Consider the following 60,948-nt stretch of genomic DNA (forward strand, 5'->3'; position numbering starts at 1 on the left):
ATCTCTCACGATCTCCGCGATGCAACAATCCAGCCAGCACCTGCCTCCACACGAGCTGGTTCATCGCTTCATCTCTGCGGTGGTTCCGAGTTCAATGCCTTGGCTGCCACTCCATCACTACTCTCGACCATCGTCCACTTGTGGCCGGGATGCATGCGACCCACCACACCGTCTGCTCGCCCGTGGTCCTGGCGGTCTGAGTGAAGTCATTCACTGCGAGGTCTCCATCCCAGCGTTCCTCTTCTGTCTCTCGATTGACAATACCCAGTGCGCATCTCGCGATGCCCGGGGTGCGTTGAGAGATGCCTGGGGCGCATTGAGAGATGCCCGGGGCACGTTGAGAGATGCCCGGGGCGCGTTGAGAGATGCCCGGAGCGCATCTCGCGATGCCCGGGGCGTATCGAGAGATGCCCGAGGCGCATCTCGCGATGCCCGGGGCATATCGAGAGATGCCTGGGGTGCGTCGAGAGATGCCCGGGGCGCATCGAGAGATGCCTGGGGCGCGTCGAGAGATGCCCGAGGCGCATCGAGAGATGCCCGGAGCGCATCGAGAGATGCCCGGGGCTCATCGAGAGATGCCCGGGGCGCATCGAGAGATGCCCGGGGCGCATCGAGACATGCCCGGGGCGCATTGAGAGATGCCCGGGGCGCATCGAGAGATGCAACTGCGTTTCTGTCCCACGTCATAGCAGGTTCCGAGTACGTAAGCATCGACTAAAAACATTACAACTCTATTCTGTATAGACGACAGATCAATAAAACACATGACTGTATTATTTATTGTATTTTAAATCTGTGTAAATATAGTTGATTCATTCTCTCTGGTACGGGCCAAGTCAAGGCTCTGGGCCGGGGAGTCCACTCTAAAGAACAAAGCTCCCCCGTGCAGCCTCCACAGACTGCTGGGGCAAGTGTAGTCAGAAGCAGCAATGAAGGCCGGCACGGCACACCACCTCCACCACCACCTCCACCACCACCACCTCCACCACCACCACCTCCACCACCACCTCCACCACCTCCACCACCTCCACCACCACCTCCACCACCACCACCTCCACCACCACCTCCACCACCACCTCCACCACCACCACCACCTCCACCACCACCACCTCCACCACCACCTCCACCACCACCACCACCTCCACCACCACCTCCACCACCACCACCTCCACCACCTCCACCTCCACCTCCACCACCTCCACCATCACCTCCACCTCCACCACCACACCACCACCACCACCTCCTCCACCACCACCACATCCACCACCGCCACCACCACCTCCACCACCACCTCCACCACCACCACCTCCACCACCGCCACCACCACCACCGCCACCACCTCCACCGCCACCACCTCCACCACCACCTCCACCACCTCCACCATCACCACCTCCACCACCACCGCCACCACCGCCACCACCGCCACCACCGCCACCACCTCCACCACCGCCACCACCTCCACCACCACCGCCACCACCTCCACCACCTCCACCGCCACCGCCTCCACCGCCACCGCCTCCACCGCCACCGCCTCCACCACCACCACCACCTCCGCCACCACCACCACCACCTCCACCACCACCTCCACCGCCTCCACCACCACCGCCACCGCCTCCACCACCACCGCCTCCACCGCCACCACCGCCACCAACACCGCCACCACCTCCACCGCCACCACCGCCGCCACCACCACCACCACATCCACCACCGCCACCGCCGCCTCCACCTCCACCGCCACCGCCGCCACCGCCACCACCGCCACCGCCTCCACCGCCACCACCTCCACCGCCGCCACCTCCACCACCTCCACCACCAACATCTCCGCCACCACCGCCACCACCTCCTCCACCACCTCCACCACCACCACCGCCTCCACCACCACCACCACCACCATCTCCGCCACCACCGCCACCACCTCCTCCACCACCACCACCTCCACCACCTCCACCACCACCATCTCCGCCACCACCGCTACCACCTCCTCCACCACCACCACTGCCTCCACCACCACTTCCACCACCACCTCCACCACCAAGACGCCGCAGCCGTTGCTGCCCCTCCACATGTCAACTTTCAGCTTCCTCCTCTTCGCCCGCCGCTCTCCGCACCGCCCCCACCACCACCACCTCCTCCTCCTCGAGCTCAGCCCACACGAGGAAGCGGCAGTCGCGACATTTCACGAGCGAGCCTCTCACTTCGCTCGCCCGTGCCGCCCAGCTCTTGGACAACGACGACAACAACGACGGCAGCAGCAGCAGGCACGGCGAGTGAGCGCAGCCGTGCAGGCAACAGCAACAGCAGCAGCAGGTGGTGGTGGTGGAGCGAGACGCAGCGTGGGGACTGCTCGGAGGGTTGCGCGCCGCGCGTGGGGCCCGAGCTGCTGCCATGAGCCAGCAGCTGGAGCAGCTGGAGCTGGAGCGGCAGCTGGAGCTGGAGCGGGTGCTGCACGCCCTGACGTGCCGCCTGCAGCAGGTGGGGGTGAAGGACGAGAGCGGGCAGGACGGATTCACGCGCGAGTACTCGGTGAGTGCCCCCCCCCTCTCTGTGCGTGCCCCCCCCCGCTCTCTGTGCGTGCCCCCCCCGCTCTCTGTGCGTGCCCCCCTCTCTGTGCGTGCCCCCCAGCTCTCTGTGCGTGCCCCCCCGCTCTCTGTGCCCCCCCCGCTCTCTGTGCGTGCCCCCCCCCGCTCTCTGTGCGTGCCCCCCCCCCTCTCTGTGCGTGCCCCCCCCCCTCTCTGTGCCTGCCCCCCCCCCCTCTCTGTGCCTGCCGTGGACCCGCGCGCTGTCTCACCGCACCCCTCCCGTCTCGCCGCTGCTGCTGCAGAGTTTGCGGTGGTGCACCAGGGCGGTTAACATCGACTCACACAAACACACAAACACACAACACACAGACACACACAACACACACAGACACACACAACACACAGACACACACAACACACAGACACAACACACAGACACAACACACAGACTCACACAAACACAACACACAGACACACACAACACACAGACACACACAACACACAGAAACACACAACACACACAGACACACACAACACACAGACTCACACAAACACACAAACACACAACACACACAACACACAGACACACACAACACACACAAACACACAACACACAGACACACACAACACACACAGACACACACAACACACAGACACACACAACACACAGACACAACACACAGACACAACACACAGACTCACACAAACACAACACACAGACACACACAACACACAGACACACACAACACACAGAAACACACAACACACACAGACACACACAACACACAGACTCACACAAACACACAAACACACAACACACACAACACACAGACACACACAACACACACAAACACACAACACACAGACACACACAACACACACAGACACACACAACACACAGACACACACAACACACAGACACAACACACAGACACAACACACAGACTCACACAAACACAACACACAGACACACACAACACACAGACACACACAACACACAGAAACACACAACACACACAGACACACACAACACACAGACTCACACAAACACACAAACACACAACACACACAACACACAGACACACACAACACACACAAACACACAACACACAGACACACACAACACACACAGACACACACAACACACAGACACACACAACACACAGACACAACACACAGACACAACACACAGACTCACACAAACACACAACACACAGACACACACAACACACAGACACACACAACACACAGAAACACACAACACACACAGACACACACAACACACAGACTCACACAAACACACAACACACACAACACACAGACACACACAACACACAGAAACACACAACACACACAGACACACACAACACACAGACACACACAACACACAGACACAACACACAGACACAACACACACAACACACAGACTCATACAAACACACAACACACAGACACACACAACACACACAAACACACAACACACAGACTCACACAACACACACAACACACAGACACACACACAACACACACAACACACAGACACACACAACACACACCAACACACAGACTCACACAAACACACACAACGCACAGAACACACACAACACACACACAACACACACACAACACACAGACACACACAAACACACAAACTCACACAAACACACACAAACACAACACAAACTCATCACACAAACACACAAACACACACAAACTCATCACACAAACTCACTCAAACTCATCACACAAACTCACACAAACTCATCAAACAAACACACACAAACTCACACAACTCAACACGTTCCGTCAACAACACCGCGTGGCCTTAAAAGAAGAGAAAAAAAACATAGGCGACGTTTCGGGGAATGACCTTTGCTCGGAATGCCGCCCACTATATATGTATCTGTAAGTGCACACAGTGGTTATTGCCGATCGTGTTGAGGAGTGTGGGGTTCGCTGTGGTTCCGCGCTCGCTCACAGAAACACCTCTCGTGTGACGTGACGGACAAAGGGCGACTGACAAAGTTCAGTTTAACCTATGACCTCACTGACATTCGATCATGCTACCTCCACTAAAACCGCATTACTGCCGTAAATATTGGCTCGTGTCTGTAGGAGTATCGGGTTCCCCACGCACCGGCTCGCCTATGCCGTGCCGGCCTTGATAGGTGCTCGCTACCAGCGCAGGCTGGGGTCAACTCAGACCAACGTCCTCTCGGGTCTAATAAGAGCTGCTACTGCGTAGGGCTTCTCCTATTGCTGAGCGCGGCTCTCCGATGAGTCGTTGGGTCGTGTTGACGGGTCGCGTAGTCGGGTCGTGCGCTGTTCGGGATGATGTCCGACGTTTTGCGGACTGGGGCGCTTCAATATAATTCCAGAAGATGCTCCCAGCAGGTGGAGCAAGACGTCGGATATCACGACTCGAACGCGCAGCCGGAGCGCTGAAACGAGGGCCACTTCGTGAGAGGCCGCCTCGGGCTGCGGTCCGCACGCTCCGGACGTGCGATTTGCAATAATCGCACGCGGAAATGGGCATTGCTCCACGCTGCTCTGAGCCCTGCGCCACACTCTGGCCTGACACACTCTGACCTGACACACTCTGACCTGACACACTCTGACCTGACACACTCTGGCCTGACACACTCTGACCTGACACACTCTGACCTGACACACTCTGGCCTGACACACTCTGACCTGACACACTCTGACCTGACACACTCTGGCCTGACACACTCTGGCCTGACACACTCTGACCTGACACACTCTGACCTGACACACTCTGGCCTGACACACTCTGGCCTGACACACTCTGACCTGACACACTCTGGCCTGACACACTCTGACCTGACACACTCTGACCTGACACACTCTGGCCTGACACACTCTGACCTGACACACTCTGGCCTGACACACTCTGGCCTGACACACTCTGACCTGACACACTCTGGCCTGACACACTCTGACCTGACACACTCTGACCTGACACACTCTGACTTGACATATTCTGACCTGACACACTCTGACCTGACACACTCTAACCTGACACACTCTGACCTGACACACTCTGGCCTGACACACTCTGGCCTGACACACTCTGACCTGACACACTCTGGCCTGACACACTCTGGCCTGACACACTCTGGCCTGATACTCTGACCTGACACACTCTGGCCTGACACACTCTGGCCTGACACACTCTGACCTGACACACTCTGGCCTGACACACTCTGGCCTGACACACTCTGACCTGACACACTCTGGCCTGACACACTCTGACCTGACACACTCTGACCTGACACACTCTGACTTGACATATTCTGACCTGACACACTCTGACCTGACACACTCTAACCTGACACACTCTGACCTGACACACTCTGGCCTGACACACTCTGGCCTGACACACTCTGACCTGACACACTCTGGCCTGACACACTCTGGCCTGACACATTCTGGCCTGATACTCTGACCTGACACACTCTGGCCTGACACACTCTGGCCTGACACACTCTGACCTGACACACTCTGACTTGACATATTCTGACCTGACACACTCTGACCTGACACACTCTGACCTGACACACTCTGGCTTGACACACTCTGGCCTGACACACTCTGACCTGACACACTCTGGCCTGACACACTGTGGCCTGACACACTCTGGCCTGACACACTCTGGCCTGACACACTCTGGCCTGACACAATCTGACTTGACATATTTTGACTTGACACACTCAGACTTGACGGATTGGCAGAGGAACACTTTTGTAGATGAGAAACGTGATAAGAAAAGGTTTGGTTCTAAGCAATGACACTTGTAGGCTTACAAATATCTTCAGTGCCTCTGAGGTGTATGAGGTCCGTGTGCAAACAGAGAAACAGTTACCGGCTGTATCTTAGTGAGCAGCACACTGGACCTGCAAGCCAGAGGTCTCTGGTTCGGGGAGACGGAGCGACGGCATTGGCTCACATGCAGGAGCGAGATAGATTGTAGCGATCGAGGTGCCACGACAGCTGACGGCAGATTTGGGAGGACCCTCTTACAGCAGTGGATAGATCGTGGGCTGATCACGACGATGAATCGACGACCGGGGGAGGTGGCGGCGACCCGAGTTCGACTCCCAGTCACAGCCACCATTCCCTTGCCTGCCACCACCCTACCCCCAAAGTCACCCTAAAATAAAAATGTTTGTATTTTATCAGGTAAGATCCACTGAGCTTTACAGCTATTATTCAGAAGGGACCTGGCTATCACAAACAATAGCTCTCAACGAAGTGGCTTGTCGTGTGGAACGTTATAGCAGCCAAATAATCTAAACACATGTTGATTCTAAATGTGGAGGGAAATACCAGAGGACCTGCAGAAAAGTCCACATGACCACAGGGAGAGAACATGCAAACTCCAAATATACAGGCGTCAAGGTCGGGATCAGACCCACGACCTCCTGTATACCAGGTGAGGTAGTTAAAATCTCGCAACTATGGAACCCCAACCACAGAGGGTTTCTTGAAAAATGTTAATCAATAATGGCCCTTAAATAACATTAAATTCAAGCCACTGAACCACAGTGCTTCAATAAATATGATAAGACCTTATCGGGACTTGTGCCTTTAACGCATGTGACTGTAACCCACACACTGTACTGTATAAAGACAGCACTTTATGGGATTTAAAATCCACAAATCCTCTACAATCTGAAAAATGGTACGGGAAAATATCGAGTTAGAAAATGAGCGAGGCATTGGGAATGGGTAGATGGACACCGCAGTCGTTCGGAGGAGGTAGTGGAAGATTTTCCCCCCGATTTGTATCTCCAACAAAGAACATTTTCAAAAATCAGAGCGAGGATTTGAGGGATCGACGCCACGGGGATATTCGCACCGCACAGAGGAAATAACTGTGGAGACACGAGGAACCCCAGACAAGTAGCAAGGGAGCCACGGAGTGAGCCGGTGACAACCATTAACCAAGCTCTGTGGTCCTCTATATTATAGTGTTATAAGCCAATTAAAAGTGTTTACATGTGGGAAGAAACCGGAGCAGCCGGAGAAACCCATGTGTGCGAGAGGGAAACACTAGCCCATACAGGCGGAGTAGGTGGAGTCCATAGTTTTTCTGTACTGAATTCTGGCAGGTCCATATTATGACACCTCGACACCGATTGGAAGGGAGTATCAGAACATCTGTGTGTGATCTACCAACCCTCACTACCGCCACATTGCTGGGTTACAGGCCACGTGCAGTGTTAGCCACCACTGCCCGGCACAGCAGACGGACACGGGGGGAGTAGTGTGAGGGGAGAGGTCGATAAAGGATCTCGAAAAAAGTGAGGGCCATCTTTTCCATCAATGGTACTGAGCCAATGGTAAAAATTCTACATTCCTATGGCAGGTCCAGTCTCTCCTTAGTGCAAACACTGTTGTCCTTGAGTCAAGTCAAAGTTTATTTTTTTGCTCAAGCGATGATCGATCAATGGCACTCACCTTATGCGGGACACCTGGGTCGGCCGTGGAAATTCCACATTCCCACGCACGGTGGAGGTAAATGCCTCTGTGGATGGGTACGTTGTGCATTTCATTTTTTTCAAGAAGAATGTGCAAGAGTTGGTTTCATTCGCACGAATATGTGGAGAGTGACTCCGAATGACATCTTACTCCTTAAGAGACCACAAATTGCTGTGCCCCGGGGCACGATAAATAATTCCCTTGAAGGAGAACCGACAATGCTGCAGCGCCACAGCGCCTCGCGATGACACGCACGTGGTGTCTGTGACAGCGTGGCACTGTCCTGGCGACAGCGGCCGCGGTCACTGAAGTGGAAAGCCCCGTTCGTGAAATCATGAAGTGCTGTGGCGGTGCTCCGAGTTACACGTTTCTCTGTTCACCACACGAACGCCGCTCTGGTTTGACGCGGCACTGGAGGCGAGGCTGCGTGTTGCTGCCCAGATTGCGCTATCTCGTGCAGTGCCTTCGGGATATCTCCCTCTGAATCTGCCTCCGTGCAGTCGGCCCCGGTTATTATTATTATCACGTCCCAGTGTTTTTGTATCGGAGTTTTATTTCAAAATTGTGAAAGCAACTTGATAGCCGAAACTTAAGCATGTACATTATAACGTAAACTCACCTTCCCGTATGTTCTGATATTTTTACGGTTAGATATCTGTTTACAAAACAGGGTTGTTGTTGTTTTCTTTACAAAACTTCTAAAAGAGGGTTCCTGTTGATACAGTAGCATGTGAAGTGTCATGTAGGGTTCACGACCTTAACCCCGCGCTGTGGAGGCAGCGAGGGTTGATGGGTTGTTGATGACCACACAAGTGATGTGAAACTCCCTTGACGTAGGACTTGAGGAGCCACATCCTGGCTTGCCAGGAGAAGGCGGTACATAGAGAGTTCCGACTCGCAGCTTTTCCGTCATTACGGGATCGAGCGTTTCTCCCGTGCACGTCCGGGTTTTTCTCCGGGTGCTCCGTCTGATGCCGGCTCACCGCCTGCCTGCTGCGATTGCGCTCGTCTCTTGTTCCTCCCCGTGCCTCCGTGTCTCTCTCTCTCTACATGGGCGAGCAAGCATGGTGTACAAGTTGAAATAACAAAAATATCATCACTCTTTAATTGTATGGATGTTGTTGTATGTTGAACTTATTTGGCACTATATGTAGCACGGTTGACACGCTGGTCTGATCTCCAGGCTCGGCACTCTGGGGTTGTTCTTGAATCTCTCCAACGCTGTCCACTCGGCAGTCGAAATGCGCACACCGCAGTTACTGGATGAGCAGGCCACTTGCGTGGTGGGGTAAATTGTGGAGACTCCAACCTTGTTGTCCTCACGGTCTGACCTGCCCCTACTGGACATCCAGAAAAGAGCTTTAGAGCCCACTAGATTCCTCCAGTACAAATATTCAGATTCTGTCCTCTTCCAAGACGTTTGGCCAGTGTGGAAGAGTAGGCCAATATACCCTCTAGAGCTCCCTCTAGTGGAGGGCCTTCTGCCAACAGTGGTGTGAGCCAGACATTGCAGGCTGCACATGTACAGGAGACTGGACTGTACTTGTTGGGTTTGCAGGGTATATTTTGACATCGTGCTTTGAATTGTAATCATCTTCTTTTGAAAAGTTTGCGAAAACTTTCTCAGCAACAGTCTGTGAAGGGTTCCATTGTGTGTCTTAACGCAGCGCTTCTAACAGAAGGTGCAAAATCTTGATAAACCGCGGGCAGGGGATTGTATCTGAAAACAGCTCAAAGGGATATTTGCTTCCCACCAAAAGGACACGCACAGCCCGTCTTGTCAATCCGCCGCTGGATGAGGGCCTCTTCACGCTGTGCAGGCCGTAGGGGGTCATTTGACCATACTTCACCATGCCGGTCAGTGCGGGTTGGTCAAGGTGGGGGGGCGGTGCAGCACAAGGGATGTTGCTGCACTGCCCCCACCGCACCCGTCTCTCGTGCACGGCCACCCCCATCCACGCATGATCCAGGCTTAGCCTTCGAGGTCTTGCGGGGCATACTGGCTGATTTGGTAATTGGCCATAAACAAACAACGTTACCCTATTGTTTGTATTTAGACGTGAAATACTCAAAGTGTCGTTTTTCCTAAATGTTTTCAAGTGTATTTGTTGAACCAGGTGAGACCTCAAGAGACCAAGATAGGTCTCATTGCTAGCGTGACTACCAGGGGCATTCGTCTGCTAGTAGGGGGCGATGTGTAATCCCGGTTGAGTAATTTGCTGTCTCATTTTTAGATTTTTTTCTCAAAATGTGGACCGTGACGTCACGGTGCCGTGAAGCAGACAGCTCGTCGTAGTCTGTGCTACTGTAACGCGGTAGCGGTTGTGTTCATGAAGAACACCGCGTGTAATAAATAATACATAGTAAAGCACAGCCCGCGGTAACACATGAGATGCGTATGCAGGCTGAACAAAGACTTAGGGCGCGTGGGTAGTAGCATCTCGAAGCATCCAGCAGCATCCCACTGCCTTGCGTGACGCCACGCCGAGGCAGCCGTACGACCGCTTGTTCCTACTCACGTGACGTAGTTGCGTTCGCTCAATCGCGTTATTTCCAATTTGCATTCGCGTTATAAAAAGTGTTCCCAAATACGATCATCGCGTTATATCCATTTCGCGCTATGAAAACAACACGCGGCGTTATTGGTGAACAGACTGTATTATCACCGTGAATACCCCCACAGTAATAACCAGGGTGTCTGCTGAATTCCAACCGTGCACCTATGCGACAAGCGTCAATCGCGCTAACGCCGAGTCACCGTGGGACCACCTCAAAACGTGAACGTGGTGAGGCTCATCTCTGCTGGCAATCGTGAACCAGTGGCAGTAACTTCCACATTCCTATGTCAAATCCATCAGTGCGTAGCGTTCGTGGGGGAGCGTTCGGATTGAGCGTGGATGTCACAAAAAGGATGAGGGACCGCAGCGCCATTGAGAGAATGAAAAGGGGGTGCTGTGCAAGGAAGGTGGGAAAAGGGGGTATCGGGGGTTTGGATCGAAGACCCCGAGAGGTATAATTTGGGGGGATAGAGTAGGTAGATTAGGGGAGTGGAGACAAAGCGGAGGGGCTCTGGGGAAGAAGAGGTCGGTCGCCAACAACCGCGCTCGCGCCCTACCAGTGTCCGTGTCGGCGTCGCTGGAACAAGATCGTCGCCTCGCCAGCACGCTCGTAAAGCATTCGTATACTTTTGATTTCAAGCTTTCGTGACTGCAGGGATTCATAGTCTTTGTTTTTTCGGTAAAGTCATGTAGAAGGGAAACAATAAAATAATAAAAATATAAAACAATAAAATTCTCACGACGTTTCGACTGCAACACAAGCAATCATCATCAGGTGTGAAAACCACAGCAAGAAAATTTGAAAAAAGTGGCGTTTTTTTTACGTTAGCACCACGGAGAGCGATTTGACAGTTTGTTCAGATGGACGAGTCCATCTATGTTCAGAAAAGAGGAGGGGGGAGACGAAAATAATGGATGTGGTCTGAATGCCACCGTAAGCGTGAACAATCAATTAAGACCCGAAATGGTTTATCATATCCTTCCAATGATTGTTAAGCCAGAATCCATCTTCTCGGTTGAAATTGTCTCTGTGTTTGTATATGTGGATAGCCTCATGAACGAATCTCTCATGGTAGCCAGATGGCTTGCAGATAACCTCTGTCTTGGAGAAGTCAATGTCATGTGAGCCTACTGAATTATAACAGTGATCTGTCACGGCCGAGGTGTTAGTCCTACCGTGTTTTAGGTCTGCTTTGTGTTCACGGATGCGGTCCAAGACATGTCGTTTGGTTTCTCCAATGTAACTACTATCACAGAGGCAACTTAGTTTGTAGACGCCAGGGTACTGTATGTCCGGAATAATATCTTTTACAGACGGGACCAGATCACGGATTTTATGTAATGTGTTGAATCGGACCTGGATCTTGTGTTTATTCAAGATTTTGGAGATATTTTTTGTGATCCCCGCAATGTAGGGTAAAGTGATGGTTTTGAATGGCTCCTCAAGAGGGTCCTTCTTCATGGTTGGAGTGATAGCTTTGCGGATTGTGTAGTCGGAGTAACCATTAGCCTTAAGAGCTTGGTGTACGTGCTTGAGTTCCCTGGCTATGTGTTCCTGGTCGGATATGCATTGAGCTCTATGGTGCAGTCTTTAAAGGAGGTTGGTCAAACATCCCAATGTAGGACCACAGAGCTTGGGCAAATCGCCGGCAGCGACGGCTCCAGCTGCCTCCCCATTCGATGTCTGTATGGACACTGTGCAGCGCGTTGACGCCCGTGTTTTGAATAAATAATCATCATTATGGACAACTCAAAGGTCAACAAAACATGAGAGTAAGCTGTTTTGAGAAAGTTTAAGTTCAACATTGACCACGGACTTGGTCTCCAATCAGTTGACACCATAATGGCTAACGAATACCCAGCATCATTCTGCCTGGACTTTGTCCACTAGGAGCATATGCGATCGATTCACCGTGAGACTGCAAGTTTCCGTGAGGTCGCGTAAGAGAAACAAAATACAAATCGAAAAAGGAGCCAGACAATAAGATGCGAGGCCATTCGCCAAATATTTCGGAGATATTTTCTTCAACTTGGGTCGGAGAAAGAAAGACATGAACAGAGATGGGGGGGACAGGGAAGTATTTGCCATCTCCGATGACGCCACGATCACCTAACCTCCAGCGGAGATGGATGACAGGACATGGTTGAGGAACTCGACAGAGAGGATGCTACGGAGTCTGACTCAAGAGAAATACGAGCAAAACAAAAAGCGGGGCCAATCAGGTGGCCGAACAAGTGGGAACGACCGTTGGAAGGACGCACTCCACAGAACGCAGCAGACTGTTCTGTCTGGAGGGTAGGGGCATCATGTTGGCTGTAAAGAAAATCCTTTGGGCCTGGGCCGGAGCGGTCGCTGTGTGAGATGACAGCTGCCAGACGAGACCGACGATGGATGGAATGGCAGCCAGAGGAGGGAACAAGGAGATGGAACGATTAAATTGGTCCATACCCTGGAGTGATATGGATTGTGGCTTCGTGGACTAGCCATGAGGGATGGCGACGGCTTCGGAAAGGTTTCCCGCAGCACTGCAGAGGTCGTGGCTGTTGACAATGATGATTGTAGGTCGGGGTCGGGGACCGCCAGGACCTCTCTCCCTCCAGCCACTCGTAAGGCCGTCCAGCCCACCCGAGCTCTTAGCGCACAGCCACTCCTCAGCACAGTCAATTGAGATCGAGGGCCGCTACAATGATGATGATGATCGTCGTGATGGTGCTCTAAGCCATTGGTGCAAGTTCGTGCAAGTGTTTATTTGACGTTGATCGGCAACACGCCGGTGTTGTGTGGTCGCACGATGACGCGACTGCGGTGAAAGCGGAGAGCCCGTGACGGGTAGTTTACTGCGTGGGCGTCGGTGAGGCCTGGGCCCGGGGGGGAATCTTGATGGGGCAAAGTTTTTTGGGCAAAGTCTCACCTTGGTGAGTCGCAAAACAGCGACAATAGACCACCCTGAACGCTCCCGCTGAACGACGGGGAACCCATTGGAAAGGCAATGCGTGGGCAGGGTGCAGTCAAATGGAACACGTGGTCGCCACTGGGAAAGTGAGTTCTGGAAGCAATGTTAAAATATGATGAGGCCCAATGTTTAGAATGTTGTTGGGCTAAAACAACGCCGTTGCATCACACGCACGGGTTAATGTCTCACACAGTATTTTCCTGAACGCTGCTCGGGATGGCTCAAGAGTAGGGATTGAAGGGACTACCACGAGAGCACAAGGTATGCACCTAACCAGAATGTTTTTTTTTTAATGTTGTATCTCCTTTTTAAATAATCCTCAGACACAACGAGGCAGAGGAGATCGGGGTGGCTGGGGGTGGCTGGGTGCCAAAATAATTCCCGAAAAACGACGTTCCGGACTGTGCCCCCTGAAACTGAAACAATGGTTATACACGCAGTATGGTGATGTCATGTGACATGCAATGCATGATGGGAGGACTATTCATATGGTCATAAATGTGTAGAAATCACCTTGTGTGTGTTGTGGTGGTGGTGGTGGTGTTGTTGACCTTTGACACGGCCCAGCTTTAGCGTATTTGCTGCTTGTTGCAGAGGTTCGTGGTTTGAAACTGGCAGGCCACCATGGTTATTTCTGCAGGTATATTACTACACGCCATCTGCCTCATCTTGAACATTAAAGATCCCGTGACGTTATTCGCAGGAGTAGGCCACTCTGTGCTGGCGTGATGGTCCAAATTTGAAAAAGTTACACTGCAAGTTTCTCAATTGGGATTCCACACACAGCAGAAGCAGCAATCAATCCCTCCCCTACCATTTCGTGATGTCTAAGGACATTTATATCGCTGTCATTCATTCCTAAATCCTTGCACGCTCCTGCCATCTAAGTAATTATATTCGTCATCGTTTTCTAAACATTGTCAAGCACCTTGAGTGAAGGCGCTCTATACATTTTACATTAAAGTAGACGGTATCACTCCCAGCATACTCTGCTTCTAATAATTCCCTTGCCTCTTATGATGCCCTGCTTCCCCAGCTTATCTACCTCCGAGCATGACGTGTGTCTGCCCCCACCTGCGTGACCACCCAGCGTGCGTGACTACCTTCGTCGGCACGTCATCGCACTTCCCTCTGTGCAACGATTTGATCTTAGCGCGGCATAGCTGTCCACTATGTAGGCGGTGCAACTGCACCTGGGCCCACGGGCCACAGGGGCCCAGGCTACGACGAGGGAGATGGGGGGCGGTGGGCCTAGGCATAGTATTAGAACTGCATTGTAATAAAGTTCAACGCAGCACCACCGGCACTGGATCTCAGCGCAAATCAATCCCTACCACCACCCAGACATGGACGCCAATTACCGGACTGTCCCGGTCAACCCCGGCTATGGGGGCAGTGCCAGGCTTGGGCGATGTGCAATGTAAACCTGCATAGAATTAAGCAATGGGCATCGCAGGTTTTTCTCCATTTGCACAGCGTGGGTGAGCGCCAGAGCAGAATGCACGATGCCCATTCTGTTCAACGTCTAACAGCCTGTGTCATTTTATATTATTATTTCTCTTTACTTAGGAGGCCTCACTGAGTTCACGGCTCTTTCTCAGGAAGGTCCTGCCAGGTGCTGCGTTGCTCTTGAGCCGGTGGCCTGGATGAGGCCGAGCTTCTGCACACCGCTCCGTGTGTTGTTAAATCTGATTGCATCCGGCCTGCATTGGTCATTGTGATGTGATGGGTTTTTCTTATCATTTAGAAATGTGAATGACCGTTGCCTTTAGGCAGTGCCAAAAGAGTCACCGTAATGAGGATGAAACCGGTCACACAGTTGTCTTTGTTTCGCTGCTGCCAGTTGGGACGGCCACATTTTTCTCAGCCCTTCGAGTTCATGGTCTAAATCCACAAAATGGCCACACGTTCAGTTCCTTTGCGCTGATGGCCTGCTTAAGGCCGAGGACTTGTTGTTCACACGGTGTTGCACACGCCCTCCTGTGTGTTATTGAAGCTGTTTTGTTTTGTTTTCCTGCAGAAACTCAAGCGCAAGTCTGTGAAGCATCGCAATGACCGCTCCTTCCCAACGGCGGCCGGCGAACTCCCGGAGAACAGCAAGAAGAACCGATACAAGGACATCCTCCCATGTGAGTGGCGAGAACACCATGTCGCGCCACCGACTTCCACTGCCGCTGAAACCACACAGCACATTTCCTGTTTCCGTTGTAATATATTTTAATGTGTTATTATTCTTCATAGATATTTGGGTTGGGCCACTCTACGTGATCATCTGACCAAATTTGTATCGTCAAGACCCTCCACCACCCGACACGGCCAACAAGATTAAAGGGCGCTCGAAGCTTTAACGACGAGATAATTGTCATTTTTTTTTACTGGGCAAAAAAATGCGTGAACAATTCTCACAACCAAACGTAGTGCCAGTTAGACACACGACGATTCTGTTTGAGACTGCTAACTCCAAACCTCGTAGGGGTAAGTTCCAGAAATTCAGACTAAAAATCCCTTAGATTTGGCTGCTATGACAACGTGCTACACTCATTCGGCACGTTAGATCGTTAAAAATAATTAAGAGCCATAGAGCAAAGCTTCACGAGTTGTATCAACTGCATTGGCGTCTTTATAGAGTTGCCACGTGTCCAGGTTGAACCGCATACGGTCCGGGAATTGACGTCTGTGTTCGGTAGGCAGGAATTGATTTGTACCGAAGTCTGGTACCAGTAAACTGCACAGTTTCGATAATAGACTGAGTGCTGCGTGATAAGATAGATGTATTTTATTTATTTCAGCAGTAAGGGCCCGTTAAGCTGTTGGGCTCTATATTATGGGTGTTGGTACGAATGTTGACCATTATAGATCTTCGGTACAACATGGGTGCATAGGTCGCGATACAAACGGCGAGTATAAGAACGTGCTTCACAAGTTACAGGAATAGGGAACTGGTCGAAAACATAACAAAAATAGACAAAGCATGACTACTTTTTTTATGAACATAAATAAAGTGGAAAAATGAAATTCAACAAAGCAAACACAAGTCACCAGTAATTAAGTACGATCCAAACAAACTCGCACTCGCACTTCTCTTTCGATATTTATTACAGCTATAAGGAAGTTGAGTTTCTGTAGTTGAACGCCGGATTCCCATGGTCAGCAATGATTGAATTGCAAAGTCGAACGCGAGAAATGTGCCCGAGTTTGGTCGACAACAGCTCCTTTACTCTTTACGCTGGCATTGTGACAGCCAAGTCGGTTACTAGCCGTGTCCCTCACCACCGTTTCCCTCACCACCATTTCTGTCGCTGAACGTGTTGACTCGAGTTTATTTTCAGCTCTACGCGGAAGCTTCATTTGTTAAATTCAATCATCTTCTGGAGTTAATTTTCCAGTAATTTGCTATCGCATTTTCTGTAGAAATAGACTCTGTGTATTTTTCAGGTTGTAAAAGGAACTTTTTCTTCCCCTGTATTTTAAAGCAATCATTGGAGTGAGCTGCGTCGTATGCCCACGTACTGTATTTTATTTTACCATGTGAGGCCCACTTAGCTACTAAGCTCTTTTTCAGAAGCGGCTTGGCCATAAATGATCGCCCAACAAAGTGGCTTATCATGTGGAAATTTACAGCAGCCATATATTCTGAAAGCATGTTGATTCTAAATGTGGAGGGAAAAACCAGACGACCCGGAGAAAAATCCACGCGATCATGGGGGGATTGACATGCAAACTCCAATATACAGGTTTCAGAGTCGGGATCGAACCCACGTCCTCCGGCATACCAGGCGAGGTAGTAAACATCTCGCCACGGCGGCCCCTTCATGTGGGTGAGGGCTCAGGATGCAAGATTTTAACCCCGGAGTAAACAAACGACGAATGTATACGACGTGTTTGGGGTCCAGTTGTTCAGAATCGCCTTCAAGAAGACGGTGACTCTCCGTAGCGGTACCACTCTGATCTCCCGATCGTATGACGCACTTCTTACCCAGCGTCCACACTGTATATGGTGTAACTTTATATTTGACTGCCATGTTTCACGCTGTCCCACGACGTTGTATTTCCTGGATTCATATTTTCAAAATGACCCACAAAATGAGCCCCAACTCTCACGCGTTTATTCGTGACGTTGCCCGTTCGTGTTTACACTTGAATTTCTCCGATCAAATTTTGCATGAAAAAACTTTCAAGTGTTGCTGCTGCACATCGCCCCGGTGGCTCAGAGCGCCTCGCCCCCCTTCCTGCTGGCTGCCGCTCTGCTTTGTGTTCGTTACTTTGTGCAATCTCAGAGCGGCAGCTGTTCTGTCACCATAAACGGTGTTAATCATTTCTAGGTGTTGCATGCAGAACACGTGTACCGAGGGTGATTGCTTATGATGAACTGGGATTAGAATGATGAAACAGAGGGGTGAGCCAGGGCAGAGTAGAAGAGTCACTTTTGGAAAAAAAACTATTCCTTTTTAAGAAGCAACATAGCGATGTGCCTCCAAGAGAAAATTGTACGAGAGAAGCCATCTAACAAGGTATTTGGCCTACTCTTCCACACTGGCCAGACGTCTTGGAATATATTGGGAGTACCTCACACTTTCCCCCACCACACGCAACCTGCTGCCGGAACTTCGGCCCTCCTGTTCATGCTGCGCGGTGGAGATTTAAGAAATTTGCCCCACTCTCTCAACCGTCTCGCTGGAAGATCGGACTGAACCGGTGACCTCTCTGGATAGCTGGTCCATTGCACTCGTAACACCCTCTGTAATGTACAGTGTATGGGCAATGGCGTAGTAACGACATGACATTGTGTAACACATTTGTTTTTTGTTCCTGGGTAGTGTTATTTCCAAATTGCTTATGCCTCAAAAGTACAGAAAATGGCTATTATTCCCCACGAACTTTGCTTTTGTGACCAGGACAGTGATATTTTCCAGAACATTCCAGATAGATTCAGTGCTGATAAAACTTGGAGTAACTTCTATAACATTCTAGAACTTTTCAGTAATATAAATAAAGGAGTATAATTACAGGGGCCTTAAGCCCACCAGTTCAGTTTAGTTCCAGCTGCCTAAGTGGATACATATCTGCATTTTTCTGAGATGGCATCAAGAGGCTGCAAGCATCCGGCAGACGCATTTTGCTATGTCTGTGGCCAATTTATCAAGACAAGAGCGAAAAAGTACTGTGGAAGCATCTGCTAAGATGTGTGAGGCCTACAAGGCATATTTCAGCATGCCTGTGAGGGATCGAGACAAACCCTGGGCACCTCATTACACCTGCGAGCAATGCAAAACAACTCTGGAAGGTAAGATGGACAATTGTTGCTCGGAATTTAACGTTATAAAATTTGTTGAAATTTTTAAAATTGTAAAAGTTTTTAATTTTAAAATGTTTTACAATTTTCAATATTATTGAAAAAATATATCATATATAAAAAATGTTGCACATTAGTCATGGGTGAAATAAATGTATTTTTGTAGGATGGTACAGAGGGGAAAAAAGAGTCATGATGTTCACTATCCCAATAATTTGGCGGGAACCCACTGACCACTCAAGCAACTGCTACTTCTGCATGGTGGACCCTTCCAAACGTCGAACTGGCAAGAATGCACCTGCTATCACGTATCCGGATCTTCCTTTATCCATAGCCCCAGTGCCACACTGCCATGAGCTCCCTGTACCCACTTCTCCGGAGAGAGATCAACTGTCTTAAGAAGAGAGCAGCAAGTCAGAGAGTGAGGAAGACGTTGTAGATCCAGATGACAATTTCAGAGGTGGAGTTGAGGAGAGAAACCCATACTACCCCAAACAAAAATACCTCAACGACTTGATCAGAGATCTTGGTCTCACCAAGTCCAATGCCGAGCTTTTGGCATCTAGACTCAAGCAGTGGAACTTGTTGGATAAAAGTGTGCAAGTCACAGATCAAAGGAAGCATCACCAACCTTTTTGCAGCTTCTTCACCCGTCACGATGGGCTCTGCTTCTGCCACAATGTGACCAGTCTTTTTGAAGCAATCGGAATCACCTGTAACCAGAATGAGTGGCGCCTCTTCATTGACAGCTCATCCAGGGGCTTCAAAGCCGTGCTGCTCCATAATGGTAACAAGTACCCGTCTCTTCCCCTGGCTCACTTGGTGCACCTCAAAGAGGATTACAACAGCATCAAGACTTTGCTGGACGCCTTGAAGTATGATGAGTATGGCTGGAGGTCATCGGAGACTTCAAAATGGTGGCATTCCTGACGGGTCTCCAAGGCGGTTTACCAAGTTGCCCTGCTATCTTTGCCTTTGGGACAGCAGGGACACCAAGGCACACGGCCACAAGCGGGACTGGCCACAGCGAACCGAATTGTCTATGGGGAGGAACAACGTCAAGTGGGAGCCACTGGTGGACCCCCGGAAGGTGCTGATGCCACCACTGCACGTCAAATTGGGCCTTATAAAACAATTTGTCAGTGCTGTAGATAAGGAGTCGGCAGCCTTCAAGTATCTTCAAGACTTCTTCCCTAAGCTGTCTGAGGCAAAGGTCAAAGCCATTGTCTTCATCGGACCACAGATAAAGAAGATATACTGGACTTTGAACGCCGCTACCAAGGACAGTATAACGAGAACATGATGGGAGACGACATTTGGGGGCTGATTCGTGAAAGTGATTTACAGTATAAATCTCGAAAAACTACTCACTTCTAAATCTTTTGGAGTAATTTTTGTATTACTTTAGTATAATACGTGTTAATTTTGATTCATATGTTCTTTTTTTCTGACTTTATCTGAACGAAAAGACACAAATTTGCCCGTTTTCTCATTGAAAATAGGTACATTTCAAAATATCACTGTCCTGGTCACAAAAGCAAAGTTTGTGGGGGATAAAAGCCATTGTCTATACTTTTTTTGGCTTTTTTGGCATAATCAATTACAAAATAACACTTCCTACCCAGGGACAAAAATTGTGTTGCATCATGTTATCAGCTCAGGGAGTGTGGCAATCGGTCAGGCGGGGCACCAGTATTTTATTTGTATCGCACGGTGACACCACACGTTGGCAATGGATTCGGACTTCACTCTGGCATCCGCTGGTTTGGAGCGCTCAAATATAAATTTTTTGGTTCACCACACAGCACTGGCGTGGCTTTCAGTGAACAAGCGCGCACCCCGTTAGAACAAAGTGTTCCCACCTTGTACGTTCCTCCTTTTCGCCCCAACCGGGAAGTGAGGCTCTTGTCTACCTGGTGACACTGTAATGACAACGTAGAAATAAACGTGCATTGCACAATTTGCGGCCAAAAGTTACTGCACTAATGAAATTAAAATTAAACGTGGAACGTAAATGAAAGAATAAAAAAAAATACATTTTAAACCGTGTTATAATTATTTTTTTCTTTTGTAGTCTTGTTGAAACCATATCTCATTGTGATTGTCAAGGGGGCCCCAACTTGTAGCTTTACCCACCAGGGGGGTCTAAGGCACCCCCTGCCTGCCCCTCGCTTTGCTTCGGTACTGCATATGGGCAATGTTGTATCAGTAAAACTCTTTAAAGGGAAGCGGTAGTGTAATTCTGAGAGAGCCGCGCTACAAACCCAGAGAGTTCGATTCCCATTCATAACCAATTACAGTGACGAATATTCTTGATTTGAAGCTTTCGTGACTGCAGGAATCCACAGGTATACCTACGTGACTTTACCGAAAGAACCAAAGAGTAGTGACGAATATCTGAAGCGGTCCTGCCCCCCCCCCCAGGTCGACTCAGCCTTAAATGAGAGGTGAGGTATGTAAACATCAGCGGTGGGGAGACAAAGGCGGCCGGGCATGGTACTGGCCACCCACCCCCTGGTGTGCCATGCCAGCCTTCATAGGTGCTATTCGTGAACAGCACTTGCCCTGACAGTCTGCTAAAGGCTACACAGGGCACCTTTGTCAACATTGTGCCGGTCCCTGCAGTGTGTGAATTGCGCAATACGGTCGTCATATTTGACGCGCAGTGTGATGATAATCAGCAGCTTGAAAAATAGTTCCTTGTGTGTCACTTCTGCTCCCGCGTTTTGTTCCTCTTGTAGTTTGTCATTCGTTTGCTAGATTTCATCATCATCTCCTCGTCGACGATGAGAATCTTAAATTGTGTCCCATTCCTGATGACGTCAGGAATGCTCGCCGATCTACATTGGCTTCCAGTTGCCGAATGAATATGTAATAAGGTCGCACTCATGACACACGAAGTGCTTGCCATAAGAATCACAATACCTTGCTGATCTTGTCAAGGAGAATGAACCATCGCGTGAACTCCGGTCATCCCCGCAGCTAGCCATCGAACAAAGACGTCACTGCATCGCGTAGTTTCAGATGCGTTTCTGCAGAAATCTGGAACGTTCTTTTGATATTCGGAAGCCATTGGAGCTATGCTCTATTATATCTAGATTGAAAACTAAGTTATTTGGAACTGGTTTTTGTGTTTAGTTTGTTGTCCTTCCCCCCGCACATCTAATTAGCACGGTTGGCTACGTATGGTGCAAAATAAGTTAAACATAGTTTCATACATAATTCCAGCAGCATTAGTTCAATGCGAGCAACCTCCTTACCGGGTCTGACATAGTTCAACATTCCATCAGCAGACGCATGCTGGTTGGAAACTGCTTCGGTCAATATGCCCACAAGAGGAGGTCAACATGTCCACAAGAGGAGGGTGATGTTGGATTGACATATTTCCGATGTCAGTTCCCCCAACGTGAGCCACGAGTCTTCTGAACATTACAACTTTACCATCGATAATGCTTATAACACGTTCTGGCAGTTACACAATCTTGTGTGCCACCGTGGGGAAGTCGGCAAAATTGAATCAGATATAATATATGAAAGAATCTAAATGTGTGGCACGCGGTTTATCCACCCAGATGGGATTCCTTATCCCAGCTTCCGATTTGTTTTCGACTGCCACAGTTATCACTCGTTAAAACAAATAAGCGAAATGGGGTGCAAAATAATAAATCGTGTAACTCCAATTCCACAAGGCACTTCAGTAAAGCGTCGTAAGGTTAGGAGAGATTTTACAGGTGATCAGGCCCTCACGTAAAGTCAGTTGTCAAAGTTGGTCACAAAATAGTCCACAGGTGATTTCGTAACTTGACAAGGACACCGGCATTGCCTTTACAATGTTTGAATGTTTTAATGGCCATTCTGGCTCTTACTGCAATTGCCGCCCTGCCAGGTCCCACGCCATTAAAATCTATAAATGATGAGAACCCCCAATTTGCCACCACCTGTTGGGACGGCCGCGTCTTCTCAACTCTCCGAGTCGGTGGCGTCGACGACAAAACGAGCCATGCGTTCAGTTCTTTCGAACTAGTGGTCTCGTTAGGGCTGAGTGAGAGCTTCTGGACATGCAATGCTTGCCCCACCTTTGCTTGTCATTAAATTATCTTAGAATTTACCAACAATTTCTTTCATCAGGCCCCTGGCCAATAACAAGCCCTGTATCAAGGCCTGAATCAAGAAAACGAGAGCTACGTCACTGAGCGCATGACTTCTGCGTGTGTCTTTGTGTTTCTGCCATGTCTCTGCAGTCGATTACTCACGAGTTGTCCTCAGCTTACAAACCGACGAGGCCACGTCTGACTACATCAACGCGAACTTTGTTCAGGTGAGCCCGATCACGGGACTCAGTGGTAGCCCCCCGTGTCCACCATCTCACCGCCATGGCCCTGCACTCGGGGAGGGCCTCACCACCCTAGCTCAGGGGTCGGCAACCAAAAAACAACAAGAAGAGACATTTTAGTTTAATTTGTTACAAAAAAATCCCTGAATATTCAAGAGCCACAATGCAATGTGAATACAAGACGGTCGAGGCAGTCCTTAAAGAGCCGCATGCAGCTCCAGAGCCGCAGGTTGCCGACCCCTGCCCTAGTTTCTCTGCTTTGGCATCATTTAGATTTTACCAAAACGCGCCCAGGTGCACAGCGCGTGTTCCAGAGCCTTGTCCAGACCGCCAGCTCAGAAGCCACTGTTGTTGTTGTTGGATCACCAACTCAAGGAGTTAAAAAAATGTGGCTGTCCTGACAGACAGTGGTGAAACAAAGCTCACCTGAAGAACGGTTTCGTCCTCATTAGGACTCACCAGTCATGTTCACTGCTGCCGTGTGCCTCTGGGAGCCCCATATATGGAGAGGGCTCGTATCTTTATAGAGTGCCACAGTGCTGCCTAACTGCAACAGTAACTGAAATCAGTAAATCTTTGTGATGGGTTTTATCACCATTTACACATGCTAATTGTTGCTTTTGTTTCTCAAGTTGTAAATGTGGAGTTATGGATAAACGTCTTCCAGCGCTTTGCTTGTAGATTGATGGTGAAAACAAACATCGTTCACAAGACGTTAATACGACTATCGGGGACAGGATGGGGAGGCGTTCATCTAGCAATTAATAAGACATAGCCTACCATGTTTGAAATTCGGCGATCCGTCAAGGCCTCTCTCGCGAGCCATCATAACCGCAAATAAGCTCCGTTCAACAGGTTTCCGTGCTCTCCAGGTCAGCTGTCACCCTCAGTGAATAATCGTGCGTTTTAGAAAGGGGCATTTGCTTTGCTGACATTCAGTGCATTACTCATCCTCGTGCTGCTTCATCATAACAGGCCGAACGGTCAACATCGGTGAATGATTCAGTGGGTCTTGTGATTTCATAAAGAGACGTCTCAAAATAAAATTGTAGGGTTATTTCCCAAATATATTTCATTATTACTGGGTACATCAGGATGCCAGTTAGCATTGGTTTACAAATCCTGGTTGGGGGATGATTCAGCCGATCTTCCCTCCAGGGTTGATGGAATGAGTGCCATAAAATAAGGGGGGAATGTAAACAATGGTTGGCCTAGGGATAGACTCACCCCACGCCATAGGAATGTGGAATTTCAATCACTGCCTGAAGGGTTGGAAACAGGAGATGAGTGCCGCCTCGATGCTCATTTGAGTTGGAAGTCGCTGTGACCTTGACGAGAAGTTGTAATTCGTGCGCGTGATCCCGCCTCCACGCGCCGCCCACGTGTGGTCCCGCAGGGTCTGAACGGGCCCCGCACTTACATTGCCACTCAAGGGCCTCTCGCTCACACGGTCATCGACTTCTGGAGGATGATCTGGGAGTACGGCATCAAGGTAGAGACACAGCTGCACGAATGAGACCACGAAAGACAAGTAGTGGTAATGCTGTGTTGTCAGTGCGTCACCTCTAGATTGAAAGCTTTCGTGACTGCTAGGATTCATACTCTTTGGTTCTATTGGGTAAAGTCACGTAGGTAAAAAATAAAATAACAAAAAATCACGACGTTTCGGCCACAACACAAGCGGCCTTCATCAGGTGAAGGGACGAGACTGTCTGGAGGACAGCGCTGGAGTGAAAAAAGCCACGCTCAGATCACGACCTTTAAGCTGTGTGAGAAGAAACGAAGCGCCTTGACAAAGGAATTAGCATATAATTTAGCATTGAAATGGCTCATTGAAATAGCTAAGTTAAAGTATACACATCCGCAGAGGCACCCCTTGACAAAGGAATTAGCATAGAATTTAGCATTGAAATAGCTGAGTGATTAGCTTGTAACTGGTCACAGAAATAGCTATGTTAAAGTCAGAGCATATACATTCACCGAGGCACCTAGTACAAATCAAACAGGAGAATTTAGCGAAACACAACCACGCTCAGACCGCGGACCTTTAAACTGTGTGCGAGCAAACAAGGTGTCCTGACAAAGAAATTAGCATAAAAATTAGCATTTGATTGGCCGATTTTAGAAAAGAGGTGGTGTACGTGCCGGTGGACTTGCCGTTTGGCGCGGGGGGGGGGGGGGGGGGGGGGGGAGTTTACCTATAGATGGTGTGGAAAGGGAATTTCTAAGAGCTGCGAAAGTTTGGGGTACCACTACTTGAAAAATATACTGTACCATTGAAATTAGTTTAATGTTTAGTTCGATTTAGAACATCTTTCCAATGGTTGCTTAATTTGAAACCATCTTCTCGGTTGAAATTGTGTCTGTGTTTGTAGATCTGAATTGCCTCGTGAACAAATCTCTGATAAAAACTCGTGGGTTTACAAAGAACCTTGGTATCGGAGAAAATTATATCGTGATCACCCACAGCGTTGTAACAGTGATCAGCCACGGCAGAAGAAGAGAAATTTGAATCAGACGCCATCCAGACTTCCACCCGCAGACCTTCCCTGTGGAAGAGATATGTGGATGACACTTTCGTAATTTGGCCACATGGCCTCCCAGCTCTGAACCTTTTCCTACACCACATCAATTCCAGACATCCCGCCATCAAATTCACCATGGAAGTGGAGAAAGATGGCAAGCTACCATTCTTAGATGTTCTGTTTGAGAGGAGACCTGATGGCTCATTGGGGCATTCTGTCTACAGGAAACCCACCCACACAGATTCCTACTTGAAACCTGATTCCCACCACCACCCAGCCCAAAAGAATTCTCTCATCAAAACTTTATACCATAGGGCTCATTGCATTTCGGACCAACACCACCTGACCAGTGAATTAAAACATGTACACCTGGCCCTCAAAAGGAATGGTTACTCTGACCGTACCATCCGCCAAGCTGTTTCTCCCTCCATACAGAAACAACCACTTGATACTCTGGTCAAAACCATCACACTACCATATATAGCAGGCGTTACTAAAAAGATTTCCAAAATTCTAAACAAACACACGATCCAGGTCCGGTTCAATACAGTACACAAAATTCGTGATCTGATCCCATCCGTGAAGGATGTCATTCCTGACTTACAGTACCCCGGGGTTTACAAATTGAGTTGTACCTGCAGTGATTGCTATATCGGTGAGACAAAGCGACATGTCTCTGACCGAATTCGCGAGCACAAATCAGATTTGAAACACAGCAAAACGAATTCTTCTGCCATGGCTGATCACTGTTATAACGCTGTGGGTGATCACGATATAATTTTCTCCGATACCAAGGTTCTTTGCAAACCCACGGGTTTTTATCAGAGATTTGTTCACGAGGCAATTCAGATCTACAAACACAGACACAATTTCAACCGAGAAGATGGTTTCAAATTAAGCAACCATTGGAAAGATGTTCTAAATCGAACTAAACATTAAACTAATTTCAATGGTACAGTATATTTTTCAAGTAGTGGTACCCCAAACTTTCGCAGCTCTTAGAAATTCCCTTTCCACACCATCTATAGGTAAACTCCCCCCCCCCCCCCCCCCGCGCCAAACGGCAAGTCCACCGGCACGTACACCACCTCTTTTCTAAAATCGGCCAATCAAATGCTAATTTTTATGCTAATTTCTTTGTCAGGACACCTTGTTTGCTCGCACACAGTTTAAAGGTCCGCGGTCTGAGCGTGGTTGTGTTTCGCTAAATTCTCCTGTTTGATTTGTACTAGGTGCCTCGGTGAATGTATATGCTCTGACTTTAACATAGCTATTTCTGTGACCAGTTACAAGCTAATCACTCAGCTATTTCAATGCTAAATTCTATGCTAATTCCTTTGTCAAGGGGTGCCTCTGCGGATGTGTATACTTTAACTTAGCTATTTCAATGAGCCATTTCAATGCTAAATTATATGCTAATTCCTTTGTCAAGGCGCTTCGTTTCTTCTCACACAGCTTAAAGGTCGTGATCTGAGCGTGGCTTTTTTCACTCCAGCGCTGTCCTCCAGACAGTCTCGTCCCTTCACCTGATGAAGGCCGCTTGTGTTGTGGCCGAAACGTCGTGATTTTTTGTTATTTTATTTTTTACCTACGTGACTTTACCCAATAGAACCAAAGAGTATAGTGCGTCATCTGATTACGTTACTTATAATGTCCCAGGTGAATACTTTTGTTTTGATTACATACACAAATTATTCTCTGAACTGGTTTCAAAAACAATGTAAAGGGGAAGCATCATCTTAGCAGCATTGATCGATGTAACTACAGCAGCGTCCACGGCCGTGCCGAGCCATCCCAGCACAGCTCTGGACGAGCAGGGTTGTTTTTCCACTGCAGAATACGAGTCGTGCCGCTGACATCGCACGCAGCGAACGAGTCGAGACAGGTGTAAGCAATGCGGCGACGCCGTGCCCCCACGGCGTACCGACTGACGCCACGCGCAGTGAACACACCCTTAACCCCGCCTCTGGCCCTACTTGGCTCAAAGCCAGAGTCAGACTTCTCGTGAGGCCATCGTGGCACGGTTTGGTTCTGGCTCGGCACGGTAAATAGCCAGTGGAAAAACCACCCATACCGTAGGAGCCCCGTGCTGGCTGAGCTCAGGTGTGCCAGTAGAAAAAGGGTATTAGTGGCCAGGACCAAGTCTCACTGCCCCTGCTTCTAGAATACTGATGTTTATGCACCGCAGCCCTAATTATAATTACAGTAATTTAAGGCTGAGTGGAGTCAGGGGAGGCCCAGATCAGGTTCAGACACAAGTAGTGAGAACCCGATCATCAAATGCATGGCCAGGTGTCGAACCTACGTCCCCTGATAATTCGTTACAGTGTGCGGACCTCACAATAATGTTCCCGTCTGCTGCACAGTGGAAGCTTAATATCCCGTGACGTCATTCAAAACGAGTAGGCCATCGCGTGCTGGTCCCAATTTTGCCAAATTCAAACAATTACGCCGCAGGTACTCAATTGGGATTACACACAGCAGCAGCAGCGCCTTCATTTGTGGTATTGGCCAAGCGCTATAAGAACCACAGCAGCAATACTAAATGTACAAAATCAAATGACAAACACGCAAAACCCAAATGCATGCCGAGACTGTTTCAGACGGTGACACTGTGTGCATGTGTGTGTGTACTCTGTTACCTGCCAGGTGATAGTCATGGCTTGCCAGGAAGTGGAAGCAGCAAAGGTAAGGAAATTCCTGCCTCACCAAGACCCGCTAGGCTGCACTTCCTGACACTCCAGCAACAGAGCTAATACATGCCAGTGCCAACACTGGCTCAGCAAAGACGATTGAATTTAGCGCCTAGATAACTTAAACTTATTCACATTTTATACATTTTTATCTCAAGGATGTCACCTGAATCTGAAATGAGGCCAAACAATATGAAACATTTAGTATATAAAAATATATATCTGAAACTTATCCCGACTGAAGCCGACTCAGCTACTGGTATCGCATACCCACTGCCTGTGACGTCACCACCTCTACGGCATGCCGGGCCTAGGTAGATCTCGGTCGGAAGCTATGGCACTTTGTGGTGGCATCCATGGGTTTGGGACTTTCGTCTCGGAATTATTCGCGTCAATCTTGAGCTGGCCGTGGTTTTCTGATGAGCCATAATGAGGGTGTAAGCCCATCCATTACCTTGCGTGCTGCACACTACTCAACGCTTATCGGCATCCACACGCTTTTGAGCAGTGTTTTATCAGCGAGTAGAATTTACTGGGATATTTGTATTTGTAATTTCTTGCGTTTTTTTTTTAAACAGCCCAGAGGCAGGGTCACACACCTCTGCATCATGTCAGCGGGAGCTTTAGGAATTTCCATTGAAGCTTCATGATTCTCAGAACCCTAAGTGCAAACACCTGGCTAAAGCAGATCCATCTGCCCCCAACAGCACTTTACCAGATGCCTGTCGTGAGGCTTCACATTGGCACTTGAAAGGTGTTCTGCATTACCCTCCTGCGTGCCAGGGCTCTGTTGGCTCAGTGCCACGTCTGTGGCCAAGGGGTTTTTTTGTGTGAGATCCGTAACAAGGCTGGCTGGAGACATTTCTCCCCGTTCGATTATAATCCACGATAGGCTGCCTTAGAGGGTCTGTGAATCTAGAAGGTTTCCGATGAAGTACAATGGCTGTGTACGCAGGGTAGCTCAGGGATCAGAGCACTCGGAAATATTAATAATAACGATGCCCTTTATACCGTCGGCATAATTGAAATAAAATCACTCGTAAACGGCACGCTGTATACGCATCAACGCATTGCAGTTTGGCATGACGGGAAACGTCTCACGAATGCCACCGCCCCTCGGGCAGTTGTGCAGGAGAGCGGTGTGCACGCTCTGGGAAAGTGGTGGCCACCTGTCCCAGGGTGGACCGGTACAGTCCCGAAGGCCGGCATGGCACACGAGATCGTGGGTGACCAGCACCACGCTCGACCACCTTTGGCCTCTCTAGTGGCAATATATACACACCATACCAGGTACTCATTCGAGGCTGAGTGGCTCTAGGGGACGCTCAGGACCAGTTCAGATAATCGTCACAGGTGTTGGCCGTGAGCGGGAATCAGGTCCCTGAGTTCATAATGCAGCGCGCTAATCCCTGTGCCACCTCTCTCCAAACAATAAGACAAAAGTCCCCCGTGTAGCCTTAACATACTGTTGGGGCCACTGCTGTTAGTGAGCACCTTTTAAAGGTCAGTACGGCACATTAAGAGGTGAGTGGGGTGGCCAGCACCATGTCCGGCTGCCTTTGTCTCCTCAGTGACGATGTTTACACACCACACCGGGTACTCATTTGAGGCTGAGTCGACCGAGGAGAGGCCCAGGACCGGTTCAGATAATCGTCACTGGTGTTGGTGGACGTGAGCGGGGAATCGAACTCGGGTGGCTGGGTTCGCAGCGCGCTAACTGCTGCACTACCGCTCCCCGCTCCCAACAACACACACACGCACTTGTGTGTGTGAGTGTGTGTGAGTGTGGACACACATGTACACGGTGCGTGTGGTTCTTATACAACAAACGTGCACACGTGCACGCACAGGATGTGGCGTGAGGTTGTGGTCTTGTTTTGGCATCGTGGGAGAGGAGGGGATTACGTCGGCTCCATGGGCTGTTCCTGATCGGTTGGCAATTGTCAAGGTGATTTCTCGCTTCAGGTTTACGTGTTTTTCCGTGCCGTTCCCTGCGTTCCGCGAGTACAACACGGCGCCTCATCGCATTCAGTAACATTGCTGCTGCTTAACAATCTTCCTGAAGACTCAAGATGCATTTACTCTCCCGAGAGTTCGGTTCTCTAAAGTCGATCCTACACTTCATTCCCCCCCCCCCGCCCATGTAACGATCTCATTATTTATTTTGTGATGTGCAGCGTTGTGAGTTCCTTGAAAGAACGGCGCTTTATAAATGCAGTTTATTATGATTGCCGCTACAGCGGGCGTGTGGTAGTGCAGAGTCTCCATCGGCGAGCGTCTCCTCCACGCTCTGCCCAGCGCTTGCTCTCCTGATGCGCTGCTTGAGGCCTGTGTGCTCCACGGGGACCGCGTGGTGGCAGGGGGAGGAGGGAGGAGGGAGGACGACCCGCGCAGTCGCTCCCCGAATCGAAGTTAGACTGTGACAAAGGTTGCGGAAGCCGCCCCGTTCAAGTTGATGACCAGAAGAGCAGAGCCCCCCGCGAGACGAGATTCTATCGCAGTAACAAATAAAAGACGTACACAAAAACAGGGCGAGCACAGTACCCAAGAACGCAATAACAGGCGCCCCCATTCCCTGAGGAGCATTGGGAATATGGGAGCCTTGTTGTGGAAATTCCAGATTAATATCACCGAACCAATCTCCTCATGGGATGAGAACTGCTGGCTCCCTACAAACCAGTCTTAGCTTATCCCTCCTGGAGAATCGATGGAGGTGACCTCTGGTTGGGTTGTGAGCTCACAACGCTAACCAAAGAGCTCAAACCAGAGTGCGCTAACCAGAGCGCTCTAACCAGAGCGCTCTAACCAGAGCGCTCTAACCAGAGCACTCTAACCACAGTGCTCTAACCACAGCGCTCTAACCACAGCGCTCTAACCAGAGCGCTCTAACCAGAGTGCGCTAGCCACAGCGCTCTAACCACAGCACTCTAACCAGAGCGCTCTAACCAGAGCGCGCTAACCACAGCGCTCTAACCAGAGCGCTCTAACCAGAGCACTCTAACCAGAGCGCTCTAACCACAGCGCTCTAACCAGAGCACTCTAACCAGAGCGCTCTAACCAGAGCACTCTAACCAGAGCGCTCTAACCACAGCGCTCTAACCAGAGCGCTCTAACCAGAGCGCTCTAACCACAGCGCTCTAACCACAGCACTCTAACCACAGCGCTAACCAGAGCGCGCTAACCACAGCGCTCTAACCACAGCACTTTAACCAGAGCGCTCTAACCAGGGCGCTCTAACGAGAGCGCTCTAACCACAGCGCTCTAACCAGGGCGCGCTAACCACAGCGCTCTAACCACTCTAACCAGAGCTCTCTAACCACAGCGCTCTAACCACAGCGCTCTAACCAGAGTGCTCTAACCAGAGTGCTCTAACAAGAGCACTCTAACCACAGCGCTCTAACCAGAGCACTCTAACCAGAGCTCTCTAACCACAGCGCTCTAACCACAGCACTCTAACCACAGCGCTCTAACCAGAGCACTCTAACCAGAGCTCTCTAACCACAGCGCTCTAACCACAGCACTCTAACCACAGCGCTCTAACCAGAGCACTCTAACCAGAGCTCTCTAACCACAGCGCTCTAACCACAGCACTCTAACCAGAGCGCTCTAACCAGAGCGCTCTAACCACAGCGCTCTAACCAGAGCGCTCTAACCACAGCGCTGTAACCAGAGCACTCTAACCAGAGCGCTCTAACCACAGCGCTCTAACGAGAGCGCTCTAACCAGAGCGCGCTAACCACAGCGCTCTAACCACAGCACTCTAACCAGAGCGCTCTGTATGTAGGGCGTACCACGGCAATGCAGTGTCATAACATCGTACTACTACATTATGAAATAAATGTGCTGGCTGGCTGGCCACACGCCGCCCAGCACGCAGAGGTCAAGGGGGTGGGGGACGGGAGGGGCAGGGGGCGTCCCTGGGAGTTGTCACGCACGAGGAGCGGGGGCCACGTTGGGGGTGAGGGAAGGCCTTGTTCTACGATGAGCACTTTCAATATTAGCAAAAAAGCTTTTGTTGGCTGGCTGGAGGGAGGGAGCGATGGACGGACGGACGGCCACGTCCAAGGACATGCAAGCTGCTAGTCGTAAGAGTGTTTGTTTATATCAGCGACATTCACGCAAACTGCATCTCAAAATTGTGTACAATCCGCGACACATGGAGGTGCGTAGATAATAAGATGTGTTCAGCCGATAATGAGGGTTCATACGTGCGGGAGGAAACGGGAGCACCTGGAGAAAACCCACACCTGCAAGGGGGCAATGCTCTATCCCTTGCAGATGAAACATATGGAGATTAGTCCACACATTTTGCTGTACCACCTCCTGGTGAGCCAATGGTGCAGCACCTCCTCAACGCTCGCCCACAGGAATGAAGCTTCGTAACGTGCGTGTGTGTCTGATCCAACAACCCTCACTGCTGCCTCCACAGACTGCATGACCACCGATATACACTGTACAATATACACTGTACACAGTCGTTGTGATTGGTAGCATGTTTTTTTTTTTCCCTGCAGAGAAAATGTGAAATGTACTGGGCCGAAGAAAACAAGCCCAAAACCTACGGCAGTTTCCTAGTGGAGTGTGTGAGTACACAGCCCCTAGGCCACGCATCACCTCACGCCTCCACACGCAGCGATCGCTGCTGCCGGGCTACAGCCCTGATTAGCATATTCTAGAAATGTCAACATTTATATGGTGGGGGTCCAGACTCTGGTGAAACAAACTCACTACGCATTTTTGTGGAGCGTCATGGGTAAAAAGCAAATATAAGCTAGAACTCTGTTTTGTACAAACAACAAGATTTTAGTCCATCAGTGTATTGGCATTCCAGATCAATATTATCAAGCAGCATTTGTTAAAGCAGGCAAGCAAGCACACTCTGGATCGGTTTCAACCTTCTGGGTCAGGCTTGTTGAACATATGGTGCCAGATCACCAGAAGAATGGCCTAACCATCAACAACAGGCCAATGCGAAAAGTTAAAGACAAGCCACAGTAGTGCGATTGTGAGCATGCAACCCACACGATGGTCTGCGCTCCTTCAATGGACGAAGAGCAAAATGACAAACTCTCTTCTGAAGCCCTCTGATCGTGGCCAGTAGCAGACTTCGACATTGGAATCTAGCTCTTGAACGTATCGCTGCCATCGTGCGCAAGAGTAGAACAAGTCAGATGTTTATTTACAAGAGCTGTCATTTTACATGACGCACGTTGGTGAGGGTAACGGTTGAGCGATGCGAGTCGCTAATGCTGTGTCGACCGTCCAGGTCGTGCTTGGTGCAAATCCCGCCGACGTCTGTGTCCGAATTTGATCGGCCGCCCAGTGATCCGCTCGTTTGCCCTTTCGCACAGGATTCCATGGAGGGGAGCAAGCAAGACAGAGCGGCAAACTCTTCACAGGCAGGTGGCATAATCCAATCTCCCACCCACAGGGGGCCCCTAGGGTCCTGGGGGCCGTCGAGCGGCCCACCGAGGGGTACGGAGGGGCCGGGTCGTTGGAAGCGCGCGGCCGCTGTGGGCGATGCGCACGGTGAAGACGGCAGTTCGGTCGCCGCTCGTCACGGTGGTTCACGGTTTGAATCCGGCAGGCCGCCCTGGCTGATGCCGCTAGTTGTGTGTTCACCGTAAATTCGTGCCGTCCGCTGCACGGTCACGTCATTCGCAAGAGCAGGCCGTTGCGTGCTGCCGTTGCCGCCCAAATTTTTTATCACACTTCGAAGTTTCTCAATTCGGGATAACACAGCAACGTCGCCCACCCCTACCGTGAAACTACTGCAGGCTTTGCCTTTGAAGCACAGCGGCGCCTTCGTGATAGCCTTGTTAGAATGGCTCGAATACTATAGTACGTACCGGACAACAATTATTAAGGGAAAACTAAAAGTCACCGATTCTTGAATCTAATTGCGACTCCCGACGAATGTGAAGTTCATCTCGTTGTGGCGAGAGCAGTCGTGGGAGTGTGCCGCTTAGCGACGAGCGACATGCCGGCACTCCTCACAACGTTCCAAAGTAAAGCAACGCTCCTCCTTCGCACATCTTGGGGGGGGGGGTGACGGCAGGGGACATCGCCACCGCTGGACGGACCACGGACGGTTTCATCCGAGGACTTTGACATGACACGCGTTGCATGGCTACACGCCTGACCAGGATAACTTTTTCTTCTTGGTTCTTTCGGTAAAGTCACGTAGAATGAGAATAAAACAATAAAACAAAATAAGACAATAAAATTCTCACGACGTTTCGGCCACAACACAAGTAGCCTTCTTCAGGTGAAGGAACAGAACTGTCGGGACGACAGCGCTTCAATGTCGCACCAATACTGTCCAAATCACCAGCGAATCGGGTAATTTGCTTTCCATGCAGTGCGATGCTATTGCTGATAGCAATCAGAGAGCCTGCTACCAGTTGATAGGATTTGCATTGTATACAAGATGTGCTGGGCCGGTGTGTAAGAGTAAACGGAGGCCACTACGAGAGAGGCGCTCGCTACAGCTCCTCGAGTGGAGGAGGCCCCTTCCGACAGCAGTGGCCTGATAGATTCATCGCAGGGGCGCACCTTTACCCTCCACAGCTGTGAATGACTGCATCACGATTGCTCAGATGTAATGTTGCTCTGCCTATTTCTTTTTTACACACAAGGAAACGGAAGATGCGTGCAAAGGATACTTTGTTCGTACGCTGAAGGTCACATTCAAAGAGGTGAGGTTAACTGTATGGTGCATTCCCGTTACTGTTCACATTAACGTCGGTCAGGCGTGAGGGTTGGCGGATCGTACAGGTGTTGTGAAACTGCCGCCCGTGGGTGTCCAGGAGCCATAACCTGGCCCTGCCAGGAGACGGTGGTACAGCAAGAATGTGGATTCCACCTTTTTCGTGTGTAATGGATTGAGTGTTTCCCCCTCGCCACCCATGGATTTTCCACCAGTGCTCCGGTTTTGTCCCACACATAAACACTCATTAATTGACCAATTACACTATTATAAAGATAGGACCGCAGAGCTTGGGAAATTGTTGCCATCGGCTCATCATGTGGCTGCATTCACACTTTTCTGTGGTTCTTCCTTGCGCCTCTCAGCCCATTCTCTCTCTGCGAGAGTGAACAAATACTGTTCAGCTGCGCGTTACAAGTGATAACTCAGCACTGCACTTCCAAATATGCACAACGTCACACATACGACAGTAACGACTCTTCATGTAAATTGACTGCCAAGCTTGTACGTCAATAATTAAGTTAATAGACTTTACTGTACGGTAACAAGTAACTTTTTAAAATAATAATGGCGTTTATTAACAGTCTGTGTTGAATAAATGGCCACGTTCCGGCCATGTCAGAATTCAATTGAAATATTCAGGGGTTCCTTGACCTCCTTGGGGACCCTATGCCTCAGCTTGTTGCACGTGTACCTGGGGCTGCCACCGATTCCATCATAGGAACGTGGAATTTTCACCGCTGGCTCAGGGCCGCAAATGGTAATTGAGTAGGGGTACATCGCTAACATTGGGTACCGTGGTGGCGAGATGTTAGCTCAATTGCCTGGTATACAGGAGGTCGTGGGTTTGATCCCGACCCTGACGCCTACATATTTGGAGTTTGCATGTTCTCCCTATGGTCAGGCGGATTTTTCGCCAGGTCCTCCGGTTTTTCCCTCCACATTTAGAATCTACATGTGTTTAGAGTATTTGGCTGCGATAAATTTCCACGTGATTAGCCACTTCGTTGATCGATCAGTTGTGGCCAGGTCGCTTCTGAGAAAAACAAGGATATACAAAGAGGGAAAAAAGTATTTGATCCCCTGCTGATTTTGTACGTTTGCCCACTGATAAAGAAATGATCAGTCTAATTTTAATGGTAGGTTTATTTGAACAGTGAGAAACAGAATAACAACAAAAAAATCCAGAAAAACGCATGTCAAAAATGTTATAAATTGATTTGCATTTTAATGAGGGAAATAAGTATTTGACCCCCTTTCAATCAGATGGATTTCTGGCTCCCAGGTGTCTTTTATACAGGTAACTAGCTGAGATTAGGAGCACACTCTTAAAGTGAGTGCTCCTAATCTCAGCTTGTTACCTGTATAAAAGACACCTGTCCACAGAAGCAATCAATCAATCAGATTCCAAACTCTCCAGCATGGCCAAGACCAAAGAGCTCTCCAAGGATGTCAGGGACAAGATTGTAGACCTACACAAGGCTGGAATGGGCTACAAGACCATTGCCAAGCAGCAGTTGCAATTATCATAAGAACAGTGAGGAATTAGCCCAGAACTACACGGGAGGATCTTGTCAATGATCTGAAGGCAGCTGGGACCATAGTCACCAAGAAAACAATTGGTAGCACACTACGCCGTGAAGGACTGAAATCCTGCAGCGCCCGCAAGGTCCCCCTGCTCAAGAAAGCACATATACATGCCCGTCTGAAGTTTGCCAATGAACATCTGAATGATTCAGAGGACAACCGGGTGAAAGTGTTGTGGTCAGATGAGACCAAAATGGAGCTCTTTGGCATCAACTTAACTCGCCGTGTTTGGAGGAGGAGGAATGCTGCCTATGACCCCAAGAACACCATCCCCACCGTCAAACATGGAGGTGGAAACATTATGCTTTGGGGGTGTTTTTCTGCTAAGGGGATAGGACAACTTCACCGCATCAAAGGGACAATGGACGGGGCCATGTACCGTCAAATCTTGGGTGAGAACCTCCTTCCCTCAGCCAGGGCATTGAAAATGGGTCGTGGATGGGTATTCCAGAATGACAATGACCCAAAACACACGGCCAAGGCAACAAAGGAGTGGCTCAAGAAGAAGCACATTAAGGTCCTGGAGTGGCCTAGCCAGTGTCCAGACCCATAGAAAATCTGTGGAGGGAGCTGAAGGTTCGAGTTGCCTAACGTCAGCCTCGAAACTTTAATGACTTGGAGAAGATTTGCAAAGAGGAGTGGGACAAAATCCCTCCTGAGATGTGTGCAAACCTGGTGGCCAACTACAAGAAACGTCTGACCTCTGTGATTGCCAACAAGGGTTTTGCCACCAAGTACTAAGTCATGTTTTGCAGAGGAGTCAAATACTTATTTCCCTCATTAAAATGCAAATCAATTTATAACATTTTTGACATGCGTTTTTCTGGATTTTGTTGTTGTTATTCTGTCTCTCACTGTTCAAATAAACCTACCATTAAAATTATAGACTGGTTATTTCTTCGTCAGTTGGCAAACGTACAAAATCAGCAGGGGATCAAATACTTTTTTCCCTCACTAGCTCAGTGGGCCTTACCTGGTAAAATAAAAATTGTTTTAGTTTTGGCCTGTGGGAAAAAAACTCAGAACCCTCTTGCTGCGCGGGTTCCTGCGTGGGCGTGGGGCCGTGTGCGCTGGTGCCGAGCGTCTCCCGTTCGTCGGCAGCATCGCTTCCCTTACCGAGAGGTCTCGCCTCAACGAGGTGCTCCTGGCTTGCATCTGCCCTCACCTGTTCCAACCATGTCCATCCGGTGTTCGCCGAGCTGCGTTGTTTTCCAGTTACCAACGAATACATTATAATGTTGCACTCGTTACACACAAAGTGCTTACCACAAATGAACCGCAATGCTTTGCTAATTTCGTCAAGGAGCATAAACCATCGCGGGAGCTCCAGTTATCCTCGCAGCAGCAGAAACTTTTGGATAACTCTCGAACAAAGATGGTCACTGCAATGCGCGCTTTCAGATGTGCTTCTGCGCCCGTCTGGAACGGTCTTCCTTCTGATATTAGGAAGCCACTGGAGCTGTGCATTTTAAAATATAGATTGCAAAATTATTTCTCGAGAACTGCTTTTTCGCTGTCCTTTTCCCTACACCTCAGATGAGCATGGCTGGCTACGTACGGTACTAAAGAAGTTCAAAATATATCAATACAACATATATACATACTCCTGATTCTCACGAAAAACCCAGCACGCTCGTCAACAACACTGGCCTTACAAGACAACAAAAACAAACATATAATTGGTGCCGTTTGAGGCAGTGGTCCTTCTTCAAAGCACATCAAGAAGAAGGACCCTTGCTCAAAACGGCAGCAATTACATAATTATATATTTGTATATTATTTTAAAATCTATTTACGGTGCTATTGTGTTGCGTTTTTTTCTTGTTAATTGTGCCTGTGCACACTGCCAACGCAGTAGCAGCATCACCAGGTTACCTGGTTTCATAATAAGTTTACGATAACTGTGACTACCACCTGCTACTGCCTGTAGTCATCATGGCGATTAAGTGATGCCAATTGTGATCGCTGTGATGCTGTTTGAAGGCTTTTAATGGCACTGCTGATGTCCAGGCGGTGGTGGCCACGCACGTGACCTGTAACCCAGAACGGAGAGGCAGCAGCAAGGGTTGGTGGATCACACGAATGTTGTGAAACTCCCTTCCGGTGGGTGTCAAAGAGGTGCCGTACAGCAAATGTGGACCCCACTGGTTCTGTCTGTGTGGGATCGAGAGTTGCCCCCTCCGCATGCTAGGGTTTTCTCCAGGTGCTCCAAGTTTCTCCCAGATGTAAACACTCACAAATATATCAATAACACCTTAATATAAAGAGAACTGCAGAGATCGGGAGGGGGAGTTTGGCACCAGCAGAGCCACTTGGTTGGGTGCGTAATTATGATTGATGATGAGAACATTGCCGCTAATGTGTTTATTAATTAACCACCCCTATCGCACGTCTGTGAATAAGAGGTTTCATAGTTACCAGCTTTTAACTGTGAAACCTTCTTGTACTTTTGAGGTCCTTGCCTATACAATCTGGCAGTTCACTAGCATTGGTTTCAAGCAAAACCTGACTGCTGATGAAATAATGAATGTCAAAACCGGTCCATAGTTTTGCTTGCGTTGAACAAACGCTGGTGAAATTATGAACTCCCTAGAAGGCCGTATGGCTCTTGGGATGTGAGAAACAGAAATGTGAAGATGTACCGTCTGCGATGTTCCTTCTCCGTGTTGAAAGGGTCCTTGTGCAATCCCCTCCTCTGCTACAGGAATCCAGGGAAATCTTCCATTTCCAGTTTCCTTCATGGCCAGACCACGGAGTCCCAGAGTCTCCGAACAGCATCCTCTGCATGGTCGCCCACATTCACAGGAAGCAGGGGGCAGCTGCCAGCCCCATCTGCATGCACTGCAGGTACCGCCGTTCGCTCGACCCGTCGTGAACGGCCAGCGCAGGTCCGTCACGCCGCGACGGCGTCGTCGGCGGTGGCCGCTCTCTGTCTGCCGTTCCGGCGTCACGGGCGATTTGTCCGATCCGTGCGTTTGTGGGTGAGGTGGGCAGGGGTGGCGGGGGGGGCGACCCCGGGGGGGATGGCGCCTCTCCCGCGCGGGGGTTGTAATCAACTTGGGACGTCGACCGCCGACGAGGGAGACCCCCGGGCGCAACAAGAGCCGCCTCCTCCGGTCGGAGCGTCCGATCGTCGGCAGAGCCTGTTGTGGATTCAGCATTGGCGCTTGTGACGGCATCGACCCCTAGGAAGGCGCCTTTGGCATCGCTTGCAAAGAGACCGCAGCCAACACAGGATCACTTTGGAGTAACGTCCACGTTTACGAGCAGTACAACAGCAGCGATGGAAGTGCACCGCTCTGGTAGAACTTTCAGTTTTGCGATCCCAGAGTGCCGATGATTACGGAAGCCAGGTCGACCGGGGGTCTGCCTCATCCTCCCGTGCTCGGCATGCGTCCCGAGGAGACGAGTTCCGTCACGGCCTCTGCTGTGCATTTGGTCTCGCCACTCAGTTGATTTTGTGTGACCAGGTGAGAGAGCTCAAGAGACCACGATAGGGAGTCTCAATTGCAAGAGTGACCTTTGTCACCACAATTACAAAAGCAAAACAAATGAACATTTACATTATGAGACCTCCTTTGCCAGTAACAAGATAGAGTAATAGGTTTTACCCTTTTAACTGGCACAATAACTGACACCTTTATCCAAGGCATCATGTTTGCAATAACCACAACACAAGCAGTCAAAATGCAAACAAAAGAGACAACTCTGATAATAATATGCACTGTTCTTGAATTTGATTTGTCCACACCCGAGACAGCTTTTCTTAGAGCCTAGTCTCCACTGGTGTTCGACCAGATGACGCCAAAAGGAGTACAACTCAAAAACAGCGCACTATCAGAGTATTGAGGGCTCGGGGTGAGCATTTACATTATGAGACCTCCTTTGCCAGTAACAAGATATAGTAATAGGTTTTACCCTTTTAACTGGCACAGAGTTGTCTCTTTTGTTTGCATTTTGACTGCTTGTGTTGTGGTTATTGCAAACATGATGCCTTGAATAAAGGTGTCAGTTTTGTGCCAGTTAAAAGGGTAAAACCTATTACTATACCAAAACAAATGAAGTACAACAATGAAGCAATTAGAAAACAGTGGTGGAAGAACAACGGTGGCAAAAGACGAATACAATTTTTTTCACAAACACAAATCAATGTTAAACCATGGAGCGTGTCCTTGGCACCGCCCCAAGTGAGTGTGAGTGAGAAGTTGGGTGGGTGAGTGGGTGCATCTGCTATTCATCAACACTCAGAAAAAGCCACTGAGTGGCTCCATCACTTGCAACCAAATCTCTAGGACGCGACTGTATGTGCAGGGTGGCCCAAAAGTCAAGACACGTGGAGTTATTCCATTATTATTACACTGACAAACATTTTAATTGTTTATTTTATTTAATGTTATCTGTTATTATTAATATCTATTTGTCTTCTACCTGTGGGGTCACCTCACATCCGTTGTTTACAAAACCCAACGAAGAACCCGGAATGAATTGAGGCAAAACAACATTGATGAATGTTCAAAGATTGCACAGCTTTAATGTTAAGCATTTTAAATTTGTGTTAATTGAAGTCAGTTCGAACATTTGTTAAAGTAAAATAAATATAATAACCCTATGTGTCCTGAGTTTTGGGCCACCCCATATGTATGTCTTTTTGTTTGTTGTCCTTCCCCCGCACCTCCAATTAGCACGGTTGGCTATGTACGGTGCGAAAGAAGTTCAACATACAGCATTGCTCTGGAGAGCCAATATAGTTCGATGGACTAAAAGATATATTTCTGCTTGTGTTTGCTTTCACCCACGATGTTCCACGGCGATGCGTGATGAGTTTATGTACTGTGCTGGTGTTGCGTTGGACCGGGCCCCGTAGTTTAAAGGGAGTACTCTTGCCGATCACGTCTGGCTCTGCCGTTGAGACCCATGAGGTTTCAGACTGGTCCAGAGTTTGCTCACATCAACAGATGCTGGCGGATAACATTGGTCTGGACAGCCAAAACGCCGACGGCCTTTAATGTGTTGTTATTTTTGTGTGGAGACACGGAGCGGAGCTTTGCTTATATTGCAAACGTCTGACTATTTATCGGCCAAATCAATGCACAAAGTGAGAGCCAAATCCTGCTCAAGCCAGCCCTGAGCCTCTTGTGGAAATGCCACATTACTTATGAGTGAGACGAGTATATTTTGCGTGGTGTGCAGGGAAATCTACAAACCCCCCACTGACTCCTAATGGCTATATTTGTTGTCAACAGGCGGTTGAAGGTTGTCACAGCGATGCTGCACATTGTGCACCCTGAGAGCATTAATGGACGATACATGATTTGAGGCTGGCTATGAGACGTGCAAGTGGCTATACAATGCCAACGTCGTTTTTTCTCTGTAGGTTTCCCTCACTCTATGTGGTTTGTGCGATTTCAAGCTGTATATGCGGCCAACCTATTTCTACCCAAAACTCGCTCGATTATGCGGCTACGCGGTCGGACGTGGGACAATATTGCTGCGAGTAGTTTGTGTCTACTGCGTGTGTACCGCGTGCGCTACTCGGCAGGCAGCTGTCGTCGGCGGTTTCGCTTTGTGCCCCCTTTTTTTGAAAAGCGTCTACTACTACTGCCGCATAGAGCGAGGAAAACCTGCATTGCGATGTCTCCCTAGTGTTTGAACGGAGTGTCTAAAATTGGATCGGGCTTGACTGCATAACGTCTCCATGTGCGTGGCGTGCACAGCGCTGGCTGTGGAAGAACCGGAGCGCTCTGTGTCATCCATTACACGTGGGACCTCATTAAGTCGAAGGTGCAGTCGTAGCTCGGTATCCACACAGGATGCCCAACACGCCATTGATTTCTCCTTCACCCACATTGAGGACTCAGATGAGCGGACACTCCCGTCATCTCATCCATCGCACTGAGTTCTCCCACCACAGTTCACAGCACAACAACGCACCCACTCAGTTAAACACTCACTCAACACACAAAGAAAAAGATCCCCCATATAACCTTAACAGTTATCTTGGGGCAAGTGCTGTTAGCGATCACCTTGAAGGCCGGCACGGTACACGAGTGGGTGGGCGGCCAACACCACACCCGCGGCCTCCTTTGTCTCCCTGGTCACCATGTTTAAACATCGCACCAGGTACTAATTTGAGGGTGAGTCGACCTAGGGTAGGCCCAGAACCCGTTCAGATAATCATCACTGGTGTTGGCTGTGAGCGGGAATCGAACCCGAGTCGCCGGGTTCGTACCACAGCGTGCGAACCTTTGGATTACCGCTCCCCACTCACACACTCACCCACCTGCTCACTCACCCAATCACTTGTCACACTGCAAGATACAACACATCTTCTTACACTCTTATATATTACAACTCTGACAGTAGTGTTGTCACTGGCCGCTTGTCGTGTTGAGCCTTTGCGCCTGTGCTCAGTGACTGCGTTTAAATAAAGACCGCTTTCAGTTTAGCATTTGCAGACGAGTGCTGGCCTTATTCTGTGCTAATCTGCAATGCAGCGCTTTACGCCTGGATGTCCCTCGTCCAACGCAAAATCAAATCTGCGTGGATGTTTCATCATGGGACGGCAGGGTGGTGGCGGCGCAGTGATGACGCTCACAGCAACTTGGTTCTTGGTTCGATTCTCGACTTGGGTGCCTCTCTGTGTGGAGTATGTGTGTTCTCTATCCCGCTGTTCTGCATGGGTTTCCTCCGAGTTCTCTGGATTCCTGCCATGGCAGAAAAAAATTATATACCTGGAAGTTATGCCAGGAGCTTTGCCTCAGACTGCAAAACCTTGGCAGGGCCCTCCTGGACGGGAGTCTTGAGACTCAGTGAGGCTTTCCTGGGTAAACAGGTGCAATAATAATAATAATAACTGACTCTATTTGTTTTTCTGTGCATTTCCAGAGAATAGAAGAAGATTTCAGCATCTTCAATGTGATCCAGGAAATACGGACACAGAGGCCAGCGGCTGTTCAAACCAAGGTATTTTATTTCTTTCAAATCTACAATGATTGGAGTAAGATACACCCTAACTGGGCTTGCTCATCTGCAATTCATGTTCATGTCAATAGACTGTGTTTGTTTGCCGAATGTGAGATGAGTTCACTTACAAAACCACAACCTGAGTTCCATCGTTAAACATGTGTAATGACATGATGACACCTGGTCGCTGGGAAAGGGAAGCACGGGTACGGGCACGGTTAAGGGAACATCCAATCGGAGAGGGAGAGGTGTCTAGGGCAAAGGTAGCAGGTGGGGTTGGCCGAGATACTTTGGGAACCTGCTCGAAGGTTCCACGAGAGGGCGTGGCCAGAGGCGGGGCCTAGCCACGCCTGGGGGGATATAAGGGGGAGCGGACCCGGGGCTCGGAGTTCGTGTGTGGATTCTTGGGTCCTGGCTGCGTCGCTGTTCGCCGACATCTCTCTCCGTCGTCCGGCCACGTGGAAGATCTCCTGCGGGGTTTCCATCGCCGTCATCGTCACGCTGCCAGCCAGCGGTGTAGCCGAGTGAGGGCGGTGGGACCACGCCGAGTGATCGGCTGTGTGTAGCCAGTAGAGACGTTAATATTTAAGTGTTGTACTCAGAGTGAGAATAATAATTATTGGCATGTGTTGTGCCCAGTGTGAGAAATAAACTAAGAAGTATCCTCTACATGACGTGTCGCGGAAGTCGCTGATTACACATGTATGTATGTTGAACTTCTTTCGCACCTTACGAAGCCAACTGTGCTAATTGGAGGTGCGCGGCAAGGACAACAAACTAAACACAAATATGGTTAATGTGAGGTGGCCATGTGGCTTGGAGGTCAGTGTCTGACTCCATTTTACATTAACACAATTGAACAGATGAGAAACATCACAGACAAGACGGTAAAACAAGATTAATAGAAACATGAGTTTCTCAATGGAATCGTGACACCCATATCGTGACAATTCAACAAAGCACCGGGGGAGTAAAACGTTCATACTTGTTACAGTGCCTGGCCTGCAGTGTCGTAGTAGTTGTTCGTCAAAATTACATTTGGAGATGGGGTCCGCCAACAGCTCCCAAAACGACAGTACAACTTCTGCCTCTAGCTCTCGGGCAGCAGTGAGGACGCGAGCGTGTGGGTGGGGCAACGACTCTCTGTTGTGCCTCTCCCGGTGCGGTGTGTAGGACCAGTACGAGTTTGTGTATCGCGCCATCTCCACGATGTTCTCCAACGAGCTGGACAAGAACCCAGACTACGAGAACCTCAGTGCCCACTACGAGAGGCTGGTGAATGCGCCCGTGCAGGTGAGGAGGCCCAGCACAGCCGCAGCTCTATATTTATTATTGTTCTGCATTTAGTATTGAAAGATCGGCGGCAATTTATGTACTTTTGCTCAAAGCACTTGCCCAAAAGTCTTTTCTGTATTTGTGTGCGCGTATGTTTGGCGCAAAGGAATCACACTATACAAATGTGCTGAAGAGCGGCAAGCCAATGGAGAGACCCTCCATCCCTCTCAAGACATCTCGCTTGTACGTATGAGCCTTACGCACCCCAGGTGGACCACGCGGATGCGAACGCGTGGAGCGGTGTAATACGCAGGCATGTTAGAGGCTTCCACGCTGAACACTTTGCGCTGCCGTGGCTGCCATCTTTTCTTCCCATTCTTGACGCCATGCAGGATCAACGGGTGAGTTAACGGCACTCTCATCGCCGCCTCGTGTGTGTCGTCCCGTAGAAGCGTTCCATCGCCAAACGCCAGCGATCGCGCCGAAAGCCCCACCAAATCTCCTGCAAGAAAAAAGATCTTCCCACCAGCTGAGGACAGCGGCAGTAGTAGTGGTGGCGGCAGGAAACCCGCAGAGCTGCCAAGCGAACGGTGTGGCAGGGACAATGCGGCGCAGCCCAGGTGGAAGAGCGACTACGAAGTTGTGACCGTCCCTGAGAAGCCGATGAGGAGCAGGCTGTACGAGACGTACGGCGCGCCGGTCACGCCGGACTACGAGAACCTATTCGTTTCCAACGGTGGCATTGGCGGCAACAGCGGCGACAACAGCGGCGGCAACAACGGCGGAAATAACGGTGGCGGCAAAGCCCGCGTGGGCGGTGGCGGAGCGGCCCAGCACTACGAGGTGGTGGCGCCCTTCCCCGGCCCGCCGCCCTCTGACCCGAGCGGCGTGGACCGCCTGTACTCTGTTGTCACTCCACGCAATCAGAGGCCTGGGAAACTGGTAAAGTCCTCCTCGGTCGACAGCGGCAGTGAAGGAGGAGGAAGCGGCGGAGACAGAGGACGGTCATCGGTGCCGGAGAGGCTCGCGAACCCCCTCTACTCCCAGGTCCAGCTGCCCAGGCTCCCAGCTGCCATCTACAGAGAGGCATCACCACTTCAAGGTGTTGGATGTATATAATAATACAATAATAGCGATATGTAGATATAACTACTCGATCTGACCCATTAATGCTTTTATATTTGCATTGTTAATTGTAAATCATCACAGGCTGTGAAAACCCACAAGTTGAACTAATTTAGTTGGTGATGCAGCTGCTTTGGCAATGGTGCACGCATAACAACAAACTCAGCACGTTCGTCAGCAATGGTGTGGCCTTAAAAACGATATAAGAGGTGATGGTTCGTGCAACGCGCCTCCTTCTTGATGCGTTATGGGGAAGGGTCACTGCCCAAAACGTCACCTCATTTGTCCTTTTAAGGCAACACCACGTTATTGACGAATGTGTTGAGTTTTGTGTTAAAAATCATAATGGTGCTGGGTGGGGCGGTGGCGCAATTCTTAACGCACTGCGCTGTGAGCGTGGCAAACTGATTTTAAATCCCAGTCATGGCTAACAGCGGACGTGAGTGATATCTGAACCGGTCCTGGGTCCTCACCAACATGGTGTGGGGGAGGCCTTCATCCAGCAGTGGATCATACATTATTACATTCCTTCATGTTTGCAACGAGTCCCAATACTCGTTTTCAGGAGGCTCCTGAATTGGGAAGTTTGGCAATTGGCTTTTTGAGTCATTGTGCAGTTTGATTACCCAGAGAACACCTAAGCAACAACCTACTTTACATACTGTCATCAGCCAGCCACTACACGGTCGAGCTGGCTCGCTGGTTAATTCAACAATCGGTGACTCGGCTCTCTGGTTAATTCAACAATCGATGACTCGACTGATCGCTCCACTCCCAGTTAATGCCGATGACGTCATAGAGCCCCGCCATTCACCTCCCATCCAGCGGCACACGTAGGAGCAGTGGTCAGACTTTTTTTTCCCTCACTATTGTGCCATCTGAAAAGTTTAGTGAAAGCACCATAATTTGGTAGCGTGACCGATTACTTGGGGTGATAGCAGAGCCCAACTCTTGAGGTGTATAAGCTTGGACACTGCATAGCATAAAAGGTGTATGGCAGTGCATGGCTGCCACCTTTACGCCCATGCTGCTTTGTGTTCTTATGCGTCGACTGCACTCCCCTTTTCCTCTGCCTACGACTGACCATCTCTCTCTCTGTCTCCAAGAAGTAAATACATGTTCCTCTTTTAGACGCTGTGTGAATCCGCAGTGGGATTGTGTAATGTAGTTAATGTTGGGTGGCAGGGTGGCGGCACAGTGGTAACTCTCGTGCCTCACAGCAAGCAAGGCCTGGGTTCAGTTCCCGACTGGGATGCCTTTCTGTGTATTTTATCCCCCTATTCGACATTGGCTTCGTCCGGGTTCTCCGGATTCCTCCCGTAGCTACAAAATTCACTTACAATGCAAGTGGTATTGGCCGAACATCCCAATGCTTAAAGATTACCTGAAAATTACTCAATTGGGATATCGCACACAGCAGCGACATCACCACCTTCGCGAAAAATCGCCAGGACAGTAAGGCTCTCCTGGGTAAACAAGTGAAATAAATAATAATAGGTAGGTGTATAATTTAAATTGGTTATTATACTCCGATGCAAATTTAGTCTTGTACATGTGAGAATGTATTACTTATGGTTATAATTTATGTAAAGTATATGCAAACGATAGTGTAATGACACATTTAGGCTAAGCGAACAGTCAAAACTGCACAAATGAGAAAAAACACAAATGTGTGTATGTTGAACTTCCTTCGCGCTGTACGTAGCCAATCGTGCTAATCAGAAGTGTGAAGGAAGGACAACTAAACTAAACAAAAAGCAGTTCCAAATAAATGAGTTTTCAATCTAGATACAAAAGTGCATAGCTCCATTGGCTTCCTAATATCAGAAGAAAGAGCGTTCCAGACGGGCGCAGAAGCACATCTGAAAGCGTGCGATGCAGTCTTTGTTCGATGGCTAGCCAAAAGCCGCTGCTGCGAGGATAAGGCAGAAAAAACTAAACAAAGGAGAATTGATTCTTGAGTTGAACCTTGGCCCCACATCACAGCTCGGGTTGCGTGGGGGTTTGGTTGTTCTGTGTCTGGCCAGTCGCTCTCCTACGATGGTGAAGTGTCCGGGTAGCTGAGAGGTCAGAGGGCAGAGCGCTGAGCCGGTGGTGAGATGATAACTACCTCGCCTTGTAGACAGGTCGTGGGTTCGATCCCGACCATGACGCCTGCTGTATATTTGGAGTTTACATGTCTCTCTCCCCGTGGTTGCATGGATTTTTATTTGGGTCATCCGGTTTTTACCTCCACATTTAGAAACATGCGTTTAGAGTATTTGGTTGCTATAAATTGCACATGATTAGTCACTTTGTTGAGCTATTATTTGTGGCCAGGTCGCTTTTAAAAAATAGCTATATAGTTCAGGGGGCCCTACCTGGAAAATAAATACTTTAGTTTTAATTTAGTTTATAGCTCCTGGGTTCGAATCCAGGTTTCAGCCACGGGTTTTGATTAAATCGGGTCCTCAAATATCGCGAGTTAATGGTCTTAGCCCGGTCGCCAGCAACTGCGCACAAAACCTCATTCATGATTAAAATTAAGCTCTGCACTTAATTTGACTAAACTCCAGCCCTGAGAATTTAAAACAATGGTTAGACTGTCATGTGATGAATATTACTCTCATTTGGCGGGGCGAGAGGGAAAGTCGTGCCCTCTAGTATATGAAATCGGTCACCTCAAGGGATCTCAGAGGTAGCTCTGTGATATCCGTCTCCTTCATGTTATTGATGATGCCGATAAAATTGAGGGAAAATGGCAACAAAAGAAAAAACATTCCAACAACTCCAACGCCGCCGCCGTCACCTCTCGCGTGTTCCATGTCGTCCGCGGCCTGATGGTTTTTTCTGAATTCTCCCGCAGGGCCGATGGCTGGGGCTGCCTCCCACAGCGAGGATGGAGGTGAGGTCTGGGTGTTACTCGTCCTGTGAGAGTTTAGGGTTCGTGTTTTATGCGCATGGGAAATGAGGGCTTAACTCGGCTCTTAACCTGGCGTAGCTAGAGAGGCAACCGTAGAGTTGCCGCCTGACTTGGTTTGACATGGACACTCCAGAAATTGGTGTCTGTGTTTGAGTGGCATGAGTTGCTTTGCACCGAGATTTGGTGTTGAACTTCAACTTTATCAACACTGCACAGTGTTGATAGGCTTAGGCTGACTGAGAAATATATCTGCGTTTGCTCTACAGTGAAACGGTGGCAACCGCAGGTAAACGACTGTTATTGGAGAAGGATGGAGGTGGTCCGGTGGCTTAGGGTGCTTGTGATATTGGACTGCAGAGCACTGAGCCAACATCAGCATCTGAATTTTGAGTCCCAGCCGTTCGCGATTAACCTGGAGTTCAAACAGGAGCACAGCCACACTGTGGAGGTTGGGGATGCCTTACTTGCGAATGGTTAACGGTGGTTACTAGTTGGACTGCAGATGCTCGGTGACCCGCGAATAGTTTGCAAGTTTGCGAGTGACCGTGTGCAAGGTTCGCTTGTACCGTGTCGCACACAGCTCTGTCGGCCGTGTGGACCAGGGACTGTGCTGCGTGGTCGCAGGATAAAACGGAGTATGTCATCACAGCTCCAGATGGTGCAGGTGAGTGGGACGCAGCGGCTCTCTTTCAGGATGGTCTTGAAACATTTTTTTGCAGAAGGGGTGATGTTGCTGCTGTGTCATTCCAATCGAATAATTTTCAGGCATTTTTTTTTGCATTGGGATGTATGGCCAATACCAGTTACATTGTGTGGGGTTTTAGCTATGGAAGGAAACTGGAGAACTTGGGAGCAACCCCATGCACAACATAGGAAGAACATACAAACGCCATTCAGAGAGGCACCCGAGTCGGGAATGAAACTCGGGCCCCTCTTGCTGTGAGGCATCGTGAGCATTACCCAACTTGGACAGTGACGCTGGGAACACAATTGCCTTATCATGCACATGTCACGGGACCTTTTTCGTCCAACATGAAGCAGACAGGGCGTATTCTGTGGTTAATACACCCACTGTAATAACCGGGGCGGCCTGCTGGATTCGAACGGTGAACCTCTGCAACACGCGTTGAGTGCGGTGACGCTGGACCCCGTCACGGTATAGGAGTATCGTGGGCAGGTCCTGTAATCCGTGTTTCTCCACACATTTGACTCCTAGACTACGGAACTCTGTCCCAACGTCGACTTTCCCAAGCTCTTATAATAATGACTTACATGTAAAAGGCGCCCTTAAACAATAGATATCAGAGTGCCGTAATAACCTCGCTCATTCAAGAAGCATGTTACATTCTTGTCTTTTAAAACTTTGACGGCGCCATTTGTTGTTGGCCGATTGAAATTTTGGGCCTCTGGGCCTCCTGTGCTCAGCGACTGTGTAAAAAACAAAATCACCCAGAATGAACCCAGGGTTAAGCCTGGATAGTGCATGGATGGGCAGTGACCGTGCAGTCGAGGCTGTGGTTAGTGGGGGGCACTGCAGCAACATCACTTGTGCTGCACCGCCCCCCACCTTCACCAACCCGCACTGACCAGCGTGGTGAAGTATGGTCAAAATATACAACGGGGAGGCCCTCGTCCAGCAGTGAATTGGCAAAACTGGGCTGTACATGCACAAGTACACACATGGACACGAGTTATCACGTGCATTTTCTGAGCATCATATATCTATATATGAAACTCGGGCCCCTCATATATTGTGCCAGTTAAAGGGTAAACCCTATTACTATATCTTGTTACTGGCAGAGGAGGCCTCATAAAACATCATATATCTCTTCATTTAAAGCTTTCGTGACTGCAGGGATTCATATTATTGGTTCTTTCGGTAAAGTCACATAGAAGGAAAACAATAAAATATAAAAATGGTTACTCCGACTACACAATCCGCAAAGCTATCACTCCAACCATGAAGAAGAACCCTCTTGAGGAGCCTTTCAAAACCATCACTTTACCCTACATTGCGGGGATCACAAAAAAGATCTCCAAAATCTTGAATAAACACAAGATCCAGGCCCGATTCAACACATTACATAATATCCGTGATCTGGTTCCATCTGTGAAAGATGTGATTCCGGACATACAGTACCCTGGCGTCTACAAACTAAGTTGCCTCTGTGATAGTAGTTACATTGGAGAAACCAAACGACATGTCTCGGACCGCATTCGTGAACACAAAGCAGACCTAAAACACGGTAGAACCAACACCTCGGCCGTGGCAGATCACTGTTATAATTCAGTAGGCTCACATGACATTGACTTCTCCAAGACAGAAGTTATTTGCAAGCCATCTGGCTACCATGAGAGATTCGTCCATGAGGCTATCCACATATACAAACACAGAGACAATTTTAACCGAGAAGATGCATTCTGGCTTAGCAATCATTGGAAGGATTTGATAAACCATTTTGGGTCTTAATTGATTGTTCACGTTTACGGTGGCTTTCTGACCGCATCCATTATTTTCGTCTCCCCCCTCCTCTTTTCCGAACATAGATGGACTCGTCCAACTGAATAACTGCCAAATCGCTCTCCGTGGTACTAACGTTAAAAAACCCGCCACTTTTTCAAATTTTCTTGCTGTGGTTTTCACACCTAATGATGATTGCTTGTGTTGCAGTCGAAACGTCGTAAGAATGTTATTTTATATTTTTATTATTGTATTGTTTCCCTTCTACGTGACTTTACTGAAAGAACCAAGAATATCATATATCTCATGATGCTCAGGACACTCAGACTGAGATGTTCCATGGGAAAGAAGTTTCCAGGTGGAATATTTTAATGTAAAACAATGTACAAATGTTCTCCCTTTACAAGAGTAACAAATCACCTATTAACGCCATTCCTCTCATCTAAGAAAGGTCTTAGAAAACAGGAAGACTATAGCATACGGATGTGTGCGAAGCACATTCAGCATGCGTACGTGTGCATACGTCCGTGCGCACGTGGTCGACTCAAATGAGTACCTGGTACTCAAAGGCGGTCAGGCGTGGTGCTGGGCATCCGCCCCCTTGTGTGCATAGGTGCTCGAAGCATTTGCCTCAACAGTCTACTTAGGCTATAGGGGGGATCTTTGCGCATGTGTGTGTGGATGTGAGGATTGGTGGCATCCCTCACATGCACGTCCGCACTGTACTTTGAACCTGGGGATCCGAGTTTGATTTCTGCTCAAGGCCAACATCCGTAATTTACATCTGAACCGGTAATGGGCCTCCCCTAGGTTGACTCAGCCTTAAATGAGTACTTGGTGCGGTGTGTAAAACATCAGCAAAGGAGAAGACAGAGGTGGCCGGCCGTCGTGCTGGCCATCCACCCTCTATTACACCGTGCCCGCTTTCATATGTCCTTGCTAACAGCACTTGCCCCAACAGTCTGTTAAATGCTACATGGGGGAGCTTTGTCTTTATCTTTCTGGATTATAGGAAGCCTAGATAAAAAATCGTTTCACTGAACCATTGACTTTCTATAAAGATGTACTTACTTTCTAGCCCTGGACGGATAATGGGCTGAGTGTTCTGATTGTACATTGAGTGTTCTGATTGTACATTGAGTGTTCTGATTGTACATTGAGTGTTCTGAATGCACATTGAGTGTTCTGATTGTACATTGAGTGTTCTGATTGTACATTGAGTGTTCTGATTGTACATTGAGTGTTCTGATTTCACATTGAGTGTTATGATTGTACATTGAGTGTTATGATTGTACATTGAGTGTTCTGATTGTACATTGAGTGTTATGATTGTATATTGAGTGTTCTGATTGTACATTGAGTGTTCTGATTTCACATTGAGTGTTATGATTGTACATTGAGTGTTATGATTGTAAATTGAGTGTTATGATTGTACATTGAGTGTTCTGATTGTACATTGAGTGTTCTAATTGTACATTGAGTGATCTGATTGTGCATTGAGTGTTCTGATTGTACATTGAGTGTTCTGATTGTACATTGAGTGTTCTGATTGTACATTGAGTGTTCTGACCACAAATGCGTTTTCTTTACGACTCACAGATGACACCCTCATTAAAGGAAATCAAAAAATCACATCCATTCCATTCAACATCAAGCAGGGTGTCAAGATATTTGGAAAACAACTCTTTGGAAAGTCAGAGGTATAACAACAACTATTATAACTGCCGCTATTTGTTTTATAATTTTGCATTTGGATGCATTTTTTAAAATAACATTACAATGTTTGATTTTGTATGATAAACCTGTTTTTTCTGGGTTTTTCATTCAGCCACCCAGCGCAGCCATCACAGAAAAACCAGGTGAGACCAGTTCAGTGAAGTCCACATGACCCGAGCTCACTCTTTGAAAGTTTGACCCTTCCAAATTTAAATAAAACTCAACACATCCGTCGATAACACACACTGTGGCCTTGGTTTTAACAGTGTTTTCCTTGATCTGTGTTAGGGGTCATGAAAGCAGTTAACAACTCAGATTATGAAGACGTTGAAACCTCTCAGAACCATATATCAAGCACGGCTGCTGTCAATACATCAAACATAGGTACAGTGTTTTTTGTTTACACTCATCTGAACCATCCTGCCTCTCTCAACACACCCCAAGTGGTACCTGTGCACCTGTTAAACCGTAATTAAACTCACATTGAGAAAAGGTTACTTAAGTATGGATATATATATAGCCACATCCACTGCAGGAACTATAGAAGTTAAGGATTTGAATATTTTGGGCGTTTATATTCCCCAATAAAAACAACACTTTTGGATTTACATACCATTTACATGCAACTTCACAGGGTGGAGCAGTAGCACAGTTGTTAGCACAACATGTTATGATCCCGGTGGCCCAAGTTGGATTCCCGGCCATGTAAAACATCAGTGGTGGTTATAGCCGAATTGGGAATGGGACGAATCCATCAGAGCGGAACTGAATCCGAATCTCAGCTGAGCTTCCAAATCCGAAACTAACTCGAATATCCATCGCTTAAGTTTATAAAAGAAAAAAAATCAAACCAATCACAATTTGCGATCATTTCCACGTGCAGAGACTACTACCGCCAGCAGCAACGATAACTGGGAGCTCAATTGCACCTGCGTCAATGGTACCTGCGCCAAACTTGCGTGGCTCAGGTGCAAATTGTGCATGTTAGAGTGTGGGAATAGAAACCAGGATGCTAGCTGGGATCTTAGGTTTGCGTTTGCCACCATCACCCAAGCAGGCGTAGTGCTCTCCCCTGATAAATGAGCGGGACCGGGTGAGCGTGCTGTCGCGATAGGGCTGGCCCCGACTTCCTGCTGTGAACTGATTACATAACTACAGCTGATGGAGTTGCTCGCGGGTGCTTTTATTGGTTATTCTGGGCAATGAGGGGGCACAGCAGCCTCGGCTCCTTGCCTGGTGCGTCTCGTGCATTGCCCCTCAGTTCCTGCGCGCACTTAAACAACACAATTAGCAGATCATATGCTTCCTTTTCATATCTGTCCCTCCACATGAAAAAGTGAGTTCGTTTTATGAACTCCAACTACCACATGGCTTTCTGGTAGTGAATAATACCCGCAGCGTTGGTTCAACACAAGCAAAACTCTGGACTGGTTTCAAAATAGTGTCTCATTCATCAGAAGAGTCAGGCTCGTTTGAACCAATACTAGTGAACTCCCAGGGATTCCTCTCAGACATGGGTCCTCGTTTAACCCAAACCTATATAATACATGACACATAGATTATTTGTGCTATACTAGTGACGAATTGGCATGTTCTGTTTACCTGACAACCCTCACTAGTTGGCTGTGTCGGGTGGTGGCGGGTTTTAATGACACATTTATATATTTATGCGATCTAACCCAAAAAAACCTCTTATGGATGATATTGGTCACGAAAGCCTACGTGTTAAACTGACCTAGAGTATTTCTATAGATGTTTCAATAAGATACATGCACCCTCCCTTTTTCCCTCACTCTTGCCTTCCACAACCATTCGGCATTTTTAACCACCTACCCTGCCCCCCCCCCGTCGGCCGTAATGAGTCGGTCTGTGTGTATGGTCTGTGTTTGTCGTTGAATGCCCGTAGGGTTTGGCCACCGCCTTGCGAGGCCACGGGGCCCACGGCAGCCCCCGGCAGACTGGCCCAGCTTCTAAACGATAATTTCAGCGCCAGCGACGGCCATTCGTTTTTCTTGTTTATAAATCAAATATGAATGTAAATTAATAAAAAAATGAATGGGGCACACTGAAGTTTCGTTTGCAAACAACAATCCCAGGAGGTGAAATTCAGCACAATTTTATCGTCTCAAACTTTTGACATGCGTGTCGCTGTTGTAAACCTCTGTCTGCTTCTTTGCCCAGAATAATCGGCTTGGTGCCACCACCGTCGTCGTCGTTTTTTAGTCATCGTCGTTTTTTGTTTATTTTATTATTTTTTGAACCTATCTAAGTGACTTTACCGAAAGACCCAAAGAATGTAGACTTAATATTTTTATATTTGATATAGCGTCAGTCATGCTAATAGCATCCCATAACGCTGTACATCAATTATATGAGAACCAAATCCCATATACAGCCACTACCAAGCAAATTAAAACCTTGCTACGTACCAAGCAAATCTAAAATTAATAAATTAAGAAATGGCACCAAAACAAAAAAAGTTATCAAAACAAAGAAATTAGTCCATTACTGTAGGTCACATCCTAGGCCATAATTCCCATTTTACAACCAAGGCAAGAAATCTTCACAGGAGGGGCTGTGGAGTGCCAAAATTTTACGACTAATTTATATCAATCGGTCCAATATCTAAAAAGTGATTACCAATTTTTCAGCGTATACTTGGATGAATAAAAAAAAACCTTTAGTTCAGATTTCAATAATATGATAGAGTTGATTTATTGGATGTGGAGTGGGAGGGTATTCCAGACTGCAGGGACTGTGCATGACTAATCTCGTCCACCAATGGTTTTAAGTTGTATTTTTAGAGTGGAGAGCCACCCTAGAGAAGATGAACGGGGAACCTGGGGACGGGAGTAAACTGAAATCAGAGGGGAAAGATAGGCAGGGGCTAGCCCGTAAATAATTTTGAAAACAGTGACTGCAATCTTGTAGGTGATGCTGGACTGAATAGGTAGCCAGTGAAGCGACTGTAAAATGGGTGTAATGACGCTTACGGATGTGAGTACTCTTGCAGCTGCGTTTTGGATGCACTGGACACATTGGTTGAGAGACGAAGACCAAATAAGATAGAATTTCAGTCGTCTAGCCTGGAAGTTACAAATGTATGAACTATTGTTGCTGCAGCTGTTTCAGAGAGACAGTTGCAGATGAAAGCGGTCTTGCACATATAGGAAATGTGAAGTCAAGAGTGAAACCCAGTTGACGTGCCTGTTGACTAATGTGAAGATCAGAGTCAAGCAGATGGACAGTAGATTGCTGATGTGAGGTAATTATTTTTCCCCAGTTTTAGAGTTATTTATTTTAAGAAAACTTGCTGCGAGCCAGTTAGAACCTGGAGTAAAACAGGTGGCCAGAGGAAAGACTTCAGTGGATGGAGGGTCCACGAGGTGGGTGGAGAAGGTTAAAGAAATAGTGGCCATCACCGCAGAATTCCCTGAACCAAAAGGCCCGGGAAGACCAGGTGGTGGGCAGCCAGTTGGGGAAAAATTAGATAATTGGGAGTAGTGGCCACCACCACAACCTAGACTAGACCAGAGGTCCAAGTAGACCAGGTGGTGGGCAGCCGGGGGTAGGTGAGTATAAGAGATGGTGGAGCAGTTGGAGTAACGGCCACAGCCAAGGCCTGATCCGAGGCCCAGACAGGCTGGATGATGGTTGGCCCGGAGGGGGAAGGGAGGGGAAGAGGGGATGGGGAAGTGGGTGTAGTGGCCACCGCCACAGTCTCGCCTGGACCAAAGACCCAATCAGCTTGGTGGTGGAAGGAGGATGGCAGGGTCTGGGGGGGGGGGAAGAAGATGGCATTGGTTGTTGACCTTGGGCCCTGAACATGGATGGCTCAGACTGAGCCGAGTGAAGAACGGTCGGCTCACGGGTGGTTGGTGGGCCTTATTGAAGGTTGAGGCCAGCAGTGGTGGTGAGTGCACCGTGTTGCAGGAACAGATGCCACGACTGCATGCCGGTATCAGCACTGGTTGAATACTAAACAGCTGGGCAGGTAGCCCAAACGACGACGACACCGTGCTGTGGTAGAGGGCAGTGTCAGGCAATGGCCAGATTCAGAGCCACAGCCATTTGTGGTAGATGGCGATGTGTCACAGCCAGCAGCACCGCGTGAGTAGGATCCGCAGTATTGTACCGGGACAAAAACTCGGGTCAAAAATAGCAACATTCCAGTGCCGTAGAAACGGTACAGTTTCTTATGGAATCGAAACAGCTCACAACGTGAGGCTGCGTATCAGCAACCAGCTCCATCGGCTTACAGCAGCAGCAATTCCGGCTTCATAACTTCTGTGTGAATTTTTTCAGCAATATTTGGTGTAATTGGTGGTGAGTTCAGAGTAAAATAAGTAATTGCTGTAGTCGAACAGTGTGATGAGAAGTGTAAAGTTGAGCACGAGGTCGTGCAGTTATGGTGGTCAGATGAATGTATATTATATGTTGAGCTTATTTCGCACCGTATGTAGCCAACCGCGCTGATCGGAGATGCGTGATTAGAATTATTAGAATCACACTGTGCTTGTATTAGAATCACACTGTGCTTGTATTAGAATCACACTGAAGTGGTCTGCCGGGTGACCCAGCTAAAATTAAGCCCTGGCTACACAAACTTCAGTGCACTTTACTAATGATCGATACTAACATGTTGCATGGAATTACAAATGTAATTTCTCATGTGTCTAAATGTAACTCCATCACGATGCAATTCTCAAAAACAGGACATGTGCCTCAAGAACAACCGTGAGGGGTATATATCAAGTATATTTTTCATACAAGACCCTTTGCAGACATGATACACTCAAATGCAGAAAAGATTAAGGATCTGAGACTGAAATCAGTGCAGATAGTCTGCACTACGCATATTAGGGCGTCTGGCCGCCTTTGTCTCTCTAGTGGCGATGTATACACATCACACCAGGCACTAAATTGAAGCTGAGTCGACCTCTAGAAGGCCCAGGACCGATTCAGTAATCGTCACTGGTGTTGGTCCTGAGCGGAAATCGAATTCCGGTCTCTGCGCAGCACGCTAACCACAGCGCCACCACTCCTCACACACCTTTGAGCTTGAAGTAATGCATACGATTGGTGGTGCTGTGGAGAATGAAGCCATCCTCATCTACTCCATGGGGTCTTCCACTACGGAGCCAACCTCCTCTGACCACGAACAGAACTAGCAGCCCGCAGATTGTAAATCACCCTTCTGGGAAGGGCAAGATCTTGGTCCACCTTCAATGGTGTAACAAGTGCAATGCGGTTGAATATGGGTGTTGAGTGTGGTTAATTAGTATTGAGTGAAGTAACTGGATAGTGTGGTTAGATAACTGGCTGTTCGCCTTTTGGTGTCCTGTGTTCACCTGTTGGCGTCCTCTGGTCTAACACTGTTTGAGACTAGGCTCTAAAGAAAGCTGTCTCTGGTGTGGACCAATCCGTTTCAAAGACAATGCATATACTACCAGAGCATGTTTTTGGTTGCATGTTCACCACAAGTATATGTGGTTACTCTTTGGTTCTTTCGGTAAAGTAACGTAGAAAGAAAATAAATTAGATAATAATAGAATACGATGTTTCGATTGCAACACAAGCAACGATCATCAGGTACGAATTATTTAATTTATTTTCTTTCTACGTGACTTTATCGAAAGAACCAAAGAGTAATTCCTGCAGTCACGAAAGCTTCGAATCTAGTTTTATATGTGGCTAATGCAGACGTGATTCCTTGCCAAAGGTTTCAGTTTGGTTGTTTTGACATCTTAACACCTGTTTTATTGCCAGAAAGGGTAAAACCTATTCTTATATGCAAGTGAATAGTCAGATGAGTGGTGTGGTCGAGTGATGAGCGTTGAGGTAAATGCTGATAGTGTGGTGGTGAGGTACCTATGTAGTAAAGTGGTAACGTAATTGTCGATAGCGTGGCGAGTGATGATGTTGATTGCTAAAGTTCTGTGGTTGAATAGTGTGATGAGAGTAAGTGGCGTGGTTGAACAGCGTGACCAAGTGGCGTGGTAATGTGGTTGGATGGTGAGACGATTGGTGAGGTTGGATGTTACACCGGGCAGGAGACGAACGGGTGGCAGGAGGGGGATAGGGCCCTGGTTACACCGACGGCAACTCAGCACACAGGCGGGAGGATAGGGTTCAATGTAATTTTAAAACGAACTGGCACAGAAAATAAAATATAATGAACTGAAATAAAAGGAATTTACAAGCACCTCAACAACGGTGGTAGTGGGTCAAAACGGCTGCACAAACGTGCTCTGCCCGGTGCATTTTCAGTTTTGCATCACTGTTTTTCGGAATTGATTATCCAACGTTTCGCTCAAAAAAGCAAACTGTGGACCGGTTTCGACATTCAATGTCTTACCAGAACCGCTGGCATAAACACTTTCTTCCACGTTCAACTTCAGTTACAGCTCATAGGGAAAAAACTGAAAGTAAAATAAAAACCTCTGATACATTTAAATTAAGTGCAGGGGGTTGAGAGTGTCTGATTTTGACACTGTCAATGTTTCTGCCACCATCCCTCAGCACCGCTTGCTTTATTCTGCTACAGTTGACAGAACCTTGCAAGATTGTGGCCATAAATATTTGCGCTAAAACGTTCATTAAACTTCACTGTGAATGGAGTATTTTTTACATCGTTGATGTAATGTACAGTACCGATGAATGTTCATTAAATTATACAAAGTGAATGCATTTGTATCATCGTTATTCACTTGCACATTCAAAAGTGTGTGACTTTCCGTTGCAGATGCAAAGGAAAATACCATTGTTTATCTTAGATATTTTCTGCGATGCGTACTGTTTGTTATTGTTTGTGACAATGTCGGTCGGCATCTTTTAGCTTACTCAAATACCTTGAACAACCAGAATTATCTCGAGTAACACCGGTTTTGTTTATTGCTTTACGATTGTTGAAATGGTTTCCATGTTGCGGTTATGCTCCCGATATCTGTGATATTTACCAGCTGCTGTACATTGGGTTGTGGGATGTTTCTGGTATCTTGGACTGCTTTATAAATACCAATGTTGATGGTGATGTATTTAAATATTTTCTTCCAATAAAAGATATATTCCATATCTCTTTTCCTGACTCGTGATTTGTATTTTTATTTACTCCCTCTAGGCCCCCACACTGAGCACACACACACAGCACACACACGTAGTGTCCTGGTGGGGGATTTCCTGGCACAACGGGTTTTAATCCGAAGGGTCCCTAGGAGGAAAGTCCCATGGTTTCCCGGTGCCAGGAGATTTGCCGACCCTCGCAGGACAGGTTACATTGCGGTGCCCCTGAGTTGGCTTAATATTGTATGGGCGCAAAAAGGTTCACCGGGCCAGCCGCAACGAGTCATTCACGACATCAGGAGGGGCTGGGGTGCAATATTAAGCGAGAAGGGCAGACCATGAGGTCAGGGGATTGCAGCGCCACGACCTCCCCTGACCCCCATACCGAATACACACTCGCAGGGTGTGTATTTGCCAGTCGGGCATCATTCCGGATTAACAAGGGTGAGTAATAAACTAATGAGTAAGGACGGACAGGCAATGGATAGGGAAGTACCAGCGCCAATTCTACATGTAAGGACAAAAAAACGGGCGGTAATCACAGGTTGGCGCACGATTGGTCATTGCGGTACAACGCGATCCCAGAATTTTGAAGTCAGGAAGATAAAGGGGGAGCCTGGGGTTCATTCAAAAGAGACCTTTCTTCAACCTCTTGGCCGCCAAGACCCACTCCCTGCCTGCTCGAGCCGCTCGCAGCATCCGTGTGATGCCAGCGAGTGCCGCCATGAGGCAGTGGTAGGCATAGCTTTTTTCGTCCTCCTCCCTCTG

General features: G+C 48.6%; 1 protein-coding gene across 2 annotated transcripts; it reads left to right on the forward strand.

The window, feature by feature from the left end:
- Window positions 1-2,133: 2,133 nt before the first annotated feature.
- Window positions 2,134-60,192, forward strand: LOC116952238 (uncharacterized). 2 transcript variants are annotated; one of them, XM_032971418.2, is made up of 20 exons: window positions 2,134-2,523; window positions 15,557-15,665; window positions 23,071-23,147; window positions 24,559-24,654; window positions 28,337-28,375; window positions 32,895-32,963; window positions 33,732-33,779; window positions 35,019-35,078; window positions 39,381-39,523; window positions 42,391-42,457; window positions 43,562-43,639; window positions 44,813-44,932; window positions 45,081-45,157; window positions 45,364-46,016; window positions 48,885-48,923; window positions 49,522-49,605; window positions 53,002-53,102; window positions 53,231-53,261; window positions 53,407-53,502; window positions 55,025-60,192. In XM_032971418.2, the coding sequence occupies exons 1-20, from the start codon at window positions 2,386-2,388 to the stop codon at window positions 55,090-55,092; spliced, it is 2,193 nt and encodes a 730-aa protein (XP_032827309.2). In that variant the 5' UTR covers window positions 2,134-2,385; the 3' UTR covers window positions 55,093-60,192. The 2 variants fall into 2 exon arrangements, with proteins under 2 accessions (XP_032827309.2, XP_032827308.2); XM_032971417.2 differs by having other exon boundaries at window positions 53,407-60,192.
- The last annotated feature ends 756 nt before the right edge of the window (window positions 60,193-60,948 follow it).

Source organism: Petromyzon marinus, chromosome 46 (genome assembly GCF_048934315.1).
Source record: "Petromyzon marinus isolate PM22_M1 ecotype Great Lakes invasive population chromosome 46, UKy_Petmar_22M1.pri1.0, whole genome shotgun sequence".
NCBI classification, from domain to species: Eukaryota; Metazoa; Chordata; class Hyperoartia; order Petromyzontiformes; family Petromyzontidae; genus Petromyzon; species Petromyzon marinus.

Bases quoted from the DNA above. Each gene is read 5' to 3' on its own strand.
- LOC116952238 (XM_032971417.2), top strand. From the start codon at position 2,386: ATGAGCCAGCAGCTGGAGCAGCTGGAGCTGGAGCGGCAGCTGGAGCTG. The intron at 43,640-44,812 runs GTATTTTATTTC...TGCGGTGTGTAG, and splicing joins CAGCGGCTGTTCAAACCAAG to GACCAGTACGAGTTTGTGTA. The intron at 44,933-45,080 runs GTGAGGAGGCCC...TTTGGCGCAAAG, and splicing joins TGGTGAATGCGCCCGTGCAG to GAATCACACTATACAAATGT.